The following is a 72,089-nucleotide window of genomic DNA, read 5'->3' as shown; positions in this document are numbered from 1 at the left end:
ATGCTGTCTTCGGGTGTACCCGGAAGCAGACTGCGCATACGTGCAGCAGTCTGCACTGGTGGTAATTGCAGACAGTATAGTTGAAATTATTGCAAATTTGGGATTTGCCTAAGTACCTGATGGGTCTACCAAGTTTGTCGGTTAAACCCGACGACTTAGGACCTCTCGTAGACACAGTGGAGGAGGATGTCCCTGGAGCTGCCTCTTCGTCCGTGTTATTGAGGCTACTGCACCATTCCGTCGTGTGAGCTATCAACTGACATTTGGCGCACACTTGGGCTTTCAAACCTGCGAAATGGTTGCAGAAAATTTCAGTGTCGATAGCTGCCCAATTCATGGTGTAATTGTACTGAACTAACGCTGCGGCCGCCTTGGCGGAAAACGACTTATGATAGTCGTAAAACGTGTTGCCGCCATACTTGTGAGACAGCTCCGTCACCTTGAAGAGATACATGTCGAGCTCTTCGCGATGCTCGGGTTTGTCCGAGCATATGATGTCCCTATATATGGCGAAGGCCATGCTAAACTCAGCAAGGGAAAGTTTCCTGCTAAGTCTAACATCCTTAGCTCTGAGGATGACCGATACCTCGCCACATGCTATCGTCTTGTTCTCTATAATGTCATGTGTGGCAATTAGAAGGGAGGCTAGGTTGACGTCCTTACCCTCAATGATATCCTTCTTAAAAATTTGCCGGGATAAAGTGGGCAGGAGCTACGCTAGGAACTACTGTGTTAAGTCCTACGGACATGGCTGGGACCGACTGCTGGACCGGCTGGACGGTCGTAGCTGAAGAAGGAGAGTTAGCCCGGTTCTCTAAGTTATCAATCCTGGAGGAGAGGGAGTTAATCAGTGTGTGTAGCTGGGTGATGGACGTATGCAACGTTTGCATAGATACTCCCCCGCCACTGGGCCCTGCTTGATCGCTAGAACCAGCCTGTTCCGTGATTAACAGGCAGTAAAGTTCAGCCTTTCGGGCAGTAGCTGGAAATGGTATGCCCCTCCGCACAAGCTCGGCCGTCAGTTTAGGGATGGTCCAACTACGTAGTGACTGCACGCTACCGTGCTCGGATGTTCTAGTGATGTTCTCCAAGATGGAGCCGGAGTCCTCGATATCAGAAGCATGAGACATCCCTACCAACAAGAAAATGGTAATTACCGCCAGACCGATGTTGTCTAGCCGAATCAACTTCAACCCATCCTAGCACCACCAATCACGCAACCAAACAAAGAAAACTTACCTATCACTGTCTCTGCCCTAATCACATGGGAAAAAACGACAACGAGGCCTGAAGACGTGTCAGACCTCCAGATTCGTGACATAGTGACATTGGTGGAATCATACCCTTAACTAGTGACAAGTGACCATACAACGTGACAAGCTTCGAAATGCCCAATGACGTGATGGGCGGTCGCCTGTTATCTTTACTACCCAAAGACGTGATGGGTAATAACCGTATCTACCTGTGTTCTGGAAACTTTTACAGGATGGAAGAATGGATGTACCACAATGAACCTGCCCACTGGAGACTGTGCACAACCTGAAAAGAAGTAAAAAACCCAGTCATACCGAGTCGCTAACCCCTGCCACTGGCTCTGACTAACCGTACCTACCTGAATATAGAAAATCGTGGCAACTACCAAGACATGCAGCTCCATACCCTACTAAACTCAACTGACAGGACAATTGACAGCCAATGCTGAACTTGAAAACAAATACAAAGAAAAACATCATTCAACCTGCCTATCCCCCGACAGTTAGGGACGTGCACCCAAAGACGTGATGGGTAACCCAAACCAAGATTGCCAGTACCTGTACTGAGAAAAGTGCTGATCTGCCACACGAGCCCACGTACTAGCCTGGAACTGGATCAGCGGATCTGACGCCAACACGACCTAGTGACAATGAACAATCCATGACCGAAAGTAACATGACTCTTACCCCTTTCTGTGCCTTCTTCCCTACGTACCTACCCTAATAACTGAATACGTATAGCAAATAACCCAGATATGGAGTTCTGTCGACTACCAACCCAGCACGAGCAGGATAGCTGAAATACAAAAATACATCATACCGTCTGGCCTAGCGAATGACAGTTTGGGACGTGAACCCAATGATCAAATGGGTAACCCCAACCAGTGGTTGTCAATACCTGAACTGGAACACATGCGCTGATCTCTACCACGAGCCCTGTACGAGTCTGGCACCAGAGAATCAAAGTCTGACACCAACTAACCTAGTAAACGAAAACACAATGACAATCCGAAGCTGCCAACAGCACCCCAAGGCCCTACATGCGAAGAACCCGCGGCGTGGAGACGTACTGACGCTGCGGGCTCTTATAGTGGTAACCCCGCCCCCTTACACAAACACAGGCCAACTATGCCTGCCTTCCCACTTATTATATTATAATAGTACAAACAAAGATTTGTTTAAAATGTATGTATGGTAAAGGACGGCCTAACAATGAGTAAAAAATAGGTAGTAAAAAATGTTAAGAAAATAATGATAATAAAAAGTGGATAAAATCAAGGGGATATGCTGTATATCAGAGCAATTAATAATAGTCTCTAATGCAGATGATATTTTCACGCAAAAAATAGTTCATTCAATTAATTGTGGATGCATACACTTCATGGGCGGCACGGTGGAAGATAGCGCTTATTGAAAGATTTGTCACAGTTCAGTTGTAATAGTCAGCGCTGAAGATATATTATTGCTGTAAAGATATAGTGTTGCTGTGAAGATACAGTGTAATGATGTGCTGGTATGCATGTCTGTGTGTTATTAAATAGCAGTGAAATAAAAACTAAAACTGTACAGGAGTCTGGGTGTGGTCAGGGGGCATGCTTAGGGTGGGACTTTTGGATGCACACCCTAATGCAATAAGTTGCCCATACCTATGATATCAATACAAGGGATTATTGTCCGACAACCAACTTGTCATTCCCATAAGACACACAGTGGGACACTGCACATGTGAAAACATCTACAATGGACGACATAACAATAAGAGGTGAAGGGGCAGCTGTCAATCTTCTGTGTGTATAAGAAGATCCGAGGCTCCACTCACACACAAGATAACAGTATTATAGACGGCACACAGTCTGTAACAAAGTAGCATATTGATCAAAGCATTGTCAAGAAAAAAAAAATGATATAATGATTTTTGTAATTGAGGAGGAGGGGTAAATCTCCAATAAAATATTTAATGAACTGTGTTTATAACTTTTCATTATCACATTTAGAGGGACAGAACTTTCAGGACATAACTACACAGAACAAGGGATTGTTTTTTGCAGGAAGAGTTGTGTTTAACCCCTTAAGGACACAAGTCATAAATGTACAGCACTGCAGCAAGATACTTCACACACAGCCTCGTACACTCGTGGCCCGACTATGAAGCAAACACAGGGGATGCGATTGATTTATAGCAGGATCTGTTGAGTGCACATGGCTGCCGGAGATCTCCTCTCCTGCTCCTTGATGGACGATCTTCTTATGCAGGATGACTTGATCAGTAGTAATGTGTTATTACATAGTACTGAATAGCATATTAAAATCTAATGACAGCATATAAAAGTCACCTATGGAGAGTAAACAGTGTAAAGTTAATATTAAAAAAAAGTTTTTTTTTAATAAATGACCCTCACTAATAAGAAAATTAAATCATGCCCCTTTTCCCATTAAAAAAAATTGTAAATAAAATATAAAAATGATAAGTATGAAATGTAAATAATGCCCCCTTGATGCCCAGCATAGTATGAGAAAGTAGGTAAGTGGGTGGGGGGAAAGGGTAGGGGGATTGGGTGGTGGTGGGTAGGTAATTTGCCCTCCCCTATTAGGTTATGCCCCCCCTGTAGGTAGGTAAGAAATACTTCTTCTAAGTTAGAAGCCCCCAGTAAATCGGTAATGCCCCCAGTAAGTAGATAGGTAATGCCGCCAGTAGGTAGGTAGTAGGTAATGCCCCTAGTAGGTAGGTAATTGACAATGCCCCCAAAAGGTAGTGCCCCCAGTTGGTAGGTAGTAGGTAATGTCATCAGTAGGTCATGTCTGAAGTAGGTAGGTAGTGCCCCCAGTAGGTAGGTAGTAGATAATGCCCCCAGTAGGCAGTGCCCCCAGTAGGTTGTATGTAATGCCCAAAGGTAGGTAATGGCTCCAGTAGATAGTGCCCCCATGTAGGTACTATTCCCAGGTTGGTCATGCCTTCAGGTAAGCAGGACCCCCAACTACGTAGTGTCCCCAGATGAGAAATGCCCCCAAAAAGGTCCTCTTAAAAAAACAAAAAAACAAAAAAAACACCTTTCTGATGATTTTGCACTGAGGCCGGGCTCTCAAAATCCTTCAGAGCAGCATGGGACTTTTCTGGAAGCCGTGTGATGAAATGACGTCATCATGTGGCCTGCAGCGCCTTAAAGGGGTACTCCCATGGAAAAAAAATTTTAAATCAACTGTTGCCAGAAAGTTAAACAGATTTGTAAATTACTTCTATTAAAAAATCTTAATCCTTCCAGTACTTATTAGCTGCTGAATACTACAGAGCAAATTATTTTCTTTTTGGAACACAGAGCTCTCTGCTGACATCACAAGCACAGTGCTCTCTGCTGACATCTCTGCCCATTTTAGGGAATGTCCAGAGCGGCATATGTTTGCTATGGGGATTTTCTCCAACTCTGGACAGTTCTTAAAATGGACAGACATGTCATCAGAGAGCACTGTGGTCATGATGTCAGCAGAGAGCTCTGTGTTCCAAAAAGAAAACAATTTCCTCAGTATTCAGCAGCTAATAAGTACTGGAAGGATTAAGATTTTTAATAGAAGTAATTTACAAATCTGTTTAACTTTCTGGAACCAGTTGATAAAAAAAAAAGTTTTCCACTGGAGTACTCCTTTAATGACCAATAACCCATGATTCGAGCACGTGGAATAGCAAGCAGCCCCCAGCTGATTCCTGTAGCTGAGGGCCGCCACTAGCAGGCCAGCATGCGGTGATCCGCAGCCAGCTATTAACCATTTAGCTTGCCGCTGTCAAAGCTGACAGCAGCATCTAAAGGAACCTTTAAGTGGACCCTGGTAGTCTAGTCGGGTGCGTGGGGTTGTGAAAACTTTACATTACCCTCTTTTCCAAAATTCCATATAAAAAATATGTAAACATAATAAAAATAAACATATTTGGTATCACAACATGTGTTAAAAAATATGTAAACGTTAAAAATACCAGACCCCAGAATTGCGTTTTTTTATCACATCATACCCCAAAAATTAAGTAAAATGCAAACAAAAAAGTCTGATCAATGCCACAATGGTACTGATAAAAACTACAGATCAGGTGCAAAAAATGTGCCCTCATAGAGCCTGGTAAACAAAATAAAAAAACACTTATAGTGGTCAGAAATTGGCAATTTTTTTTTTTTTTTTTTAAAGTAAAAAAAAAATTAAAATGAATAAAACATGATGCAAACTATACAAATTGGGTATTGTTTAAATTGCGCCGACCTAAAGTGTCAAGATTACATGTTAGTTCGACTGTATGGTGAGTGGTGTAAAAAAAAAAAAACCTCATTTGCAGAATTGCTTTTTTTTCCAGTTTTGGAGCATATATTATGGAAAAATGAACGAAGACATTACAAAGTACAATTGTCCCGCATAAAATAAGCCTTTATATGGATGTGTAGATGAAAAAATAAAAGAGCTATGGCTATTAAAGGGCGAGGAGGAAAAAACTAAAGTGCAACAACGAAAATTGGCCAGGGGGTTAAACAGCGCTCTTCTGCTTCTGTGCTGGGGCAGCTGCAGGGGGAAAGTGGGGGCTCGGGCCTCTTACTCTGATGGCGGCCCCGCATGTCAGATTTACAATAAGGGGCACCATGTAAAAACAAACCCCCACTAAGGTTGCAAAAGTGTAAAAAGGGAAAGGTGCATTGCAAAGTACAATTTGTCCTACAAATCCCTCATATGGGCCTGTGGAGGGAAAAATAAAGTGTTATGTCACTTAGAGGAAAGGGAGAAAAAAACGGAAATGCAAACATGACGTTTTCTTAAGGCCAAAATGAGCTGTGTCCTTAAGGGGTTAGTAACATATTTATGGGACACATTGGTCCAGATTTATCATAGAATATCTATGGTAGAGATTAGAGATGAGCGAACTTTTCAAAAATTTGATTCCAGAAAAGTTTGTTTCGATCCGAATTTATTTGCGGCGAATCGATGTTAAAAAAGGCTATTTCTAGCCTACATACAGCCTCTATAGGGGTATAGAACACTTTGCTGTGTAGTAAAACGCATATGGAGTGTGCTGGGGTAGTGAAATAATACTGTTATTGTCACGATTCGGCTGGCTGGAGGTGGATCCTCTGTGCCAGAGAGGGATTGGCGTGGACCATGTCGGTGGACCAGTTCTAAGTTGCTACTGGTATTCACCAGAGCCCGCCGCAAAGTGGGATGGTCTTGCAGCGGCGGTAGCAACCAGGTCGTATCCACCGGCAACGGCTCAACCTCTCTGACTGCTGAGATAAGCGCGGTACAAGGGAGTAGACAAGAGCAAGGTCGGACGTAGCAGAAGGTCAGGGCAGGCAGCAAGGATCGTAGTCAGGGGCAACTGCAGGAGGTCTGGAACACAGGCTAGGAACACACAAGGAAACGCTTTCACTGGCACAATGGCAACAAGATCCGGCAAGGGAGTGCAGGGGAAGTGAGGTATAAGTAGGGAAGTGCACAGGTGAAGGTACTGATAAAAAACCTCATGCGCCAATCAGTGGCGCATCGGCCCTTTAAATCGCAAAGACCCGGCGCGCGCCCTAAGGAACGGGGCCGCGCGCGCCGGGACAGCACAGACGGGGAACGGGTCTGGTAAGCGAGTCGGGATGCGCATCGCGAGCGGGCGCGTCCCGCATCGCGAATCGCATCCCGGCTGGGAACATTATCGCAGCGCACCCGATCGGCAGGTCTGACCGGGGCGCTGCGAATAGGAGAACGCTGTGAGCGCTCCGGGGAGGAGCAGGGACCCGAAGCACTCGGCGTAACAGTACCCCCCCTTGGGTCTCCCCCTCTTTTTGGAACCTGAGAATTTGAGGATAAGATTCTTGTCCAGGATGTTGTCCTCAGGTTCCCATGATCTCTCCTCTGGGCCGCAATTCTCCCAATCAACCCCAAAAATTTTTTTACCTCTGACCGTCTTGGATGCCAGAATTTCTTTTACCGAAAAAACGTCAGAGGACCCGGAAACTGGAGTGGGAGAAACAACTTTGGGAGAGAAGCGGTTAAGGATGAGTGGTTTAAGGAGAGAGACATGGAAAGCATTGGGAATACGAAGAGAAGGAGGAAGAAGGAGTTTGTAAGAGACAGGGTTGATTTGGCACTTGATTTTGAAAGGACCAAGATAACGTGGTCCCAGTTTATAACTGGGGACACGCAAGCGGACATACTTGGCGGAGAGCCATACTTTGTCTCCGGGAGAAAAAAGGGGGGGAATTCTTCTTTTCCTATCGGCATGTTTTTTCATCCGGGATGAAGCCTGTAAGAGAGAATTTTGAGTCTCTTTCCATATGGTGGAGAAGTCCCGAGTCACCTCATCAACAGCGGGCAAACCAGAGGGCATGGGAGTGGGAAGTGGGGGAAGAGGGTGACGGCCGTACACCACGAAGAATGGGGATTTAGCAGAAGATTCAGAGACTCTGAAATTGTACTAGAATTCGGCCCATGGTAGAAGATCTGCCCAGTCATCCTGGTGGGAGGAAACAAAATGTCGCAAATAGTCACCCAGAACCTGATTAATTCTTTCTACTTGCCCATTGGATTGGGGATGATAAGAAGACGAGAAGTTTAATTTGATTTTGAGCTGATTACAGAGGGCCCTCCAGAATTTAGACACAAATTGAACGCCTCTATCCGAGACGATATGCGTGGGCAGCCCGTGAAGGCGAAAAATGTGTATAAAAAATTGCTTCGCCAACTGAGGCGCAGAAGGAAGACCTGGAAGAGGGATAAAATGTGCCATCTTGGAGAATCGATCAACGACCACCCAAATAACTGTGTTGCCATGGGATAAAGGTAAGTCAGTAATAAAGTCCATACCAATCTGAGACCATGGTCGTTCAGGAACAGGCAGAGGATGGAGGAGACCAGCAGGCTTCTGGCGAGGGGTCTTGTCCCGGGCACAGACTGTACAAGCCCGCACGAAATCAACAACATCAGCTTCCAGGGTAGGCCACCAATAAAATCGAGAGATGAGCTGGATGGATTTTTTGATGCCAGCATGGCCTGCGAGGTGTGAGGAGTGTCCCCACTTGAGAATCCTGAGGCGCTGGCGTGGAGAGACGAAGGTCTTCCCTGGAGGAGTTTGTCTGATGGAAGCTGGAGAAGTGGAGATCAGACAGTCCGGAGGAATAATGTGTTGCGGGGAAGCTTCCACTTCAGAGGCATCCGATGAACGAGAGAGGGCATGAGCCCTAATGTTCTTGTCAGCAGGGCGTAAAATGAATTTCAAAGTTAAAACGGGCAAAGAACGACGACCACCTAGCCTGGCGAGGGTTCAGCTGTTGGGCAGACTGAAGATAAGAGAGATTCTTGTGATCAGTGTATATAATAACTGGATATTTGGATCCCTCCAGCAGGTGCCTCCATTCCTCAAGCGACAATTTTATGGCCAATAGTTCTCGATCACCAATGGAGTAGTTTTTCCTCCGCCGGAGAGAAGGTCCTAGAAAAGAAACCACAAGTAACAGCATGCCCGGAAGAATTTTTTTGTAGGAGTACTGCTCCAGCTCCCACCGAGGAGGCGTCTACCTCCAGCGAGAAGGGCCTAGATGGATCAGGTCTGGAGAGTACGCTTGAGGAGGCCAGGATTTAGGGTTGGCGTTTTTCTTGGTTAGGGCCACGATAGGAGCCACAATAGTGGAAAAGTGCAAAATAAATTGTCTGTAATAATTGGCAAACCCCAAAAACGTTGGATAGCACGGAGTCCGGAGGGGCGTGGTCAATCCAATACGGCTGATAGTTTATCTGGGTCCATTTGTAGTCCCTGGCCAGAGACTAAGTATCCTAGGAAGGGAAGAGATTGACATTCAAAGAGACATTTTTCCATTTTGGCATATAATTGATTGTCCCGAAGTCTCTGAAGAACCATGCGGACATGCTGGCGGTGTTCTTCTACGTTAGCAGAAAAAATCAGAATATCGTCTAGGTAAACCACAACACATGTATATAGAAGATCACGAAAAATTTCATTTACAAAGTCTTGGAAGACGGCAGGGGCGTTGCAAAGCCCAAAGGGCATAACCAGATATTTAAAGTGTCCATCTCTGGTGTTAAATGCGGTCTTCCACTCGTCCCCCTCCCTGATGCGGATGAGATTATATGCACCTCTTAAGTCCAGCTTGGTAAAGATGTGGGCGCCTCGTAGGCAATCAAAGAGTTCCGAGATAAGAGGTAGGGGATAGCGTTTTTTTACAGTGATTTTATTAAGTCCGCGGTAATCAATGCAAGGGCGTAAGGAGCCGTCTTTTTTGGAAACGAAAAAAAATCCAGCTCCGGCAGGGGAGGAAGACTTGCGGATAAACCCCTTTTTTAAATTCTCTTGGATGTACTCCAACATGGCTTGTGTTTCCGGAGCAGACAGAGGATAGATTCTGCCCCGGGGTGGAGTAGTACCAGGGAGGAGGTCAATAGGATAGTCATAAGGCCTGTGAGGAGGCAAAGTCTCTGCTTGTTTTTTGCAAAAAACATCAGCATAATCCAGATAGGCCTTGGGGAGACCAGATATCGGAGGAACCACAGGGTCTTGACTGACAGTACAGGGAGCAGGCTTAAGACAGTCCTTGTGGCAAGAAGTACCCCAGTTCTTGATTTCCCCGGTGGTCCAATCGAGGGTTGGGGAATGGCGTTGAAGCCACGATAATCCAAGAAGAATTTCCGAAGTGCAGTTAGAGAGGACCAGAAATTCAATTTTTTCGTGATGGGGTCCGATGCACATTAAGAGGGGTTCCGTGCGGTAACGCACAGTACAGTCCAATCTTTCATTATTAACAGAGGCGATATAGAGGGGTCTGGCGAGATTGGTCACTGGGATGTTGAACCTGTTGATGAAAGAGGCCAAAATAAAAGGCCAAAATAAAATTTCCTGCAGATCCGGAATCCAAGAAGGCCATAGCTGAGAAGGAGAAGGTAGAAGAAGAAATCCGCACAGGCACAGTAAGACGTGGAGAAGCAGAGTTCACATCCAGAGCTGTCTCACCTTTGTGCGGAGTCGGAGTGCGTCTTTCCTGACGTGGAGGTCGGATAGGACAATCCTTCAAGAAGTGTTCGGTACTGGCACAGTACAGGCAAAGGTTCTCAATGCGGCGTTGTGTCCTCTCTTGAGATGTCAAGCGAGACCGGTCAACTTGCATAGCCTCCACGGCGGAAGGCGCAGGAACGGATTGCAGTGGACCAGAGGAGAGAGGAGCCGGGGAGAGAAACCGCCTCGTGCGCACAAAGTCCATATCCTGGCGGAGCTCCTGACGCCTTTCGGAAAAACGCATGTCAATGCGGGTGGCAAGATGAATAAGTTCATGCAGGTTAGCAGGGATTTCTCGTGCGGCCAGCACATCTTTGATGTTACTGGATAGGCTTTTTTTAAAGGTCGCGCAGAGGGCCTCGTTATTCCAGGACAATTCGGAGGCGAGAGTACAGAATTGGATGGCGTACTCGCCAACAGAAGAATTACCCTGGACCAGGTTCAGCAGGGCAGTCTCGGCAGAAGAGGCTCGGGCAGGTTCCTCGAAGACCCTTTGAATCTCCGTGAAGAAAGAGTGTACAGAGGCAGTGACAGGATCATTGCGGTCCCAGAGCGGTGTGGCCCATGACAGGGCTTTCCCAGACAGAAGGCTGACTACGAAAGCCACCTTTGACCTTTCAGTTGGAAACTGGTCCGACATCATCTCCAAATGCAGGGAACATTGTGAAAGAAAACCACGGCAAAATTTTGAGTCCCCATCAAATTTGTCCGGCAAAGATAAACGGAGGCTGGATGCGGCCACTCGCTGCGGAGGAGGTGCAGGAGCTGGCGGAGGAGATGATTGTTGAAGTTGTGGTAGTAGCTGCTGTAGCATCACGGTCAGTTGAGAGCTGGTGGCCTTGTTGCGCTATCTGTTGCGACTGCTGGGCGACCACCGTAGTGAGGTCAGCTACAACTGGCAGCGGGACCTCAGCGGGATCCATGGCCGGATCTACTGTCACGATTCGGCTGGCTGGAGGTGGATCCTCTGTGCCAGAGAGGGATTGGCGTGGACCGTGTCGGTTCTAAGTTGCTACTGGTATTCACCAGAGCCCGCCGCAAAGTGGGATGGTCTTGCAGCGGCGGTAGCAACCAGGTCGTATCCACCGGCAACGGCTCAACCTCTCTGACTGCTGAGATAAGCACGGTACAAGGGAGTAGACAAGAGCAAGGTCGGACATAGCAGAAGGTCAGGGCAGGCAGCAAGGATCGTAGTCAGGGGCAACGGCAGGAGGTCTGGAACACAGGCTAGGAACACACAAGGAAACGCTTTCACTGGCACAATGGCAACAAGATCCGGCAAGGGAGTGCAGGGAAAGTGAGGTATAAGTAGGGAAGTGCACAGGTGAAGGTACTGATAAAAAACCTCATGCGCCAATCAGTGGCGCACCGGCCCTTTAAATCGCAAAGACCCGGCGCGCGCGCGCCCTAAGGAGCGGGGCCGCGCGCGCCGGGACAGCACAGATGGGGAACGGGTCTGGTAAGCGAGTCGGGATGCGCATCGCAAGCGGGCGCGTCCCGCATCGCGAATCGCATCCCGGCTGGGAACATTATCGCAGCGCACCTGGTCGGCACAGCAGCACAATGACAGAGCCTGGTGGTGGCATCAGTGTCAGGAGACCATATAGTGACTGAATGACATAGCGTGGACATGTTGGCAGCAAGAGGAGACCATTTAGTGGCTGAATGGCACAGCGCTGATGCACTAGTATACTACACACCAGGGCTTCACAATCCCCCCCCAAAAAACAACACAATATATGAAGCTTTTGACAAAGATTTCTCATTGGTAGCACCCGCTATCCAAAAATTAGAAATTTCCAGACCCAGGCCCCACCTCTGCGGCATCAGTAACCCATATATTGCTTGAAGGACACAGCCTGTAGTTGGCTGATGCACCAGTACACACCAGGGCTTCACAATCTCCCCTCCAAAATCAACACAATGAGAAATTTTTGTCAAAGATTTCTCATTGGTAGCACCAGCTTTCCAAAAATTTGAAATTTCCAGAACCAGGCCCCACCCCTGTGGCATCAGTAACCCATATATTGCCTGCATGACACAGCCTGGAGTTGGCTGATGCAAGAGTACACACCAGGGCTTCACAATCCCCCCCCCCCCCAAAAAAAAACAACACAATATAGGACATTTTTGTCAAAGATTTCTCATTGGTAGCACCCGATATCCAAAAATTAGAAATTTCCAGACCCAGGCCCTACCTCTGCGGCATCAGGAACCCATATATTGCCTGAAGGACACAGCCTGGAGTTGGCTGATGCACAGTACACACCCGGGCTTCACAATCCCCTCCAAAAAACAACAACATTTTAGAAATTTCTTAAAGAAATACCTTTGTGTAAGAACAAGCGCATATCCAACAGAAAATTGGCCAGGGGGTTAAACAGCGCTCTTCTGCTTCTGTGCTGGGGCAGCTGCAGGGGGAAAGTGGGGGCTCGGGCCTCTTACTCTGATGGCGGCCCCGCATGTCAGATTTACAATAAGGGGCACCATGTAAAAACAAACCCCCACTAAGGTTGCAAAAGTGTAAAAAGGGAAAGGTGCATTGCAAAGTACAATTTGTCCTACAAATACATCATATGGGCCTGTGGAGGGAAAAATAAAGTGTTATGTCACTTAGAGGAAAGGGAGAAAAAACGGAAATGCAAACATGATGTTTTCTTAAGGCTAAAATGAGCTGTGTCCTTAAGGGGTTAGTAACATATTTATGGGACACATTGGCCCAGATTTATCATAGAATGTCTATGGTAGAGCTATATCCCCACGTTTATTTGGGTGGTGGGTTTGACTAGCGTGCATCTTATTTATCAAGAAGGTGCAGCAGGATGATGAATTTTGCGCAGCTCTGCTGTGGTGGGAAAAGCTCTACCACATACAGATGCTTGTGAGGGAGGGAAGTAGACACTTTCCCGGGTCCTGAATTTGGCAGGTTAGGTGTTTTTACTTTCACAGAGCTGCCGGGCATCATCGTGATCGGTGATGTCTGGCATTAGAGATGGGTCCTGTGGCAGATAGCCGCCAGGACCACCCGGCTGTGACCCGTGCTCAGCTCCTGAGCGCATGTCATAGAAGGGGAGTGGGACGCTGTCGTCCACAAGGGGTTAAAGGTTGAATTGTGGAAGGTAGAAATTATTCTCACGCCAACTGGTAAGTGGTGTAGCGCTGCGCCTTAAAAAGTACCTTTGCGCACAAAATTGCGACTTTTGACAAAAGTCGCAAATGATAAAACACGTGACCACTGCATGGTCAAAAAGAAAAAGTTCTACGCGAAGGAAAAAGAGAAAACTGTCTATATCAAAAGGCGCATAAAAGTCGCTAAATATGCTGCTTGCGCCTGAACTGCGCCTAAACATAGATAAAAAAAAACTGCTCTAAAACCAATGATAAATCCCTCCCATTGTGTTTACCCTTTTTTTTCCTCATCTATATTTGGCGCTATTTTGGAGCAAGTGTCCTTTTTTTTGCCTTTCGTTTTACACATTACCAGCACACAAAAAGGTGTAGAAAAATGCTTCACTTACACCTACAGAGGGACATTCATCATTGTGGGGGGCATTCATCATTGTGGGGGGCATTCATCATTGTGGGGGGGGGCATTCATCATTGTGGGGGGCATTCATCATTGTGGGGGGGGGGCATTCATCATTGTGGGGGGGCATTCATCATTGTGGGGGGCATTTATAATTGTGGGGGGGGGCATTCATCATTGTGGGGGGGGCATTCATCATTGTGGGGGGCATTCATCATTCTGGGAGGGGCATTTATCATTGTGTGGGGCATTCATCATTGTGGGGGGGCATTCATCATTGTGGGGGCACACCTTTTCTGTGTGCTGTAATGTGTAGGAGCAACTAATGTATTATATGGTCACAGAACATTTGATACATTTTGTGCAGGTCACATTTTCTGAAATTTCTCTCTTCACATACACCAAAAATCTAAGCTAAGTCTGGGCTGGTGTAGTTTAGAGAATTCTCAGTGGTGTTGCACCTTTCCCCAAAAAGGCGCAGTTCATACGACCGTCCACATCATGCATATTGCCATCATGTGTATCAGTGGATTACAACTCAAAATCTGCAGAAATGTGTAAAGCAAAAGGAGCAAAAGAGGCGCAAAAAAGGAAACTTGCGTCAAAATAGCGTCAAATCTAGACAGAAAAAAGGGTAAACACAAATATTAATGCCCCCATTATGTATGACATTTTTTTGTCAGCAAAAGAATTAAAAAAATGTTTTTGGGATCTGTAATTATGGCATTCCCAATGTGATATAGACTCCAGATGATAACGTTATGAGTTTATAGTTTATAGATAACAAATGTATATATTTTATTTTATCCTATTAAGGAAGCAGGGCCTGTATGCCCTGCGCCCACTCCCTTTCTATAATGCGGGGTCACGCCGTGACCTCATGTCATAGTGGGTCGGGCCGACCTCTAACAGCGGCCGGTACCCGTGGCTAATAGCGGGCATAACTGATCGCGGTGATGTGTGCTGTTAACCCTTTAGACACAGCGATCAAAGTTGATCGCCGTGTCTAAAGTTAAAAAACAATGATTCCCGGCAGCTCAGTTGGGTCGATCGGGACCACCCGATCCTCTGTACGGACACGAGGAGGTTCCTTACCTTCCTCCTCATTGTCCTATCGCCAAATGACTGCTCCGTGCCCTAGATTCAGGCAGGAGCAGTCAAGCGGCGATAACACTGATCAATGCTATGCTATGGCATAGCATTGATGAGAGATCAGTGTATTGCATGTTATAGCCCCCTATGGAAAAAAAAAGTTTGATTCAACCCCTCCCCTAATAAGATTTTGAATCAACCCCCTTTTCCCATTTAAAAAAAAAACTGTGTAAATGTCCAAACTATAAAAATATATCATTAATAAAACCGCACAGTCAATGGCGTACGTGTAAAAAAATTCAAAGTCCATAATAGAGTATTTTTGGTCACTTTTTCTACGTATATATTTTCCTGCATGTAGTTATGATTTTTTCAAGAAGTACGACAAAATCAAACCTATATAAGTAGGGTATCATTTTAACCGTATGGACCTACAGAATAATGATAAGGTGTCATTTTTACTGAAAAATGTACTGCGTAGAAACGGAAGCCCCCAAAAGTTACAAAATGGCCTTTTTTTCTTCAATTTTGTTGCACAATGATTTTTTTTTTTTTTTTGGTTTTGCCGTAGATTTTTGGGTAAAATGACAATAAAAAAAAAGTCATTACAGAGTAGAATTGGTGGCGCAAAAAATAAGCCATCATATGGATTTTTAGGTGCAAGACTGAAAGGGTTATGATTTTTAAAAGGTAAATAGGGAAAAATCCAAAGTGCAAAAATGGAAAAATGCTGAGTCCTTAAGCGGTTAATAAATTTTTTTGTGAGCAATTCCTTTTTGTGTCCAGAGTTGTAGTTTGGGGTTCAGTCCCCTATCAGCTGATGGCCGGGTCGGCTTTATTCCAGAATTGGGTTATGATGAGGAGACGCCCCCTGTGAGCACAGAAGTGACAGTTCACACAGTGATACAATCTCTAGAAGTGATGCTGTAGATAGAAGTATATACTGCGGGGTGTCCCCTTCTATACTATTATGGCTCTTTCTTCCAGCGCTATGTAAAATGGCCATATCCAGTGTATACACAGCCAGAATAGTCCAGGCTGTAGAGGCTGACCTGTGTAAGGCAGAAATGACAGGTAATGCTGATGTCATCGATGATGTCATAATGACAGGGAGGCTAGTAATTCCATGCGCAGCTGATTTCAGCCCAGTGTGCACTTGATCTTTGATCGGTGTGTGTTTCTTTCGCTTGCTGTTTATTGGCTAGTTTTGTTTCGTCTGGTGACAACATCTGATCCAGCAGCGCTTTTTGCGCCACTGCGCAACTTGCGCAGCTTTTCTTCGCTTGCTGTTTATTGGCTAGTGATATTCCTTCTGGTGACAACATCTGGACCAGCAGCGCTTTTTGCGCCACTGTGCGACTTGCGCAGCTTTTCTTCGCTTGCTGTTTATTGGCTAGTGATATTCCTTCTGGTGACAACATCTGGACCAGCGGCGCGTTTTGCGCCACTGCGCGACTTGCGCAGCTTTTCTTCGCTTGCTAGTTATTGGCTAGTGATATTCCTTCTGGTGACAACATCTGGACCAGCGGCGCGTTTTGCGCCACTGCGCGACTTGCGCAGCTTTTCTTCGCTTGCTAGTTATTGGCTAGTGATATTCCTTCTGGTGACAACATCTGGACCAGCGGCGCGTTTTGCGCAACAGTGCGACTTGCACGACTACTTGATTGTTGTGACTGTCTCAAAGGTAAGAATTTTATCATTTATTACTTATAATCCCAGTATATATATATATATAAAACTCAACGTGTGTGTGTATGTTCCAGCATCACGTCCAAACGGCTAAACATATTAACATGAAACTTGGCCACATGTTACTTATTTATCATCAACAAACATAGGATAGGTGATTTAACCCTTACTCACCCCCATTTGCCAGAGGCGGGGTTTATGTTTAAAGTCCCATACAAGTCAATGGAAAATACATGTTACTGCATAACCTCCAAACGGCTGGAGATATTTCGATAATACTTGGTCACATGTTACTTATATGTCCACTTAAAATATAGGATAGTTAATTTAACCCTTAACTACCCCCATTTGTGAGGGTCAGGGTTTTTGTTTAAAGTCCCAGGCAAATCAATGGGAAATGTATGTTCCCACATAACTTCCGTACGGCTGGAGATATTTCAATATCTGGTACACATATTACAGGTCGACATAGGAGGTCGACATAGGAGGTCGGGATAGGAGGTCGAGATAGGAGGACTGGATAGGAGGTCGGAATAGGAGGTCGGGATAGGAGGTCGGGATAGGAGGTCGGGATAGGAGGTCGGGATAGGAGGTTGGGATAGGAGGACGGGATAGGAGGTCGGGATAGGAGGTCGGGATAGGAGGACGGGATAGGAGGTCGAGATAGGAGGTCATGATAGGAGGACGGGATAGGAGGTCGAGATAGGAGGACGGCATAGGAGGTCATGATAGGAGGATGGGATAGGAGGACGGGAAAAGAGGACGGGAAAGGAGGTCGAGATATGAGGACGGGAAAGGAGGATGGGAAAGGAGGACGGGAAAGGAGGATGGGAAAGGAGGACGGGATAGGAGGACGGGATAGGAGGTTAGGATAGGAGGTCGGGATAGGAAGTCAAAAGCTTCCTCCTTTGTTTATTTTCCTCCCCAACAAGGATTAGGAAGGAAAAACCGGGCAACGCCGGGTACTCAGCTAGTATATATATATATATATATATATATATATATATATATATATATAGTAGAGTTCTCATACAAGGCCACATTCACACACAACATTAGTAATGTCATTTCTATTCCCCCTAATACTTCACCATAACGAGATGTTACAGGAATTTTGTGTGATTCTCATAACTTGGATAAGTTCCTATATCAAGGTTTCCCAACCAGTGTGCCTCCAGCTGTTGCAAAACTACAACTCCAAGCATGCCCGGACAGCTGAAGGCTGTCCGGGCATGCTTGGAGTTGGAGTTTTGCAACAGCTGGAGGCACATTGGTTAGAAAACATTGATATACTGTATAAACAGATATACACATGAGATAGGCTGTCCGGGCATGCTTGGAGTTGTAGTTTTGCAACAGCTGGAGGCACACTGGTTAGAAAACATTGATATACTGTATAAACAGATATACACATGAGATAGGCTGTCCGGGCATGCTTGGAGTTGTAGTTTTGCAACAGCTGGAGGCACACTGGTTAGAAAACATTGATATACTGTATAAACAGACATACACATGAGATAGGCTGTCCGGGCATGCTTGGAGTTGTAGTTTTGCAACAGCTGGAGGCACACTGGTTAGAAAACATTGATATACTGTATAAACAGACATACACATGAGATAGGCTGTCCGGGCATGCTTGGAGTTGTAGTTTTGCAACAGCTGGAGGCGCACTGGTTAGAAAACATTGATATACTGTATAAACAGATATACACATGAGATAGGCTGTCCGGGCATGCTTGGAGTTGTAGTTTTGCAACAGCTGGAGGCACACTGGTTAGAAAACATTGATATACTGTATAAACTGTATAAATTCCCTATTCAAAGGTATCACACATTTGATAATATAAAATAGGAGAAGACAAGGTTTTTAGTTTTTAAAGAACATTTAATAAATGAGGAATGACACCTGTTTCCCACAATTTAGGTCCCTTCCCCTCTTTACTAAGGACCGCCCTAATGGCACTTCCATCCTAACAAAATATCACATTTATAATTTGTAAATTACTTCTATTAAAAAAACTTAATCCTTCCAGTACTTTTTAGGGGCTATATACTACAGAGGAAATGCTTTACTTTTTAGATTTCTCTGATGACCACAGTGCTCTCTGCTGACCTCTGCTGTCCATTTTAGGAACTGTCCAGAGCAGGAGAAAATCCCCATAGCAAACATATGCTGCTCTGGACAGTTCCTAAAATGAACAGCAGATGTCAGCAGAGAGCACTGTGGTCGTGACATCAGAGAAATATAAAAAGTAAAGCATTTCCTCTGTAGTATATAGCCCCTAAAAAGTACTGGAAGGATTAAGATTTTTTAATAGAAGTAATTTACACTACAGAATTTTTATTTATTTGTTGTTTTATTATATTATTAAGATGATTTTATTTTTATTTCCTCAGTCACAATGGATAATTGGAGAAGAGGAGACTCCCCCGATGAGGTAATTTGTCTTATCTGAATCATCTATCTAGATATTTGTAGCTTCTATAACATATCTGTAGAGCAGGGTTTCCCAACCAGGGTGTCTCCAGCAGTTGCAAAACTACAACTCCCAGCATACCTGGACAGCCTTTGGCTGTCCAGGCATGCTGGGAGTTGTAGTTTTGCAACAGCTGGAGGCACCCTGATTGGGAAACACTGGTGTAGAGAATCAGTAAATCCCTTATACAGACTCCATTCTACTCATACAGTCTGGTCATCCTCTAGTGAGCTGGCATCAGGTATAGACAGACTGTAATCTGCTTAACATTCATGGTCCATGCCCGGGTATCATTAGTTGTCTGGGCATGCTGGGAGTTGTAGTTTTGCAACATCTGGATGGCCATAGTTTGGAGACCACTGCTGTAGCCTAAAACTGATAGAGATAATATCACTGTATGAATATTGATCTAACAGGATACTCCTATATACATTGGTAATCTTTTATGTGCCGGTTCTCTTTAAAGGGGTACTCCGGTGGAGAACAAGTCAGCTGGTGCCACAAAGTTATACCGATTTGTAGATTACTTCTATTTAATAATCTTACTATACTACAGAGGAAGTTGTGTAGTTTTTTCCAGTTGAGGCAAATCCCCATAGCAAACCTCTCCTGCTCTGGACAGTTCCTGAGATGGACACAGGTGTCAGCAGAGAGCACTGTGGTCAGACTGGAATGAACTACACAGCTTCCTTTGGAGCATACAACAGCTGATAAGTACTGGAAGGATTAAGATTTTTAAACAAAAGTAATTTACACCGGAGTTCCCCTTTAAAGGGGTTTTCTAAAAATAGAAAAACAGAGCTAATTGCTTTCCAAAAAACGCTCCCCGTCTGTCTCCAGGTTGGGGTAGGTTCTGCAGCTCAGTTCCATTGAGGTGAATGAAGCCAAGTTGTAATATCACACCCAACCTGGAGACAGATGTGGAGCTGTTAGAAAGAAATTAGCTCTGTTTTTGTATTCATGGATAACCCCTTTAATGTTCTCATGTTTCTGATCTTTTCTTCCTCTTTTCTATGTTCACTATAGGAGAATATGAGGAGACAACCACCACCTCCACCTTCTTCACCTACTGATGAAATGATGGAGAATAACGCTGAGGTACTGTCTGCTGTCATCATATATGTGTTATAGTAAGAAGAATACCCCCATTATTGTATCGGGCTCCTCTGTATGGACTCATGTACACTGGTACGGGGCCTGGACTGCGGGGCTCGGAGCCATACAGTCTTAACCCATTGTTATACAGGCTCAGTGCCCTTTATGAGAGTCTCCTATACTGTACAACATACAAAGGATTATTTTTATATAAAGTTATATCATATTTAACCCCTTAAGGACGCAGCTCATTTTCACCTTAAAGGGGTATTCCAGGCAAAACCTTTTTTTATATATCAACTGGCTCCGGAAAGTTAAACAGATTTGTAAATTACTTCTATTAAAAAATCTTAATCCTTCCAATAGTTATTAGCTTCTGAAATTTTCTGTCTAACTGCTCAATGATGATGTCACGTCCCGGGAGCTGTGCATGATGGGAGAATATCCCCATAGGAACTGCACAGCTCCCGGGACGTGACATCATCATTGAGCAGTTAGACAGAAAACAACAACTCAACTTCAGAAGCTAATAACTATTGGAAGGAATAAGATTTTTTAATAGAAGTTATTTACAAATCTGTTTAACTTTCTGGAGCCAGTTGATATATAAAAAAAAGTTGTGGCCTGGAATACCCCTTTAACACACTTACTGAATGTCATTTTGAATATGTTGGGGGGGGGGGTGCAGTTTTTATAATGGGGTCATTTGTGGGGAATTTCTAATATGAAGACCCTTCAAATCCACTTCAAAACTGAACTGGTCCCTGAAAAATTCAGATTTTGAAAATTTTGTGAAAAATTGGAAAATTGCTGCTGAACTTTGAAGCCCTCTGATGTCTTCCAGAAGTAAAAATATGTCAACGTTATGATGCAAACATAAAGTAGACATATTGCATATGTGAATCAATATATAATTTATTTGGAATATCCATTTTCCTTATAAGCAGAGAGCTTCAAAGTTAAAAAAAATGCAACATTTTCCAATTTTTCATCAAATTTTGGAATTTTTCACCAAGAAATTATGCAAGTATCGACCAAATTTTATCATTATCATAAAGTAGAATATGTGATGAAAAAATTTTCTCGGAATCAGAATGAAAAGTAAAAGCATTCCAGAGTTATTAATGCTTAAAGTGACAGTGGTCATATTTGCAAAAAAAAAGGGCTGAGTCCTTAAAGGGGTATTCCAGGCCAAAACTTTTTTTTTATATATCAACTGGCTCCGGAAAGTTAAACAGATTTGTAAATTACTTCTATTAAAAAATCTTAATCCTTCCAAATGTGTAAGTAAATGGGGCCCATTATCTTCATCTGATCTGACAACATGTGAGCATACCCTGATACTTTTTAACAATATTTAAAATATTACAAACCAGAATAGAAAATAAATGTAAAAAAAAAATTTGCTGTTGTGCACCCATTTCTGTCTAACTGCTCAATGATGATGTCACGTCCCGGGAGCTGTGCAGTTCCTATGGGGATATTCTCCCATCATGCACAGCTCCCGGGAAGTGACATCATCATTGAGCAGTTAGACAGAAAACTTCAGAAGCTAATAACTATTGGAAGGATTAACATTTTTTAATGGAAGTAATTTACAAATCTGTTTAACTTTCCGGAGCCAGTTGATATATAAAAAAAAAAAGTTTTTGCCTGGAATACCCCTTTAACCCTTTAGGTGTTTCACAGGAATAGCAGCAAAGTTAAATTCAAAATCTATTTTACAAGGGGTAAAAAGAGAAAAATCTTCCTAAAATTTGAACCCAATTTCTCTCGAGTAAGGAAATACCTCATATGTGTATGTGAAGTGCTCTGTGGGTGCACTAGAGGGCTCAGAAGGGAAGGAGCCACAATGGGATTTTGGAGATTGAGTTTTTCTGAAATGGTTTTTGGGGCGGCATGTCACATTTAGGAAGCCTCTATAGTGCCAGAACAGCAAAAAAAAAAAAAAAAAACACATGGCATACTATTTTGGAAACTACACCCCTCAGGGAATGTAACAAGGGGTGCAGTGAGCCTCAACACCCCACAGGTGTTTTGACAACTTTTCATTAACGTTGGACGTGTAAATGAATTTTTTTTCCCACTAAAATGCAGTTTCCCCCCAAATTTTACATTTTTACAAGAAATAATAGGAGAAAATGCCCCCCAATATTTGTAACATGGCATACTATTTTGGAAACTACACCCCTCAGGGAATGTAACAAGGGGTACAGTGAGCCTTACCACCCCACAGGTGTTTGACGACTTTTAGTTAAAGTTGGATGTGTAAATGAATTTTGATTTTTTTCCACTAAAATGCAGTTTTTTCCACAAATTTTACATTTCTACAAGGGGTAATAGGAGAAAATGCCCCCCAAAATTTGTAACCCCATTTCAAATTTTTTACCCAATTTAGGGTAACACCAGCATTTTAGTAAAAAAAAATTTTTTTGGGCCATTTTCCCATCCAACTTAACAAAAATTCATCAAACACCTGTGGGGTGTTCAGGCTCACTATACCCCTTGTTACGTTCCATGAGGCGTGTAATTTCCAAAATTGGGTCACATGTGGGTATTTATTTATTTGGGGTTTATGTCAGAACCGCTGTAATATCGGCCACCCCTGTGCAAATCACCAATTTAGGCCTCAAATGTACATGGTGCGCTCTCACTCCTGAGCCTTGTTGTGCGCCCGCAGAGCATTTTATGTCCACATATGGGGTATCTCCGTACTCATGAGAAATTGCGTTACAAATTTTGGGGGTCTTTTTTTCCTTTTACCTCTTGTGAAAATAAAAAGTATGGGGCAACACCAGCATGTTAGTGTAAAAACACAATTTTTTTTTACACTAACCGGCTGATATAGACCCCAACTTTTCATTTTCATAAGGGGTAAAAAGAGAAAAAGCCCCCCAAAATTTGTAACTCAATTTCTCCCGAGTACGGAAATACCCCATATGTGGCCCTAAACTGTTTCCTTGAAATACGACAGGGCTCCAAAGTGAGAGAGCTCCATGCGCATTTGAGGACTAAATTAGGGATTGCATAGGGGTGGACATAGGGGTATTATACGCCAGTGATTCCCAAACAGGGTGCCTCCAGCTGTTGCTAAACTCCCAGTATGCCTGGACAGTCAGTGGCTGTCCAGAAATGCTGGGAGTTGTTGTTTTGCAACAGCTGGAGGCTCCATTTTGAAAACACTGCTGTACGATATGTTTTCTATTTTTATTGGGGGGGGGGACAGTATAAGGGGGTGTATATGTAGTGTTTTACCCTTTATTATGTGTTAGTGTAGTGTAGTGTTTTTAGGGTACATTCGCACTGACGGGTTTACAGTGAGTTCCCCGCTAGGAGTTTACGATGCGGCAGAAAGTTTTCCGCAGCTCAAACTTGAGGCAGGGAACTTAGTGTAAACCTGCCGGTGTGAATGTAACCTCCAGCTGTTGCAAAACTTCTTTTGCAACAGCTGGAGGCACACTGGTATGAAAACCTTCAGTTAGGTTCCGTTACCTAACTCAGTATTTTGCAACCAGGGTGCCTCCAGCTGTTGCAAAACTACAACTCCCAGCATGTACTGATCGCCGAAGGGCATGCTGGGAGATGTAGTTATGCAACAGCTGGAGGTGTGCAACTACAAATCCCAGCATGCCGAGACAGCTGTTTGGACATGCTGGGATTTGCAGTTTTTAACCATCTGGAGGGCTACAGTTTAGAGACCACTGTACTGTGATCTCCAAACTGTGGCCCTCCAGATGTTGCAAAACTACAAATCCCAGCATGCCCAGACAGCAAACTGCATACGCCCTGCGTCCTGAAGAGGTTAAAGTCTTAAATATTATATAACATCTGAAGCCTATATGATATTCTCCCATACTTTATATGACTTTTATATGATAGTCTCCCATATTATATAACGTATGATGTTTACATGATAGTTTATAATATAATATATGACATTTATATGATAGTCTCCGATATTATATATGACTTTTATATGATATTCTCCCATATTATATATGACTTTTATATTATATTCTCCTATATTATATATGACTTTTATATGATATTCTCCTATATTATATATGACTTTTATATTATATTCTCCCATATTATATATGACTTTTATATGATATTCTCCCATATTATATATGACTTTTATATTATATTCTCTCATATTATATAGGACTTTTATATGATATTCTCCCATATTATATATGAATTTTATATGATATTCTCCCATATTATATATGACTTTTATATTATATTCTCCCATATTATATAGGACTTTTATATTATATTCTCCTATATTATATATGACTTTTATATGATATTCTCCCATATTATATATGACTTTTATATTATATTCTCCCATATTATATAGGACTTTTATATGATATTCTCCCATATTATATATGACTTTGATATGATATTCTCCTATATTATATATGACTTTTATATGATATTCTCCCATATTATATAGGACTTTTATATTATATTCTCCCATATTATATAGGACTTTTATATTATATTCTCCTATATTATATATGACTTTTATATTATATTCTCCCATATTATATATGACTTTTATATGATATTCTCCCATATTATATAGGACTTTTATATGATATTCTCCCATATTATATATGAATTTTATATGATATTCTCCCATATTATATAGGACTTTTATATTATATTCTCCCATATTATATAGGACTTTTATATTATATTCTCATATATTATATATGACTTTTATATGATATTCTCCCATATTATATAGGACTTTTATATTATATTCTCCCATATTATATATGACTTTGACATGATATTCTCCCATATTATATAGGACTTTTATATTATATTCTCCTATATTATATATGACTTTTATATGATAATCTCCCATATTATATAGGACTTTTATATGATATTCTCCCATATTATATAGGACTTTTATATGATATTCTCCCATATTGTTTAACAGGTTACGGCACATCTACCTGGGCAGTGCCTTGAGGACAGCGTACAGGTTAGATTCTCTTTGCATTACCTTCTATCTATATCTTATTTATGTTTGGAAAGAAGAAATGACTATGGCTTTGTTCACATCTGAGCAGGAGACCGATGTGGGGTCTCTGACTAGGATACATACCTGCAGCCCGGAGTGGTGTCCCTCTGAAGGTCCGCTTCTTTCTTCAGTGAATTGTGCAGGAGGCGGGCCCGCTGGTTGAATTTGAATATTCATGAGCGCTGGTCATGTGAGCACTCAGTAGGCGCAACCACTCACGTGACCAGCGCCCATGAAATATTCAAGCTCCCCTGGTAGGCCCGCCTCCTGTGCGCAATTCACAAAAGAAAGAAGCGGACCATCAGAGGGACACCGCTCCGAGCTGCAGGTACGTATCTCAGTCAGAGACCCCGCATCGTCTCCTGTTCACCCGCACTATAACCCAGTGTATTGAGTTCAGTATGGGGGAACAGAATTATCGTTTTCCTTTAAACTTATTGATGCTTCTATTTCAGGTTCTCCCAAGAGTTACCTGTCAGCTCGCCCAGTTTACCATCTCTGAGGTTTGTATCTATCTATTTTTCTATTTAGCAAAAGGATGTTGAGGCAGCGCAGCCAGAGTAAAGTGTAGTTGGTGGGTGCTGGCTAGTTTAAACAGTCCCGGTCGCAGACAGTATAGAAATATCCAGTAAAAAGGTTCAGCAGCACACCAGAAGAATTGCAAATGGGGATTTTTAATGTCCCATGTTCAGATACAACGTTTCAGCAGTTTCCCACTGCCTTTCTCAAGCATCTCATGCTGAAACGTTGTATCTGAACATGGGACATTAAAAATCCCCATTTGCAATTCTTCTGGTGTGCTGCTGAACCTTTTTACTGGATATTTTACTATTTATTTATCTGCTTGGGCAGGTTACCAACCAGTAACGGCTCTGCAGGCAGATACCTTAGATAACGCCAAGGGAGATGCCGGGAGCATATGTGGTCCCTTAGTAGCTTTGGCGAAAAGGGACATCGAACCTGGAACCTCGCAGGTACCTATTGGTCTGGAGGCGAAGGGTAAGGTTTGTTGGGGGCATCTCTCCTGTCGGAGAAGGGCTTGCGATAGACCGCATCCTTTGTGCATGTTTTTTAGTGTAACACGTTCGCACTTTTTCTTGCACTTTGGTTGATTTGAGAGCACGTTCCTCGGCTCTTAAAAAAAAATTATTTGTAATGTTTATTTAATTCATTATGTTTTATACCTCCCTTATAACAATCTCACATATGGTAACCCTGGACCTCTCCTTTGTCTCCCATTATATTTAGACTGATAGCACATCATCAGATGAGGATACAAGTTCGGATGAATCCAGTCCCATCAGCCCCATCCGTCCTAACAGTCCTATTAGCTCCATCGGCAGCATCAGCCTTCAGGTATTCCCTTTTCTTTCATTTACCTTTTATATGTAACACTTATGTATAATGCCAAATCGCTTCTTGGCCTTTTGGCTAAGATCAAGTGTAGTACCTCTTTTGCTAGTTGGCGGTGTGGGAGACCACCAAGGCAGGAGATGGGAACCACACCGAACAGTCCAGGTGTACCAGGGTAAGCCGTGTGCATCTGGCGGCCGAGCCTGAAGCGACCTGTGCCATCTGGATCTGGCCCTAAGGTTCGGGTAGAGTGAAGGCCGAGGTGCAAAAGTGCCCTGGGAGTGGTGACCTCAGGGTGCCGGAACTCACTTGGGGTTGGCTACCCCACTTGACTGATGGCACGAAGCACGCACTTTTTTCTCTCATTCTTCTGAGCATTCACCTCTAGCGTTCCGGCCTTCTGGCTCTTGATCTGCAGAGGATTTTTATAGATCATTCACTTATTTCTATTATATGTTTTTGTCACTGTGCTCACGTTTGTGTTCTTTATGTGTCACAAGGATTTGGTAGTATGCGGTAGCCCTTCTGGGTGTCCCTCCTGCCAGTCTAGGGGAGGTGAGTGTGTGGTCATTAGGTTCCTCACCTCCTTGCCATACCCTGTGGTACTCCTGCTTCAGCATGAGTTCCAAACCAGTTTTACTGGTTCCTTGGTGGCAATCTGGTTAGCGCCTAGTTGCCCGCCGGGAACACTTTTCGGTCCCTGAGTAGCTTAAGCCAAAGGGGACATTGTACCTGGAACATCGCAGGTGTCTTATGGCCCGGAGGCGAAGGGTTTGGTTTAGTTGGGGGGCCTCTCCTTTCAGAGAAGGGCTTGCAATGGACCGCATCCTTGTGCACGTTTTTTGTGTGAACAATTTTGCACTTGTTACTTGCACTTGGGTGATTTGGGAGCACGTACTTCGGCTCTTCAAAAAAAAAAATCTACCTATCTATCTATCTATCTTATTTCTACCTACCTATCTATCTTATATCTACCGATCTATCCGTCTATCTATCTATCTATCTTATATCTACCTATCTATTCTAAGGCTATGCTCATCTTTAGCTTAAAAATACAAATAAAACACTCTTTTGATTTTTATCTGATCTTCTCCCGTATTTTCTTAGCAGGTCCCAGCACCCCAGTGTCCTCAGCACATCTTTCTTCATTGTCCTGGCTCCCTGGTTAGTTTATACTTTTCATATTGTTTATATGTAATGTTTATTTCATTAATTTATTGTGTAGAACACCCTGTTTGTTATATACCTGCCTTATAACAATAGCACATATGGTAACCCTGGACCTCTCCTTTATCTCCCATTATACTCAGGCTGATAATTCTTCATCAGATGAGGAAACAACAAGTTCGGATGAATACAGTCCCATCAGTCCCATCAGCCCCATCCGTCCTAACAGTCCCATCTGTCCTATCGGCTCGATCAGCAGCATCAGCCATCAGGTATTCCCTTTTCATTCATTTACCTTTTATATATAACACTTCTGTATAATGCCAATTACTTTTTGTGTAAGGCTATGTTTACACAGCGGAATTTCCGCGGGGAATTCCGCAGAGATTCCGCAGCAGCAGAGTCCCATTAGATTCAATGGGATCCTACCGCTCTGTTCAGAGGGCAGAATTTCTGCACCAGAAACATCAAGGGTACGTTTCCACCTGGCGTATTTTGCTGCGTATTTGCTGCATATTTGCTGCTGCGTATTCTATTTCCCATTGAAGTCAAAGAAAATACGCAGCAGCAAATACGCAGCAAAATACGCCAGGTGGAAACGTATCCTAAACGTGAAAATTAAATCCCAGTGTCCGCAGAAAGAATAGTATGTTATTCCGGCGCTCCGCTCTCAGGGGCAATGTTCACACAGAGATTTTCCTTGAGAACATAGCCTAAGATGAATCCCATAGCTGGAGCTAGGCTACACATATCAGATCCTTTAATCCCCTGATATCTACTATTGTAGGAGAATCAGGACACCCCCATACACTGGGCTCCTCTATATATAGCCTGGGTTTTATGATTAAGGGTAGAAAGTCCCGTGTCTGTCTCCTCCATCATGCCCCTAACATGGGCCAATTCCTCTAGTAGTGTGCCACATAGGCAAAAAATGTGAGGATCCAGCCGAAGGCCAGACTTACCAGAGGTTCTCCACTCCTGGCTATATATTAGCCCCATTGTCTATAAATGGAGCGTCAGAGGACATACTTAAAGGGGTACTCAACTGGAAAAAAAAATGTATTAACTGGTGCCAGAAAGTTAAACAGATTTGTAGATTACTTATATTTAAAAATCTTAATTCTTCCAGTACTTATCAGCTGCTGTATGTTCCAGAGAAAGTTCTTTTCTTTTTTAATTTCCTTTCTGTCTGACCACAGAGCTCTTTGCTGACACCTCTGTCTATTTTAGGAACTGTCCATAGTGGTAGCAAATTCCCATTGGCCGACTGTATATTCCAGAGAAAACTCTACTATGTAATATTAATGTCTCCTCTTTTATGTTTTCAGCCACAACCAAGGTACTCCGTAAGATACCCAGGACAAGTCATCCCGGAGGTCATTATTTCTTCTCATAAATAATATGTAATATAATAATAAGAATAATATCTAATAAGGTGTATTTCTTTTGGCCTCTTACACTAGGATTGGTTCATCGGTCCCATGCCTGAGTTGGCCGCAATGCCGGAGTATAGGGCCATGTGTGAGTGGTACAGCTCAGACCGCGAGGTACGTACTATACAGATACATGGAGCTATGTCTATAAGCCAGTGTGGCTCAAGCTATTGCAAAACTACAACTCCCAGCATACCCAGACAGCCTTTGGCTGACCGGACATGCTGAGAGTAGTGGTATTTCAATGCAAGAATAAGCCTAACATATAACCACTTTATTCACCACAGGCACATAGAGATAATCTGGTGGTCACATGCAGTCATGTCGGCAGACCATCTGAAGCAACATCAGGGGATGAATTAATAAGTCTTAACATCACATGTGCCTTCAACTGCACCATAACATCAAGGCCATTCATGAGACTTTATCGACACATAAGATCCAGATTTATGAAGGCGGCCCAAAGATTACGGAGGGCCCTGCAAAATTACTGAAAAAAAAAAAAAAAAAGAGAGTCCAAGGTAAGTGCCGGTTATTGCTGACATCTCTACACTCAGTAATATCACAATCCTCTTGTGGTCGGTGAAAGACATCGAGCACTCGTCATAAATAATGTTATAAATAATATCTGTTTTCTTTTCCAGAAACATCTATGAACATCTCCCTCCTACCAGGGGGACTCTCTGAAGCGATAGAGTACTGAGGGCCAGTAGAAGCCGGACATGCCCTGTGAAGCCTGTGTACTCCGCTATGTCCATAATAAAAGGATTGAAACCTATTTAAAAGTGCCGTTCTGCTTTATTTCTATACCTTTGTATCACTTTGGGGATGTTTATTGTGTTGGGAGCGGAGCATCATGTCCACAATCTAGGCTATCCTGTAGATGGTGCACCACATGGACTGTCGTTACTGAAGGACTACAAGGTGCATATATTTGTTGTGTACAGCCGACTCTGAGGTGTTTTCCTTTGCAAAAACTGCAACAATATACAGGACCTCTCTACACTGAATTCCAAATGTGTCTCAGTCTTTGTATTGTAAACAGGGCTCAAGTCCTGCAGGAACACGTGGGAACTGAGGGGGAGATTTATCAAAACCTGTGCAGAGGAAAAGTTGCCCAGTTGCCCATAGCAACCAATCAGATCGCTTATTTCATTTTGCAGAGGCCTTGTTAAAAATGAATCAAGCGATCTGATTGGCTGCTATGGGCAACTGGGCAACTTTTCTTCTGGACAGGTTTTGATAAAACTGCCCCATAGTCCACAGTCAACAGTCTACCCTGTAACCCAGTGTTCCTCTAGCTGTTGCAAAACTACAACTCCCAGCATGCCCAGAAAGCCTTGCGGGGAGTTGTAGTTTTGCAAAAGCTGGAGGCATACTGACTGGAAAACATTGATGTAACCTGTAAATCTTCTTATAATAATAAAAATGAAATCTAATAAGGTGTATTTCTTCTGCCCTCTTATACTAGGATTGGTTCATCGGTCCCATGCCTGAATTGGCCGCAATGCCAGAATATAGGGCCATGTGTGAATGGTATAACTCAGATTGCGAGGTACGTACTATATGTGGTAGCTTGGGGGTGAAGGATATATGGGGTGAAGCTGTGCGGTAACTAAAGGGTGTCTGGTTAACCCTTTCTATTTGTGATGCCAGGGTGAGGGCTACTCTGTAATGCTTGTCCTACCGCCACCCGTCCCAAGAGCGATAGGGAGGTATTAAATAAGTGAATGTCCACAACCGGAGAGTTTGCTGAAAACTGTTTTACTGAAGATTTTATGCAGGTTTTATAACAGGAACAGTCTCTTTACAAGCAAAGTCTCTTAGATATTGACAGTGGTTGGGACCTTGAGCGTTTCAGAGTCTGGAGACTGATTTGCGCTGTTACACTGGATTTAGGGGATTTAGTTTCGGTCCAGTAGTCACGCTAGCTTTAGCGGGGATTTAGACTCACGGTTTGATTCAGGCTGAGGCTGGCAGGCTTCAGGCCTAGGGTTGTCTTTGCAAGTTACGCAGATCTCACCTCTCCGATGATCCGGAACCCAAGAGAGCGATCATTGGCTGCAGCTCCCTTACATCGGCAGGGGCTGGCCTTAAGCTAATTGGTCCAAAACGTCTGTCAATGATCTGTACAAAGGATCATGGTCTGACATGTGACCACACCATATGACCTCTGAAAGGTCCTAAAGCATAACCCAAAGGAATTAACATAGTCACATGACCGAAGGTCCTGTGGCGCTATAAACGTAATTATTTTGATATACATTATTAAATATATACACACAAACATTATAAAATTAGAGAAGGAGGAGGCGACTAGGGGCTGTCCCACCTGGAGGACCCTACCTAAACATAGTAACTCTGAATTTGGGGACCACCACACAAGGTACGGTATGCAATATGGTACCGGGACACCACAAACCCCCTTACTTAAGTTAAGTCAGCCTCGAAGTCTGTCCCCTAAGGCAGAGGGACAAAGTGCAACAGTTGCTTTATAACAGCCCTGGGCATAATTTTTCAAATGTCCATTAGTCAGGCTGTATGAACTCTGCATAGTTATTTAACTTTTGAAGTACAAACATAAGTACGGGTAAACTCACGAACAGGATTGTTTTGTTCATGAATTTAGTAACAGGATGACATTGGATACATGAGATACATCCTAACACTTTTACTCACTTTAGTTTCCTTTTCTTTGATTTCTTTTCTCTGACTAGAATTATTTACGAAGCATTATACATCTCACTTGACATTTTTGCCACACTAGTTACCTGTTTAGTACACTGAGGGTTTTACTGGCTTGCCTGAGGCTGTTTACCAATAAACTAGCTACTAGGGTCCATTGGCTACACGCTCTTATCCCTAGAACACAACAGATAAACCTTACCTAGGTTACCTTTTTTGAATACATGCATATTTTAGCTTTCAGGAACACCTTCTGCCCAGGAAGAGCATCCTGAGCACGCAAAGAGAAGAAGAAAATTATTGTACATAACAGTGGCAGGAATTGGAAAATGACATAGGCTACAATTCCTAAAGTTGTTTTTTTTTTTTAGTTGTTTCGAATGTGAGATATTTTTATTGTGTGTACTGAGTTAGAGTGAGGTAAGTACACTTGAGTGATTTGTTTGCTGTACTATGTGTACATGAGCTACTTGGAAGGTCAGTCTTGGTACCTTAAGGGTAGTTTTCCCTGTGTAGCCCTTTGAGACCGACGCAACACCACTTCTTGACTCTCAGGAACCTCATCAAAGGACAATTCTCTAGAAACTTCAGTCCCTGAGGGACCAGCTTGAGGGCTGGAAACAGGAGTCATATCTTCTACAGGACTTTGGTGTTACCCATGAGACTTGGTGAGGAGAGTCCTGGAGTACTTGGAGCTGTCACTGGAGTACTTGGAGCTGTCACTGAAGTGCAACTGGTGCTGGTCTAGGAGACCAAGGACAGTTGGACTGCAGCTGGACACGGTACGCCATAGAACATTGCAGGCTGATGAGGGGAGAATAGTGGAACGACAATTGTGGGATGGAGTCCCTCTCCTGGAACATATTCTCTCATTGGCCTTGCTTCTGGGGGGGCAGGAGGAGGCGGCTCTGGCAAGTCATCCTTCAAACACAATTTTATCCTGTTTCGGTGGACCACTTGTGGTTGAAACCCCTCCTTCTGTACTTCATAAACATCGAGGTCAGGATATGGCATCGCCGTAATAGTGTAAGGATCTGTCTCCCATAGAGAATCCAGCTTATGTGACCGAGGAAATTTTCTGAGCCACACTCTGTCTCCAAGTTGCAGTGGCTGAGCGGAGGCATGCCGATTGTAATCTTTTTGCTGCCTGTACTGGGCCTCGCCAAATTTCTTTTCCACAATATCTTTAGCTTCTTTTATCCTCCCTCGATGCTCAGAGACCCAATCTTGAGAGGTTTGAGGGGAGTTGTTGAAAGGTGCTTGTAACCCGAAGGCTCGATCTTTGGGCAGTTGGCCATGTCGGCCCATCATAAGAAAGAAAGGAGTGTACCCTGTGGAGCAGTGGATAGTATTGTTGTAGATCTCCAACAGTTCAGGTAGGAGTTGGGGCCACTCTTCGTGTTTTGAAACTGATGCTGTCCTTAGCATGTGGATGAACACCTGATTTATCCTCTCGCAGACCCCTTCCCCTGAGGGTGATATGCAGTGGTCCAAAGCTTCTTGCAATCATGGAACTGGCAGAGTTCTTGAAATAGCTGAGCCTCGAACGCAATCTCTCGATCAGTGAGGACCGATTCAGGACATCCCAAGGGTTGGACCCATTGGCTGTAGAAGACTTGAGCAGTCGTTCTGGCGGTAAGATCCTTGACGGGTACAACGACCACCCACTTTGAATAATGGTCCCCCATGGTCAGGGCATAGGTGTATCCCGATCGGGTAGGGGATAACTTCACGTGGTCTAGAGCAACCAGTTGATTAGGCCTTTCAGTATGGATGGGGTGTAGATGTGCTCTTGCGTCCTTGCGAGAATTCTTGATGACATTGCAGACGGTGCACTCGGCACACCACTTCTCAATATCTCTACGCATCCCCACCCAATAGAATCTTCTTCTGATGGGGGTCTTGGTCTTGTGGACCCCAAAGTGTCCTGACTGGTCTTGATAGGCATAAGAACCATGGCTGCGTCCCTTCGAGGGACTAAGATCTGATGCAGCGTTCTCCGGAGACCGGATCCAAGGAATTTCTACATGCAGTCCTTTGTGCAGGAACAGGCGATTTCTCTGTCGTCACAACCGCTTCAACTCAAAGTCCCCTTGCGGAGCCTTGCGGTACTTTCTTCTGCAGTAGATAGTCCAAGAGTTCTCCCATGACCCTACTCTCATCCTGCAAAGTCTTCCAGGTATGCAGATCTTCGGGAACCTTAGGAGGCCCAGGCTCGTCACCTTCTTGAGTACTCTGACTCACGAACCTCTGGAAAAAGGGCGGCATCTCCACATCTTCCCACGCATCTTCCATGGGTGGTTCCTCACTGGGAGCCATGCGGGAGAGCACATCCGCGTTGACATTGGTCTTCCCACTCCGATACTTCATGTTGAAGTCGTAGTTGGCCAGTCTAGAAGCCCAGCATTGTTCAATGGCTCCCAGCTTGGCAGTATTCAGGTGTGCCAAGGGATTGTTATCGGTGTAGACCGTAAAGGGGGTGGCTGCCAGATAGTCCTTGAATTTTTCAGTGACCGCCCAGACCAAGGCAAGGAGTTCTAGCTTGAAGGAGCTATAGTTAGCATTGTTTCTTTCTGCGCCCCGTAGGAGCCTACTAGCATAGGCTATAACTCTCTCCTTCCCATCCTGTATCTGCGACAGAATGGCCCCCAAACCTTCAAAGCTGGCATCAGTGTACAGTCGGAATGGCTGGCTGTAGTCAGGATACGCTAGAATAGGAGGTTCAGTAAGGAGGCACTTCAGGGCCTGGAATGCTGTTTCCTGGTCTTCAGCCCACTGTATCGGGAGTCTTCCATTGTAGTTTTCCTTCGCAACCCCCTGCAATAGAGCAGTCAGAGGCCTGGCAATTTGGGCAAAGTGAGGGATGAACTGCCTGTAGTAACCAGCAAATCCCAAAAAACTCTGTATGTCACGTACAGTCCTAGGCATAGGCCAATCTTTCACAGCACTCACTTTTTCAGTATCAGGTTGCACCCCTTTGGCACTGACGACATGTCCAAGATAGTGGACTCTGGGTTTCAATAAATGGCACTTGGAGGGCTTGACCTTCAGTCCCTGTTGTATATGGACTTGGAAGACTTCTCTGAGATGATCTAGGTGTTCCTGGTATGTTCAAGAGTAGACAATGACATCACCCAGGTAAAGAAGAACACTTTGGAAGTTAAGGTGTCCAAAGCATCTCTCCATCAAATGTTGGAAGGTGGCCGGTGCGTTGCAAAGCCAAAGGGCATGATTTTAAATTCAAAGAGCCCCATCGGGGTCACAAACGCAGTCTTCTTACGATCTTCCTCGGCCATGGGTACCTGCCAGTATCCACTGGTCAGGTCTAGTGTAGAAAAATAGGCTGCGGTTCCCAAAGCAGTAAGGGACTCTTCTATCCAAGGAAGAGGGTAGGCATCTTTGTGGCATCATTTAACTTTCTGTAGTCCACACAAAATTGAATGGTTCCGTCTTTCTTTTTAACAAGAACCAAAAGGAGCAGCCCAGGGGCTCTGGCTCTCCCGAATGACATCAGCCTCCTTCATTTCCTGCAGCATTTTCTTCACTGTCTGGTACATCCCAGGCGCGACTGGCCGATGCCTCTCTTTGATGGGAGGACTATCCCCAGTTAGGATCCGATGTTGGATCATCGTGGTCAGTGGGGTGTTTACTGAAGGCTTCCTGGAATTGTCTAGCCACTTGAATGACTCCTCCAACCTGGTCCCGGGGAGTATCTTCGTCTCCTATCTGCAACTGAGTCACCAGGATTCCACAGGGCCCTTGTCAGCCCCCTGGGCGGCCTGAGCAGTCCACTGTCTGGCAACTTGTGGCTTTGACATCACATCTCAGGAGTCCGGGTGATGCAGCTAGACTATAGGTGTATACTAGGTTAGTCTGGTAGCAGTTTGGGATAGGTTAACCACTTGAACCGGGACTCTCCCATTCCTTACAGTCACAAGGCTTCTAGCTGCGCATACCAAAGGGTAGTCCTCTCTTTGCATGGGTTCCAAGAGTGCCTGGTAATCTTGGTTCTTCACCCCTGGTCGGGCACGGCACCATTGAGGGTTGACGAACTTCTGTTCTGCTTGTAGTGTCCTGAGGTGGTGTTGCGCGGCTCGCCGGCCAGAGGGTGACATGTAGGGAAGAGAAGCATGCAATGAGTTAACTATGTCATCAAAACAGTGTCTCATGATGTTCATTCCTAAAATAAACCCAGCTGCATGTTCGTCACCAACACTAGTAACAATAACACCTTGTCCCCTAAGAACATGATTCCCTACTTGTACTGTGGGCTCCCAGTAGCCATGCCTGGGTACTGTTTTCCCATTTCCTGCAATCACCCTAAAGTCTACATCATTAGGTTCGCACAACATTTCAGGACCCCAATATTTGTAAAACACCCCTTGAGGAATAGTGGACACTTGGGACCCAGTGTCGATCAAAGCCTGCAATTTAATCCCTTCTACCAAAATTTGCACATAGGGGCAGGGGGCAACATACATTGATAGTCCTAGTTTAGTGCTGGTTGATCCTAGACCTTCAGTGGTTACTCCTGGGGTGCGGTCCTTGTCCCCAGGGGATGCCCCGTTTAAAGCCCAACATTGGCTCTTCCAGTGTCCAATCTTATTACTATAACTACAGACAGGTCGTGAAGTCCCAGGTGGCCTCACAGGGGGAGTATTAGGTGACCTGGCAGGGTGAGGGGCAGGCTTTTTAGGTGGAGGTGAGTAAGTTCTGCCTACCATCTCTTTATAGGCTTTGGTCAACTGATCAATGTCCTGCCGCACATGTTGTAAGTCAGTAGCCCAGGGACTAGAGGGAGTCGAGACAGTCGCAGGCTGAGGAGTGGTTACGGTCGGGGCCGAGGCTCCCAGTGAGTCTGCAGAGGGGGGCCTAACTTCTTCCGCTTCGGGCCCCGACTCAATGACTTAAATGGCTAACCTCTTGAAGGCTGGGAAAGCCATATCGGGGTTCTGCGCTGCCAGCATCCTGAGTTGGGCCTTATCCCACTTATTCTGTGCCCCATCTATGAACCGGTCCATCAGCACCCTGTTACCTTGATCGGGTGTAATACAATCTAGCTTTTGTACTGCTTCTAAAGCGTTCTGCAGGGCTACAGCAAAAGCCCGAAGAGTCACACCTGGCTTCTGACGTCGCTCATACAGTCTTAGACGTACCTCAGCAGGGAGTGAGACTCGAACACTTGATAGAGCCCCTGAAAGATTTTCTCCACTGTACCCTTGTCGTCCGGTGGCCAGGTGCATACTTCCTCTAATGCGGGCCCCTGCAACTGCCCTGTAAGTAACTGCACCTGTTGATGAGGGGATAAGCATAAAAACTGAAGAGGCTGTATATCTTCTTCTTGAAGTTCCTCAATGTAAAAGGGTCACCATTGTAGTTGGGAAGGACTGGATTTCCCAGAAAAACAGCTCCTGAGATGAGTGCAGAAGCTGGAGATGAATCAGGTTGAACTTGTCCTACAGACTGTGCTGATCCTGCTGATGAAACCACCTGAGCACCACAATCTTGCTGAATAGGGGGGGTGCAGGTGCAGCAGGTGCTGGAACAGGTATTGGAGCAGGTACTGGAGGTGGAGCCGGTACTGGAGGTGGAGCAGGTCCTGGAAGCGGTATTGGTGCTGCCGGATCCGACATTTTGGCTGATGGAGTTGACCCTTTAAATGAAGCTTGGGAACGTCGGTCCCTTTAAGAGACGTAGCCGTTCTTTGATCTGGAGCTTGAGTGCGAAGAGCTCGAACTTGAGAGCGTCGACCTGGAACTGGAGAGCGTTGAAATGGAACTTGAGTGCGACGATCGGGAGCTGAAGTGAATGCAGGCAAGACTTCAATTTAACGATCTGGTGTCTTAGAGTCCTATATTGTGCTGGTTCTTTAGTACTTTTGGCCCGCTGCAGCACTTTAAGCTTTTTCACTATGCTGCTCGTGCTTTCCTGCAGGTTTTCTTTCTTTGGTTCCGCCAAAATGGCAGCTGCGGCTTCAGAGACCACGGTGGGTGGAGTTTCAGGATCGCGCGCGCGGGAAGGCCAAGCGCTGCCTTTAACCCCTTGCGCTGCGAATTGCTGCTCCGCTGTACTTTTCGCCTCCCCCTTACTTTTCGTGCGCACTTTTTGCACACAGCACCAGAAACACAGTCTTGAATGAGACTCACAGTACATAAAGAAAGGGGGGAGTACACTTTAACTGGTGGCAACAGCTGTAGGCACACACCCGTATCCTCTTTGTAAGATGCCAAAAAGCTATGTGGTAGCTTGGGGGTGAAGGGTATATGGGGTGTAGCTGTGCGGTAACTAAAGGGTGTCTGGTTAACCCTTTCTATTCGTGACACCAGGGTGAGGGGTCCTCTGTAATGCTTGTCCTACCGCCACCGGTCCCAAGAGCGATAGGGAGGTATTAACCCCTTAAGGACTCAGGGTTTTTCCGTTTTTGCACTTTCGTTTTTTCCTCCTTACCTTTTAAAAATCTTAACCCTTTCAATTTTCCACCTAAAAATCCATATTATGGCTTATTTTTTGCGTCGCCAATTCTACTTTGCAGTGACATTAGTCATTTTACCCAAAAATGCACGGCGAAACGGAAAAAAAAATCATTGTGCGACAAAATCGGAAAAAAACGCCATTTTGTAACTTTTGGGGGCTTCCGTTTCTACGCAGTGCATATTTCGGTAAAAATGACACCTTATCATTATTCTGTAGGTCCATACGGTTAAAATGATACCCTACTTAAATAGGTTTGATTTTGTCGCACTTCTGGAAAAAATCATAACTACATGCAGGAAAATGTATATGTTTAAAAATGTCATCTTCTGACCCCTATAACTTTTTTATTTTTCCACGTACGGGGCGGTATGAGGACTCATTTTTTTGCGCCGTGATCTGAAGTTTTTATCAGTATGATTTTTGTTTTGATCGGACTTTTTGATCACTTTTTATTCATTTTTTAATGTTATAAAAAGTTACCAAAATACGCTTTTTTGGACTTTGGAATTTTTTTGCGCGTACGCCATTGACCGTACGGCTTAATTAATTATATATTTTTATATTTCGGACATTTACGCACGCGGCGATACCACATATGTTTATTTTATTTATTTTTTACACTGTTTTATTTTTTTTATGGGAAAAGGGGGGTGATTCAAACTTTTATTAGGGAAGGGGTTAAATGACCTTTATTAACACTTTTTTTTTACTTTTTTTTTGCAGTGTTATAGGTCCCATAGGGACCTATAACACTGCACACACTGATCTCTCATCCTGATCACAGGCGTGTATTAACACGCCCGTGATCAGCATTATCGGCACTTGACTGCTCCTGCCTGGATCTCAGGCACGGAGCAGTCATTCGTCGATCGGACACCGAGGAGGCAGGTAAGAGCCCTCCCGGTGTCCGATCAGCTGTTCGGGACGCCGCGATTTCACCGCGGCGGTCCCGAACAGCCCGACTGAGCAGCCGGGATACGTTCAGTTTCACTTTAGTAGCAGCGGTCAGCTTTGACCGCCGCTTCTAAAGGGTTAATACCGCACATCGCCGCGATCGGCGATGTGTGGTATTAGCCGCGGGTCCCGGCCGTTGATTAGCGCCGGGACCGACGCGATATGATGCGGGATCGCGGCGCGATCCCGCTTCATATCGCGGAAGCCGGCGCAGGACGTAAATATACGTCCTGCGTCGTTAAGGGGTTAAATAAGTGAATGTCCACAACTGAAGAGTTTGCTGAAAACTGTCGGAACTTTTACTGAAGATTTTATGCAGGTTTTATAACAGGAACAGTCTCTTTACAAGCAAAGTCTCTTAGATATTGACAGTGGTTGGGACCTTGAGCGCTTTAGAGTCCGGAGACTGATTTGTGCTGTTCCTCTGGATTTAGGGGATTTAGTTTCAGTCCAGTAGTCACGCTAGCTTTAGCGGGGATTTAGTTTAGGACTCACGGTTCGATTCTGGCTGAGGCCGGCAGGCTTCAGGCCTAGGGTTGTCTTTGCAAGTTACGCAGATCTCGCCTCTCCGATGATCCGGAACCCAAGAGAGCGATCATTGGCTTCAGCTCCCTTATATGGGCAGGGGCTGGACTAGAGCTAATTGGTCCAAAACTTCTGTCAATTATCTGTACAAAGGATCATGGTCTGACATGTAACCACACCATGTGACCTCTGAAAGGTCCTAAAGCATAACCCAAAGGAATTAACATAGTCACATGACCGAAGGTCCTGCAACGATACAAAGGTAATTATTTTGATATACATTATTAAATATATACACATAAACATTATAAAATTAAAGAAAGAGGAGGCGACTAGGGGCTGTCCCACCTGGAGGACCCTACCTAAACGTAGTAACTCTGACTTTGGGGACCACCACACAAGGTACGGTATGCAATACAGTAACGGGACACCACATATACAGATACATGGAGCTATGTCTATAAGTCAGTGTTGTCCAAACAGTGTGTCTCCAGCAGCTGCAAAACTACAACAGCCTTTGGTTGTCAGGGCATGCTGGGAGTTGTAGTATTGTAATGCAAACATAAACCTAACATATAACCACTTTATTCATCACAGGCACATAGAGATAATCTGGTGGTCACATGCAGTCATGTCAGCCCAACATCCGAAGCAACATCAGGAGATGAAATATTAAGTATAAACATCACATGTGCCTTCAACTGCACCATAACATCAAGGCCATTCATAAGATTATATAGAAACCTCAGATCTAGATTTATGAAGGTGGCCCAAAGATTGCGGAGGGCCCTGCAACATCACTGAAATAAAAAAAGAGAGTCCAAGGTAAGTGCCGGTTATTGCTGACATCTCTACACTCAGTAATATCACAATCCTCTTGTGGTCGGTGAAAGACATCGAGCACTCGTCATAAATAATGTTATAAATAATATCTGTTTTCTTTTCCAGAAACATCTATGAACATCTCCCTCCTACCAGGGGGACTCTCTGAAGCGATAGAGTACTGAGGGCCAGTAGAAGCCGGACATGCCCTGTGAAGCCTGTGTACTCCGCTATGTCCATAATAAAAGGATTGAGACCTATTGAAAAGTGCGGTTCTGCTTTATTTCTGTACCTTTGTATCACTTTAAGGATGTTTATTGATTTGGGAACGGAGCATCATGTCCACAATCTAGGCTATCCTGTAGATGGTGAACCACATGGACTGTCGTTACTGAAGGACTACAAGGTGCATATATTTGTGGTGTACAGCCGACTCTGGAGTGTTTTCCTTTGCAAAAACTGCAACTATATACAGGACCTCTCTACACTGAATTCCAAATGTGTCTTAGTCTTTGTATTGTAAACAGGGCTCGTGGGAATTGAGGGGGAGATTTATCAAAACCTGTGCGGAGGAAAAGTTACCTATAAATCTTCTTATAATAATAAGAATGAAATCTAATAAGGTGTATTTCTTCTGCCCTCTTATATTAGGATTGGTTCATCGGTCCCATGCCCGAGTTGGCTGCAATGCCAGAATATGGGGCCATGTGTGAATTTGTGGTGTCCCGGTACAAGACCTAGTCCTGTCCCTTGTCTAAAGTCAAGGGCTAGAGTCACTCCATGTCAATAGGGCTCTCCTGTAGGGCTTACCCCTAGTCGCCTCATATAAATCTGTTATTTAATGTATATATATTTAATGTATAGGAAATATCTATGTATAGGACCTTAGAGGTCACGTGATACACAGTTGTAATGTAGAAAATGCTTAAGGACCTTAGAGGTCATGCGATGTACCCAGAGTTCACTGCGTCAGGACTTAAAGGTTTGCCAACCAATGAGCTTTTGCCCAGCCCTCTTAATATATAAGGGGCTGCAGCCACTAAATTATCTCTCTTAGTTCCTGGTTGCAAAGCAAGCAACGCTCTCTTTCCTGATGCTCTATCAAGCAAGCACATACAGCAAATCTCAGCATCTGCTTCAATTCAAGCTAGGCCTGAAGCCTAACATCCAGCAGCCACTAAAACGTGAGTTACCAAAGCTCAAACTACTGAATCCTGTGTGACTACTATCAGCTCAAATTTCCTAAAATAGTAGCACAGTGGCTAGCATCAAAAGCTCATTGCTTCCAAGTCCCAGCAAACCTGTGAGGGTTCACTCTTGAAAAGACTGTTATGTTCAATACTGTTGCATAAAATCTGCAGTAAAGTTTCTTCAGTTTACTTAATAAAATCTGCTGTGGACATTCCATTATTTCTCCCTGCCATTTATGGGACAGTTGGCGGTAGGATCATTAACACTAAGGAAACTGCACCCTGGCGTCACGACAATCTAAGGGTTAATACTTCCAGACCCTGCATACTCCATTGCAACACCCCAGACACAACAAATGGTACAGCTCACATTGTGAGGTACGTACTATACAAATACATGGAGCTATGTCTATAAGCCAGTGTGGCTCCAGCTGTTGCAAAACCACAACTCCCAGCATGCACAGACTGCCGTTGGCTGTCTGGGCATGCTGGGAGTTGTAGTTTTGCAAAAGCTGAAGGCATACTGGCTGGAAAACACTGCTGTAACCTGTAAATCTTCTTATAATAATAAGAATGAAATCTAATAAGGTGTATTTCTTCTGCCCTCTTATACTAGGATTGGTTCATCGGTCCCATGCCCGGGCTGGCCGCAATGCCAGAGTATAGGGCCATGTGTGAGTGGTACAGCTCAGACCGCGAGGTACGTACTATACCGATACATGGAGCTATGTCTATAAGTCAGTGTTTTCCAAACAGTGTGTCTACAGCTCTTGCAAAACTACAACAGCCATTGGCTGTCCGGACATGCTGGGAGTTGTGGTATTGCAATGCAAACATAAACTAACATATAACCGCTTTATTCATCACAGGCACATAGAGATAATCTGGTGGTGACACGCAGTCATGTCGGCCCAACATCCGAAGTAACATCAGGGGATGAAATATTAAGTATAAACATCACATGTGCCTTCAACTGCACCATAACATCTAGGCCATTCATAAGGTTATATAGAAACCTCAGATCTAGATTTATGAAGGCGGCCCAAAGATTGCGGAGGGCCCTGCAACATCACTGAAATAAAAAAAGAGAGTCCAAGGTACCGTATTTTTCGCCGTATAAGACGCGTTTTTTCTTCCCCAAAACTGGGGGGAAAAAGTCGGTGCGTCTTATATGGCGAATACACCCATATCGTGGCAGTCCCTGCGGCCGTCAACGGCCGGGACCCGCAGCTAATACAGGACATCACCGATCGCGGTGATGCCCTGTTTTAACCCTTCAGACGCGGCGATCAAAGCTGACCGCCGCGTCTGAAGGGAAAGTGACACTAACTCGGCTGTTCAGTCGGGCTGTTCGGGACCGCCGCGGCGGTCTCGAACAGCCCGACTGAATTGCCGGGTTAGTGCTTACAGGACATCGGGAGGGACCTTACCTGCCTCCTCGGTGTCTTCTCCGTTCAGGGATCCCCTGTATGGCCGGCGCTCTCCTTCCTCGTCATCACGTCGTCGCGTACGTGCATTGGCGTGCGTAACAACGTGATGGCGGCGATGGAGAGCGAGGATACCCGGCCAGCAGCAGAGACGTTCCGGAGCGACGGGGACACGGCGACAGCGATGGAGCGACATCCAGGGCAGCGGTGACGGGTCCGGAGCGGCGGGGACACGTGAGTATTACCTCCTATGCAGTGGTCTTCAATCTGCGGACCTCCAGATGTTGCAAAACTACAACTCCCAGCATGTCCGGACAGCAAACGGCTGTCCAGGCATGCTGGGAGTTATAGTTTTGCAACATCTGGAGGTCTGCATGGTTGAAGACCACTATTGGGTTCAAAATCTTTATTTTTTTTGATTTTGCACCTATAAATTGGGTGCGTCTTATATGCCGGTGCGTCCTATAGGGCGAAAAATACGGTAAGTGCCGGTTATTGCTGACATCTCTACACTCACACAGTAATATCACAATCCTCTGGTGGTCGGTGAAGGACACCGAGCACTCGTCATAAATAATGTTATAAATAATATCTGTTTTCTTTTCCAGAAACATCTATGAACATCTCCCTCCTGCCAGGGGGACTCTCTGAAGCGATAGAGTACTGAGGGCCAGTAGAAGCCGGACATGCCCTGTGAAGCCTGTGTACTCCGCTATGTCCATAATAAAAGGATTGAGACCTATTGAAAAGTGCCGTTCTGCTTTATTTCTATACCTTTGTATCACTTTGGGGATGTTTATTGTTTTGGGAACGGAGCATCATGTCCACAATCTAGGCTATCCTGTAGATGGTGCACCACATGGACTGTCGTTACTGAAGGACTACAAGGTGCATATATTTGTGGTGTACAGCCGACTCTGGGGTGTTTTCCTTTGCAAAAACTGCAACAATATACAGGACCTCTCTACACTGAATTCCAAATGTGTCTCAGTTAGGGTTGCCATCCTGCCAGTATTTTACCGGCACAGCCGGTATTTTCATTCAGATTCCGGGCTGTGCCGGTAAGTTTGGATGAAAAATACCGGCCGTGCAATGACCGGTATTTTTCATTCACTGTCGTCACACTAACCTAAAAAAAAAAAAAAAAAACTCCTGTTCTGTTCAGTGCCGGCACCATGCAGCTCAGCACAGCACCCTGTCTGGCTGACTCTGAGGTAAAACTTTACCTGTGCAATGCTGTGCGGCCGGATCTACGGGGGGACGTTGCGGAAGTGACGTCACTCCGCAGACCCGCGCAGGACGTCACGTAACTCGCCGAGACTGAGAGGAGACTGCAGAGGTGCTGTGGTAGTAGGTAAGTGTGTCTGTTACTATGTGTGTGTCTGTGGGCCAGTGTGTTTGTGTGTGTCTCTGAATTCCACCCCATCCAACCCAATTTCCCTGTGGCAATTCCCCCCCCCCACCCCAATTCCAAGGGGGGGGGGGGGGTAACTGCCTATACCTATGTGTAAGAGAGAGAGGGGGGGGGGTAACTGCCTATACCTAAAGGGAAGAGGGGGGCGGTAACTGCCTATACCTATGGGGAAGAGGGAGGGGGGTAACTGCCTATACCTATGGGGGAGAGGGGGGGGGGGTAACTGCCTATAGGGAAGAGGGGGGGGGGGGTAACTGCCTATACCTATGGGGAGGAGGGGGGGGGGGGTAACTGCCTATACCTGAGGGGGGGGGGGGGTAACTGCCTATTCCTATGGGGAAGAGAGAGGGGGGGTAACTGCCTTTACCTATAGGGAAGAGGGGGGGGGGGTAACTGCCTATACCTATGGGGAAGAGAGGGGGGGGGGGGGTAACTGCCTATACCTGTAGGGAAGAGAGAGGGGGTGGGGGTAACTGCCTATACCTATAGGGAAGAGAGAGGGGGGTAACTGCCTTTACCTATGGGGGGGAGGGTAACTGCCTATACCTATGGGGAAGAGGGGGGGATAACTGCCTATACCTATGGGGAAGAGAGAGGGGGTGGGGGGGGGGTAACTGCCTATACCTATGGGGAAGAGGGGGAGGGGGTAACTGCCTATACCTATAGGGAAGAGGGGGGGGGGGGGTAACTGCCTATACCTATAGGGAAGAGGGAGGGGGGGTAACTGCCTATACATATAGGGAAGAGGGGGGGGGGGGGTAACTGCCTATACCTATGGGGAAGAGGTGGGGGTAACTGCCTATACCTATGGGGAAGAGGGGGGGGGGTAGCTGCCTATACCTATGTGGAAGAGGGGGGGGGTAACTGCCTATACCTATGGGGAAGAGGGGGGGGGTAACTGCCTATACCTATGGGGAAGAGGGGGGGGGGGGGTAACTGCCTATACCTATGGGGAAGAGGGAGGGGGGTAACTGCCTATACCTATGGGGAAGAGGGGGGGGGTAACTGCCTATACCTATGGGGAAGAGGGGGGGGGGTAACTGCCTATACCTATGGGGAAGAGGGAGGGGGGTAACTGCCTATACCTATGGGGAAGAGGGGGGGGGGGTAACTGCCTATAGGGAAGAGGGGGGGGGGGTAGGTGCCTATACCTATGGGGAAGAGAGGGGGGGGGGTAACTGCCTATACCTATAGGGAAGAAGGGGGGGGGTAACTGCCTATACCTATGGGGAAGAGGGGGGGGGTAACTGCCTATAGGGAAGGGGGGGGTGGTAACTGCCTATACCTATGGGGAAAAGAGGGGGGGGGGTAACTGCCTATACCTATAGGGAAGAAGGGGGGGGTAACTGCCTATACCTATAGGGAAGAGGGGGGGGGGTAACTGCCTATACCTATGGGGAAGAGGGGGGGGGGGTAACTGCCTATACCCCTGATCCCTCGTCCTCTGTGCAATCGGCCCCTCCCCTTTTTTTTAGCTCCACCTCCACATAGCCACACCCACGACCGGTATTTACAATTGTACGTTTTATTCTCTAAATGTTAATTTTTTGTGCAATATAGGAAAGTTCCCCCCGCATATCCCCTGTGCCATTTCTTTACCCCCCCATCCCCCATGCCATTTCTTTACCCCCCCCATCCCCCATGCCATTTCTTTACCCCCCCTCCCATCCCCCATGCCATTTTTTACCCCCCCCCCCCATCCCCCATGCCATTTTTTACCCCCCCATCCCCCATGACATTTCTTTACCCCCCCCATCCCCCATGCCATTTCTTTACCCCCCCATGCCATTTCTTTACCCCCCCCCCATCCCCCATGACATTTCTTAAACTCCTGATCCCTCGTCCTCTGAGCAATCGGCCCCTCCCCTTTTTTTAGCTCCACCCCCACATAGCCACACCCACGACCGGTATTTTTTTGAGGGAAAGGTGGCAACCCTAGTCTCAGTCTTTGTATTGTAAACAGGGCTCAAGTCCTGCAGGAACACGTGGGAACTGAGGGGGAGATTTATCAAAACCTGTGCAGAGGAAAAGTTGCCCAGTTGCCCATAGCAACAGAGGCCTTGTTAAAAATTAATCAAGCGATCTGATTGGTTGCTAGGATTGGTTCATCGGTCCCATGCCTGAGTTGGCCGCAATGCCAGAATATGGGGCCATGTGTGAATGGTACAGCTCAGACCGCGAGGTACGTACTATACAGATACATGGAGCTAGGTCTATAAGCCAGTGTTTTCCAAACAGTGTGTCTCCAGCTGTTACAAAACTACAACAGCCATTGGCGGTCCGGACATGCTGGGAGTTGTGGTATTGCAATGCAAACATAAACTAACATATAACCGCTTTATTCATCACAGGCACATAGAGATAATCTGGTGGTGACACGCAGTCATGTCGGCCCAACATCCGAAGTAACATCAGGGGATGAAATTGTGGTAGCTTTGGGGGGTATGGTATGGGAGTGTAGCTGTGCAGTACTTTAATGGGGTCTGTTTAGCCCTTTCTATTTGTGACGCCAGGGTGAGGGCTCCTCTGTAAGGCTTGTCCTACCGCCTCCCATCCCAAGAGCGATAGGGAGGTATGAAATAATTGAATGTTCACAACCGGAGAGTTTGCTGAAAACTGTTGGAACTTTTACTGCAGATTTTATGCAAGCTTCATAACCGGAACAGTCTCTGTACAGGCAAAGTCTCATAGAGATTGACAGTGGTTGGGACCTTAAGTGTTATAGAGTCCAGGGACTGATTTTCGTTGTTCCACTGGATTAAGGGGTTTAAGATTCGGTCCAGCAGTCACGCTAGTTTTAGCGGGGATTTAGTTTAGGACTCACGTTTTGAGTTTGCGCTGAGGCCGGCAGGCTTCAGGCCTAGGGTTGTCTTTGCAAGTTGCACGGATCTGTCCTCTCTGATAGTCCGGAACCCAAGAGAGCAGCAACCCAAGAGAGCGATCATTGGCTGCAGCTCCCTTATATGGGCAGGGGCTGGCTTTTAGCTGATTGGTCCAATACTTCTGTCAATCATCTGTACAAAGGAGTGTGGGTAATCATGTGACCCAAGGACCTCCAAAAGGTCCTCCAACATACCATAGAGGATTTAACATAGTCACATGACCGAAGGTCCTGCAACGCTAACAAGGTAAGTACTAATATACATTACATTAAATATAGACAATTAAATATTTAAACAGTAGAAAATCAGAACAGCAGGAGGCGACTAGGGGCTGTCACACCTGGGGGACCCTACGGGAACGTAGGAACTCTGACTTTGGGGACTACCATACAAGGTACGGTATGCAATACGGTATCGGGACACAACAACATATTAAGTATAAACATCACATGTGCCTTCAACTGCACCATAACATCTAGGCCATTCATAAGACTTTCTAGACACCACAGATCTAGATTTATGAAGGCGGCCCAAAGAGTTCAGAGGGCCCTGTGTGATAGCTGGGGGTGCAGGGTATATGGGGTGCAGCTGTGCGGTAACTAAAGGGTGCTTGATTAACCCTTACTATTCGTGACGCCAGGGTGAGGGCTCCTCTATTTACTTGGCCTACCGCCACCTGTCCCAAGAGCGATAGGGAGGTGTTAAATAAATGATTGTCCACAACCGGAGATTTTCAGAAAACTGTCGGAACTTTTACTGCAGGCTTTATGCAGAGTTAAAACATGAACAGTCCTTTTACAGGGAAAATATTTTAGGATTTTGACAGTTGGTTGGGACCTTGGGCAATTTAAAGTCCGGAGACTGATATGCGCTGTTCCGCATGATTAAAGGAAATCTGTCATCAGAATCACCTGCACTAAACCTGTTACTTAGGCTTGTAGTGCGGGTGATCCTGATTAAAACGCTTCTTACCTGGTTAAAAATGGTTCAGCTGTTCTTCAGATATCTATATCTTTAGTTTTCTGTTATTCCCTGGCTTGGGACTCAGTGGGAGGTCTTATCATCTTGGACTCGGCTATACGTCATTCTAGCTGGGCGGCCGCCTGGCTCATGAATATTCATGAACTTATCCTCGTAGTCTAACTACTTTTTCTAAGTCTGGTGGGGAGGGCCGCGCATGCGCCCCGTTCCGTACACCCGGAAGCGGCGTTCTCCCCCCGGCTTTTCACTCATGCAGCCCGTCTTCTTACTTGTATTGGGCCGCAGCTCGAGTGAAGTCGGGGGGAGAATGCCGCTTCCGGGTGTACGGAATGCGGCGCATGCGCGGCCCTCCCCAGCAGACTAGAAAAAGGAGTTAGACTACGAGGATAAGTTCATGAATATTCATGAGCGGGGCGGCCGCTTCGCCCAGGTAGAATGACGTATAGCCAAGTCCGAGATGATAACACCTCCCACTGAGTCCCAAGCCAGGGAATAACAGAAAACTAAAGATATAGATATCTGAAGAACCGCTGAACCATTTTTGACCAGGTAAGAAGCGTTTTAATCAGGATCACCCGCACTACAAGCCTGTGTAACAGGTTTAGTGCGGGTGATTCTGATGACAGATTTCCTTTAAGGGGATTTAGTTTAGGTACAGCAGTCACGCTAGCTTTAGCGGGGATTAGAATTCAACTCACGTTTTTCGCAAGTTGCGGTATTCTTAGGCTTCAGGCCTGGTCTTGTCATTGAAAGTTGCGCAGATCTCTCATCTCTGATGATCCGGAACCCAAGAGAGCGAGGATTGCCTAGCAGCTCCCTTAAATGAGCAGGGGCTGGCTTTAACCCCTTAAGGACCCTTGACGTACGCGTACGTCATGACACCCTGGTACTTAAGGACCCATGACGTACGCCATGGAGAATTCCGGCCCCTGCCGCGCGCCGGGCGGGCATCGGACCGGGATGCCTGCTCAAATCATTCGGCAGGCATCCCGTGCAAACAACCAGGGGGTCATCAGAACCCCCCCTTGTCGGCGATCGCGGCAAATCGCAAGTGAATTCACACTTGCGATTTGCGCGATTCCGGGTCATTACGGGTCTATGGTGACCCGGTGACCCGGAATATAAGGGGGATCGTGGTTGTCTAAGACACACACGATCCCCCCGAAGGGATAGGAGTGAGGTGGCAGGGGTGCCACCCCTCCTATCCCTGCTATTGGTGGTCTAGACACAACAACCAATAGCAAATCGGGTGCGGGGGGGGGGGGTTAACTTTCGTTTTCCCCGTCCTGCCCACCCACAATAGGCGGGGCAGAACGGGGAACGGAAGGAGACCGGCGCCGAAGATCCACTTACCGATCCGGGCGGGCGTCGGAGGCAGCGGGCGACGGAGATTGGCGGGCATCGATGTCGTACGGCTGGATCCGACGGAAGTCGGTGAGTTGCCTGGCAACATCTGGAGGGTACTGTTTGAGACCACAATACAGTGGTCTCTAACTGTAGCCCTCCAGATGTTGCAAAACTACAACTCCCAGCATGCCCAGACAGCTGTTTGGGCATGCTGGAATATGCAGTTTTGCAACAGCTGGAGGGCTACAGTTAGAGACCACTATACAGTGGTTTCTAACTGTGGCCCTTGAGATCTCGCAAAACTACAACTTCTAGCATGCCCAAACAGCTGTTTGCTGTCTGGGCATGCTGGAATTTGTAGTTTTCAACAGCTGGAGGACCACAGTTTGGAGATCACTGTGGCCCTCCAGATGTTGCAAAACTGCAAATCCCAGCATGCCCAAACAGCAAACAGCTGTCTCGGCATGCTGGGAGTTGCAGTTGCGTACCTCCAGCTGTTGCATAACTACATCTCCCAGCATGCCCTTCGGTGATCAGCACATGCTGGGAGTTGTAGTTTTGCAACAGCTGGAGGCACACTGGTTAGAAAATACTGAGTTAGGTAACAGAACCTAACTGAAGGTTTTCCAACCAGTGTGCCTCCAGCTGTTGCAAAACTACAACTCCCAGCATGCACGGTCTGTCAGTACATGCTGTTTTCTGCTTCAAGTTTGGGCTGCGGCAAATTTTTCGCTCACCGTAACACGCCAGTGCGAATGTACCCTAAAGACACTACACTACACTACACTACACTAACACAAAATAAAGGGTAAAACACTACATAAACACCCCCTTACACTGTCCCCCCCAATAAAAATTAAAAACGTATTGTATGGCAGTGTTTCCAAAATGGAGCCTCCAGCTGTTGCAAAACAACAACTCCCAGCATTTCCGGACAGCCACTGACTGTCCAGGCATGCTGGGAATTTAGCAACAGCTGGAGGCATCATGTTTGGGAATCACTGGTGTAGAATACCCCTATGTCCACCCCTATGCAATCCCTAATTTAGTCCTCAAATGCACATGGCGCTCTCTCACTTTGGAGCCCTGTCGTATTTCAAGGAAACAGTTTAGGGCCACATATGGGGTATTTCCGTACTCGGGAGAAATTGCACTACAAATTTTGGGGGACTTTTTCTCCTTTTACCCCTTATGAAAAGGAAAAAATTGGGGGCTACACCAGCTTGTTAGTGTAAAAAAATAAAAAAATTTACACTAACATGCTGTTGCCCCATACTTTTTAAGTGTTAAAAGGAAAAAAATACCCCCAAAATTTATAATGCAATTTCTCCTGAGTACGGAAATACCCCAGATGTGGGCGTAAAATGCTCTGTGGGCGCACAACAAGGCTCAGGAGTGAGAGCGCAATATGTACTTTTGAAGCCTACATTGGTGATTTGCACAGGGGTGGCTGATTTTACAGCGGTTCTGCCATAAAAGCAAAAAAAGAAATACCCACATGTGATCCCATTTTGGAAACTACACCCCTCACGGAATATAACAAGGGGTATAGTGAGCCTTAACACCCCACAGTTTAATGAAAATTCTTCAAAAATGGATGGAAAAATGAAAAAAAAAAAAATGCTGGTGTTACCCAAAATTTTAAGTAAGAACATACCCCATATGTGCATGTAAAGTGCTCTGCTGGCACATTACAATGCTCAGAAGAGAAGGAGCGCCATTGGGATTTTGAAGAGAAAATTTGTCCGGAATTGAAGGCCAAGTGTGTTTACAAAGCCCCCATAGTGCCAGAACAATGGACCCCCCCCCCCCACATGTGAGCATTTACGCACCACAGGTGTCTGTCAGATTTTTGGAACAGTGGTCCGTGAAAAGGAAAAATGTAGGGGGGGGTTCCACTGTTCTGGCACCACGGAGGGCTTTGTAAACACACATGGCCCCCGACTTCTATTCCAAACGAATTCTGTCTCCAAAAGCTCAATGGCGCTCCTCCTCTTCTGAGTATTGTAGTGCGCCAGCAGAGCACTTGAGGGTATTTCCATACTCAGAAGAGATGGGGTTACAAATTTTGGGGGTCATTTTCTCTTATTACCCCTTGTAAAAATGTAAAATTTGGGGGAAAACCAACATTTAAGTGAAAAAAATTTTTTTTTTCATTTACACATCCGACTTTAACAAAAAGTCGTCAAACACCTGTGAGGTGTTAAGGCTCACTGTACCCCTTGTTGCATTCCTTGAGGGGTGTAGTTTCCAAAATATTATGCCATGTGTTTTTTTTTTTTTTTTGCTGTCCTGGCTCCATAGGGGCTTCGTAAATGCGACATGCCCTCCAAAAACCATTTTAGCTAAATTCGCTTTTCAAAAGCCAAATGTGACTCCTTCTCTTCTGAGCATTGTAGTGCGCCAGCAGAGCACTTGACATCCACACATGGGGTATTTCCATATTCAGAAGAGATGGGGTTAAAAATTTTGGGGGGCATTTTGTCCTATTATCCCTTGTAAAAATAAAAAATTTGGGGGGAAATTAGCATTTTAGTGAAAAAAATAATAATAATTTACACATCCAACTTTAACGAAAAGTTATCAAACACCTGTGGGGTGTTAAGGCTCACTGGACCCCTTGTTACGTTCCTTGAGGGGTGTAGTTTCCAAAATAGTATGCCATGTGTTTTTTTTTTTTTTTTGCTGTTCTGGCACCATAGGGGCTTCCTAAATGCAACATGCCCCACAAAAAACAATTCAGAAAAACTCACTCTCCAAAATCCCACTGTCGCTCCTTTCCTTCTGTGCCCTCTAGTGCACCCGCCGAACACTTGACATACACATATGAGGTATTTCCTTACTCGAAAAAAATTGCGTTACACATTTTAGGAAGATTTCTCTCCTTTTACCCCTTGTAAAAATTCAATAACTGGGTCTACAAGAACATGCCAGTGTAAAAAATGAAGATTTTGAATTTTCTCCATCAATTTGCTGCTATTCCTGTGAAACACTTAAAGGGTTAACAAATATTTTGAATGTCATTTTGAATACTTTGAGGGGTGCAGTTTTTGTAATGGGGTCATTTGTGGGGTATGTCTAATAAGAAGGCCCTTCAAATCCACTTCAAAACAGAACTGGTCCCTGAAAAATTTCGATTTTGAAAAATTTGTTAAAAATTGGAAAATTGCTGCTATACTTTGAAGCCCTCTGGTGTCTTCCAAAAGTAAAAACATGTCAACTTCATGATGCAATCATAAAGAAGATATGTTGTATATGTGAATCAATATATAATTTATTTGGAATATTAATTTTCCTTATAAGCAGAGAGCTTCAAAGTAAAAAAAAATGCAAAATTTTCAATTTTTCATCAAATTTTGGAATTTTTCACCAAGAAACGATGCAAGTATCGACAAAATTTTACCACTAACATAAACTAGACTATGTCACGAAAAAACAATCTCGGAATCAAAATGAAAGGTAAAAGCATCCCAGAGTTATTAATGTTTAAAGTGACAGTGGTCAGATGTGCAAAAAATGGCCGGGTTCTACAGTGAAAATTGGCTGGGTCCTTAAGGGGTTAAGCTGATTGGTCCATACCGTCTGTCAATTCTCCTTACAAAGGATTATGGTCCATCATGTGACCATACCACATGACCTTTGGAAGGTCCTTTTACCTACCCTAAAGAATTAACATTAGTCACATGACCGAAGGTCCTGCGACACTATACAGGTAATTGCACTGTTACAAATTATATACAATATAACACATAAAATTAAGACATGAAGAGGCAACTAGGGACTTACTCAGCAGGCGGACCCCAACGGTACCTAGGAACTCTGACTTTGGGGACCCCCGACACAAGGTACAGTATGCAATACAGTACCGGGACACCGCAAAACCCCTTACTTGAGATAAGTCGGCCTCGATGTATGTCCCCTATGGCAGAGGGATGCAGGGATAAAGTTCTTGAAACAGTCCTGGGCATAATTATGAATGTCCATAGATCAGGCTGTATTTAACGAACAGGATTACTTGACTTTTGAAGTATAAACACAAGTACAGATAAACTCACGAACAGGATTATGCTGTTCACGAATTTACGAACAGGATTACTTTAATAAGCATGAGATACCTCCTAACACTTTTATTTATTTTCTTTTTCCTTTCATTTCTTTTCTCTGACTAGAATTAGTTACTAAGCATTATACATCTCACTGACATTTTTACCACATTAGTTACCTGTTTAGTACACTGAAGCTATACTGGCTTGCCTGTGGCTTTCTACCAATAACTAGCTACTAGGGTCCATCGGCTACATGCTCTTATCCCTAGAACTCAACAGATAAACCTTACCTAGGTTACCTTTTTGAATACGTGCATTTTTTTTAAGCTTTCAGGAGCGCCTTTTGGCCAGGAAGAGCATCCTGAGCACGCAAAGAGAAGAAGAGAATTAGTGTACGTAACAGTGGCAAAAATTGGATAATGACATAGGCTACAATCCCCTCAAGTATTTTTAGTTAGTTAGAATGTGAGATTTGTTGTGTGTACTAAGTTAGAGTGAGGTAAGTACACTTGAGTGTTTTGTTTGATGTTCTATGTGTACATGTTCTATTTGAGAGGTCAGTCTTGTTATCTTAAGGGTGGTTTGCCCTGAGTAGACCTCTGAGAAGGTGTTAGTGAGGGGTGACAAGAATGTTACTCTCAGAGGAGCTGAGAGAGCCACCTACTTACAACTACTACAACACCTATTTTTTCCTTTTCTGATGTACACGTGCATAAAGCAAGTTTTTTCGTGTACAAGAACCATTGAGATTTGGTTCTACCTTATAACAAACATTTATTAAGAATTACAACAAGTTTCAGGCACATTCACCTGATAAGTGCAATTTAAGCAAAAAAAAAATAAAAAATTATGTTACTATTGAGGTATATACATGTAAACACACTCACAAGGATCATAAGTCCACCCGCACTAAGAGTCCATTAAACACGGCTAGCACAGTTTAGCCGGGCACACACTTACGAATCTCCTAAGGGCTAGGAGTCTCTTGACCTAAGGGTCAGGCACAAGCTTGATGGTTACGTTACTAACTGGAACAGTCTTAGCATAGTCCTGCTAGGTACTTCTCTTGAACGTTGCAAAGTCTGTGGAAACAAAACTGAGAGAACATATGAATGTCAACCCTTAAAAGAAGCTCTTTCGGCGACGTGTCGCTCTTCTTGAAGAACCTTTACCCCTCTCAACAACAGAACTTGGCAAGGGGTTGACGTGGCTTTCCCACACCACATTAGAGAGGGTAGAGTGGGAAACTGTAGGGTTAACATTGACCATGTAATTTATGGCCGCTGCTGAGGATGCCAATGGAACGATGGTTGGTGCCGGCTGAACCGGCCCCACCTCCTTGTCTGGAGTGGGCCGCGGCACTTTCGTTGGTGCCTGGTGGGCAGGCCAAACCTCTGGGCAGGGAGTAGGCCTAGGCACGGTTGTTGGTGCCCGCAGTTTAGGCCTCACCTCCTTGGCAGGAGTAGGCCTGGGCACTTTGTTAAAGACAAAGGAAACTTGCTGCTGCTGTAGAAACTCCTTCTCTTTAGGCTCTTCAGTGGATGCTGCAGGAGCAGGCCATTTCAGCCTCAGCTGAAAGGGGTCCTCCTTCCACTTGTCGGAGGGGAAGTACTGGAAATTAAGCTGGGTAGGAGCTGAGGGTATGGTGACTGCGGCAGCCCACTCTCCTCGCAGACCCTGGACAGGTGTATATTCGACAATTTCACCCACCTCCAGGGAATTGAACTTCTTGTTGAGATAAGGCCTCTGAACAGCTCGACGGTTTACGAGGATGGTATAGCTGGTCTGGCAATCAATGAGGGTACCATAACCTCTGACCTTGTCAAACTTGGCCACCGTGGCGTGGCGGCGCTCTAAAGGCTTCTCCACTTCTCGGGGGTAGTCCCACATGCAGATAAAGAGTGCTTCCAGTTCCTTAGTGTTTTGTTGGTAGCGGATCATCTCCTCATAAGACAAATGAACATGCTTGGGGGCATAAAGTTCTCTGTGGCGGGCCCTTAGCTTTTCCATCAATTCGACCATTTCGGCCTCCTGACGGGCCCTTTCCCTCTGTGCTGTGGGAACCGGTGGGAGTGGCTTCCCAGGCAGGGGTTGAAGAACATCATGCATATATTGGATCATTTCTGGTTCATCCCCGAATGTCCATTTAGGCAATCTTGGTGAGCGCGGTTGTGCACTCAGCAAATCAGACAGGGGTACTTCTGGCTCAGGGCTGGAGGAGGAAGAAAATGCAGCTTCTGGTGGGGTACTTACAGAAGACTCCTCCGTCGGGATCTCAGCCCACGAACTCCATGTCCGGTGGTGAGGGGACAGTCTCACCGGTGAAGATGCTCCAGGTGTCCCAGCATATTCTCCTGGAGGGGTGTCCATGCAAATCATCATCATCGTCGGGAAATGGGGGAAGATTGCAGGCCCCCTCCGGATCCAACAATAACTGCTGCAGACGGTCGGCAAGGTCTTGGAATAGTTGGGCTGCGACCGCCACAATCTTGGTGGAACGTGGAACGCTGCTCTCTGCCATGTCTGTACTCTCCATCTCTTCCTTGTGCAGACTGAAGAGGTTGCTGTGCAGGGCTCCTTTTATAATGGGCTCCTCCAAAATGGCTGCCGGCCGGAAGGACGTCATCGGTGCAGCCCCGACTTCTGGTCCCCCAGCAGACAACAGCAGTGAATCGAAGTTCCCCTTCGGCTGCGACACATTAACTTGGTAGCCACGCCCAGGGGCGGGGCGGGGCGTAGCGCAGGGTTTTTTTGCGTGCTTTTCCGCCAGCAAATTAACTCTTGCAGCGCTGACCGGACCAGAGGATCGTAGCATACATTCACTTCATACTTTACACATCCTTGCAGCCAATAAATTTTCGCCTCCCCCCTTACTTTTTGCGTGTCCTCCTTGCACGCAACACCACACACAGTTTCGTACACTTGAATGGGATTTACAGTACATTAATAAAGTCCTTTACATGGGGGGAGTACACTTTGAATGGTGGCAACAGCTGTAGGCACCCACCCGTATCCTGTTCGTAAGACGCCAAAAAGCTATGTGATAGCTGGGGGTGCAGGGTATATGGGGTGCAGCTGTGCAGTAACTAAAGGGTGCTTGGTTAACCCTTACTATTCATGACATCAGGGTGAGGGCTGCTCTATATACTTGGCCTACCGCCACCCGTCCCAAGAGCGATAGGGAGGTGTTAAATAAATGATTGTCCACAACAGGAGATTTTCAGAAAACTGTCGGAACTTTTACTGCAGGTTTCATGCAGAGTTAAAACATGAACTGTCCTTTTACAGGGAAAGTCTTTTAGGATTTTGACAGTTGGTTTGGACCTTGAGCAATTTAAAGTTCGGAGACTGATATGCGCTGTTCCAATGGATTTAGGGGAATTAGTTTAGGTCCAGCAGTCACGCTAGCTGTAGCGGAGATTAGAATTCAACTTGTTTTTCGCAAGTTGCTGTATTCTCAGGCTTCAGGCCTGGTCTTGTCATTGAAAGTTGTGCAGATCTCTCCTCTCTGATGACCCGGAACACAAGAGAGCGAGGATTGGCTGGCAGCTCCTTTATATGGGCAGGGGCTGGCCTTAAGCTGATTGGTCCATACCGTCTCTCAATTCACCTTACAAAGGATTATGATCCATCATGTGACCATACCACATGACCTTTGGAAGGTCCTTTAACCTACCCTAAAGAATTAACATTAGTCACATGACTGAAGGTCCTGTGACACTATAATGGTAATTACACTTTTACAAATTATATACATAATACATAAACACATAAAATTAAGACATGAAGAGGCGACTAGGGACTTACTCAGCAGGCGGACCCCAACGCTACCTAGGAACTCTGACTTTGGGGACCCCTGACACAAGGTACAGTATGCAATAAAAAAAAGAGAGTCCAAGGTAAGTGCCGGTTATTGCTGGCATCTCTACACTCACACAGTAATATCAGAATCCTCTTGTGGTCGGTGAAGGACACCGAGCACTCGTCATAAATAATGTTATAAATAATATCTTTTTTTTTCCAGAAACATCTATGAACATCTCCCTCCTACCAGGGGGACTCTCTGAAGCGATAGAGTACTGAGGGCCAGTAGAAGCCGGACATGCCCTGTGAAGTCTGTGTACTCCACTATGTCCACAATAAAAGGATTGAAACCTATTGAAAAGTGCGGTTCTGCTTTATTTCTATACCTTTGTATCACTTTGGGGATGTTTATTGTTTTGGGAACGGAGCATCATGTCCACAACCTAGGCTATCCTGTAGATGGTGAACCACATGGACTGTCTTTACTGAAGGACTACAAGGTGCACATATTTGCGTCATACTGACGACTGTGGGGTGTTTTCCTTTGCAAAAACTGCAACTATATACAGGACCTCTCTACATTGAATTCCAAATGTGTCTTAGTCTTTGTATTTGTGGTGTCCCGATACCGTATTGCATACCGTACCTAGGGTCGGGGGTCCCCAAAGTCAGAGTTCCTAGTAAGGGATGGGGTCTGCCTGCTGAGTAAGTCCCCAGTTGCCTCTTTATCTTTAAATTGGATGTGTTATATGTATATAATATATAAATAGTGTTTACCTGTATAGCGTTGCAGGACCTTAGGTCATGTGACTAGTGTAGTTTCCTCTGTGGTGTGCTAAAGGACCTTTGGAGGACCTCAGGTCACATGTTTACCCACAACTCTTTGTAAAGACAATTGACAGTTGGTAAGGACCAATGAGCTTAAGGCCAGCCCCTGCCCATATAAGGGAGCTGTAGCCAATGATCGCTCTCTTGGGTTGCTGCTCTCATGGATGCCGGAATATCAGGACGGATCTACGCAACTTACAAAGACAAGCTAGGCCAGAAGCCTGCCGGCCTCAGCCTGAAACTAAACAGTAAGTTCAAATCTCAATCCCCGCTAAAGCTAGCCTGACTACTGGACCTAAACTAACCCCTAAATCCAGTGGGACAGCGCAAAATTAACCTATTAACCCCTTAAGGACTCAGCCCATTTTGGCCTTAAGGACTCAGACAATTTAATTTTTACATTTTCATTTTTTCCTCCTCGCCTTCTAAAAATCATAACTCTTTTATATTTTCATACACAGACTATTATGAGGACTTGTTTTTTGCGCGACCAGTTGTCCTTTGTAATGACATCACTCATTATATCATAAAATGTATGGTACAACCAAAAAACACTATTTTTGTGGGGAAATTAAAAAGAAAAATGCAATTTTGCAAGGTTTCGTTTTCACGCCATACAATTTACGGTAAAAATGACGTGTGTTCTTTATTCTGAGGGTCAATACGAGTAAAATGATACCCATTATTACATACTTTTCTATTATTGTTGTGCTTAAAAAAATCACAAACTTTTTAACCAAATTAGTACGTTTATAATCCCTTTATTTTGATGACCTCTAACTTTTTTATTTTTCCGTATAAGCGGCGGTATGAGGGCTCATTTTTTGCACCATGATCTGTACTTTTTTTTTGTACCACATTTACATATAAAAAACTTTTAATAAATTTTTTATAAATTTTTTTTTATAAAATGTATTAAAAAAGTTGCAATTTTGGACTTTTTTTTTTTTTTACGTTCACCGTACGGGATCATTAACTATTTTATTTTAATAGTTCGGACATTTACGCACGCAGCGATACCAAATATGTCTATTAAATTAATTTTTTACGCTTTTTGGGGGTAAAATAGGAAAAAACGGACGTTTTACTTTTTTATTGGGGGAGGGGATTTTTCACTTTTTTTTAACTTTTACTTTTACATTTTTTTTACACTTGAATAGTCCCCATAGGGGACTATTCATAGCAATACCATGATTGCTAATACTGATCTGTTCTATGTATAGGACATAGAACAGATCAGTGTTATCGGTCATCTCCTGCTCTGGTCTGCTCTATCTCAGACCAGAGCAGAAGACGCCGGGAGCCGGACAGAGGCAGGTGAGGGGACCTCAGTGCGGCGTTCTAAATGATCGGATCCCCACAGCAGCGCTGCGAGTGATCCGATCATTCATTGAAATCGCGCACTGCCGCAGATGCCGGTATTGATCCCGGCACCAGAGGGGTTAATGGCGGACGCCCGCGAGATCGCGGGCATCGGCCGTTGCCGGCGGGTCCCTGGCTGCAATCAGCAGCCGGGATCAGCCGCGCATGACACGGGCATCGCTCTGATGCCCGCGGTTATGCACAGGACGTAAATGTACGTCCTGGTGCGTTAAGTACCACTGCACCAGGACGTACATTTACGTCCTGCATCCTTAAGGGGTTAAGCTCAATAGACTCACGAGGTCCCAACCACTTGTCAATCTCTAAAAAGACTTTGTTATCTGGACTGTTCTTGTTGAATTCTGCATAAAAGCTTCAGTAAAAGTTCTGACATGTTTCTGCAAAACTCAGGTTGTGGACAATCAATTATTTCCTATCTCCCTATCGTTCTTGGGACGGGTGACGGTAGGACAAGCTTACAGAGAACAGCCCTTACCCTGGCATCACGAATAGAAAGGGTTAAGCAAGCACCCTTTAGTAACCGCACAGCTACACTCCCATACGATACCCCCAAAGCTACCACATAGCGTAAACAGGGTTCAAGTCCTGCAGGAACTCGTGGGAACTGAGAGGAGATTTATCAAAACCTGTGCAGAGGAAAAGTTGCCCAGTTGCCCATAGCAACCAATCAGATCACTTCTTTCATTTTGCAGAGGCCTTGTTAAAAATGAATAAAGTGATCTGATTGGTTGCTATGGGCAACTGGGCAACTTTTCCTTTGGACAGGTTTTGATAAATCTCCCCCATAGTCCACAGTCTACCATGTAACCCAGTCTTCCTCTAGCTGTTGCAAAACTACAACTGAGGAGGAGTTTTTGGCACAGGCAAGGGATCTGAGAGGGAGGTTTAGAGAGCGAGGATACCCTGACCATGTCCTCACCTCTGCTTATATGACAGCAAAAGCTACCCCTAGGGACCGTCTTTTAGTCCCTAAACCGAAAAAGGAGGATTCCACTACGTGCAGAATAATAGGCACATTTGATAATATGTCAGGACCAGTGAGGGAGATTATCCAACATCACTAGGGAATCCTTCTTATGGACAGAGACCTAGGTCCCTATGTAGGAGAATACCCTCAAATTACCTATCACAAAGGTAGAAGTATTGGGGACATGGTCATGCATAGCCACCTCTCACCTGCTCCCCCTGCCACTATGTGGCTTGGTAGACACACAACGGGGGGATCCTTCGCATGTGGACACTGTCGTGCCTCTGACTACATGAAAATGAATCTCTCTACCCCCTTACAACCGGCTATATAAGATTAGAAATTTTATAAACTGCAGTACCAAGGCGCTAGTCTATGTCGCCATGTGCTCGTGTGGCCTCAAATGTCAGCAAAACCATACGCGAATTGCGTAAGAGAGTCCTGGAGCACATTGGCGACATTAGAAACAAAAGAGATACAGCTGTAGCCAGGCACATTAATGATACACATGCAGGAGAAATTAAACATCTTAGCTTCTTTAGTATTGAGAAGATCAGCCCATCAGCACAGGGGGAAATTTGGACAATATACTTTTACAATGAGAAACACGTTGGATATACACACTTGACCCCGGAACACCTAGAGGTCTCAATGAACAACTATGTTTCACGAGTTTCATTTTGACCGAGCCAAGCGGCCGACAGGGGGGAATAATTAGGGGTTACAAACAGGCAGCGAGTGGGGCTGTAGTCAGCTCATAAGTTAGCACACCCCTTCTAGATCAGGGATGAATCCTGTACTAGGCTAGGTTCCAGAGTGGCCCCAGCATACTGCCCCAACCCCCCCCCCCCCCCCCACGGTTAAGTAGTTTTCCCATCTCTTCCTGACGGTCGCTTTAGATATCAAGTTACCATTACCATTTATTTATATGTGTGTGGTAAGCTTGTGGGGGTGTAGGGTATATGGGGTGTAGCTGTGCGGTAACTAAAGGATGCTTGGTTAACCCTTACTACTCATGATGCCAGGGTGACGGCTCCTCTGTATATGCTTGTCCTATCGCCACCCGTCCCAAGAGCGATAGGGAAGTTTAAATAGATGATTGTCTACAACCAGGAGCAAGAGAGCGAGGATTGGCTGGCAGCTCCCTTATATGGGCAGGGGCTGGCCTTGAGCTTATTGGACCATACCATCTATCAATTCTCCTCACAAAGGATTATGGTTCAACATGTGACCATACCACATGACCTCGGAAGGTCGTTAAGCATACCCTAAAGGAATTAACACTAGTCATGTGACCTAAGGTCCTTCAGACACTATACCGATAATTATCTTTATATAAATTATTTACATATACCACACAAAATTAAAGAACAAAGAGGCGACTAGGGACTTACTCAGCAGGCGGACCCCAATGGTACCTAGGAACTCTGACTTTGGGGACCCCCAACACAAGGTACAGTATGCAATACAGTAGCGGGACACCACAAACCCCCTTTCTTGAGATAAGTCGACCTCGACGTCTGTCCCCTAAGGTAGAGGGATGCAGGAACAAAGTCCTTGTAACAGTCCTGGGCATAATTATGAATGTCTATAGATCAGGCTGTATGTAATCAACAAAATGATTCGACTTTTGAAGTATGAACATAAGTACAGATAAACTCACGAACAGGATTATGTTGTTCATGAATTTAGTGACAGGATGACATATTTGTACATGAGATACATCCTAACACTTTTACCCACTTTTTCTTCTTCTTTTTTCTTTCCTTTCTTTTCTCTGACTAGAACATTATTTACTAGACATCATAAATCTCACTTGAAATTTTTACCACATTAGTTACCTGTTTAGTACACTGAAGTTATACTGGCTTGCCTGTGGCTTTCTACCAATAACTAGCTACTAGGGTCCATTGGCTACATGCTCTTATCCCTAGAACTCAACAGATTTTTGAATATGTGTATAATTTTTAGCTTACATGAGCACCTTCTGGCCAGGAAGAGCATCCTGAACACGTAAAGAGAAGAAAAGTTAGTGTACATAACAGTGGCAGGAATTGAATAATGACATAAAGGAATTAACACTAGTCATGTGACCTAAGGTCCTTCAGACACTATACCGATAATTATCTTTATATAAATTATTTACATATACCACACAAAATTAAAGAACAAAGAGGCGACTAGGGACTTACTCAGCAGGCAGACCCCAACGGTACCTAGGAACTCTGACTTTGGGGACCCCCGACACAAGGTACAGTATGCAATACAGTACCGGGACACCACAGGTGGGTGTCAAACTTTTCCCTATACCCTCCACATCTCACATCTGTGCGACTCAGCCACACTCCCCAGACTTAAATATACTATAGTGGTTTTATCATTATCTATTTTCTATACACTGATGTGTGTTGAATGCCATATACATCTGACTGTATGTACAGTGGGGATCAAAAGTTTGGGCACCCCAGGTAAAAATTTGTATTAATGTGCATAAAGAAGCCAAGGAAAGATGGAAAAATCTCCAAAAGGCATCAAATTACAGATTTGACATTCTTATAATATGTCAACAAAAGTTAGATTTTATTTCCATCATTTACACTTTCTAAATAACAGGGAAAAAAAAATTTGTCTGCATAAGTTTGGGCACCCTGCAGAATTTATAGCATGCACTGCCCCCTTTGCAAAGCTGAGACCTGCCAGTGTCATGGATTGTTCTCAGTCTCAAAGGTTTTAAATGCCCAGACTCAACTGACCTTGCCCCAACAATCAGCACCATAGGTTCTTCTAAGCAGTTGTCTAGAAACTGAAAATAGGTTACGCTCACAAAGCTGGAGAAGGCTATAAGAAGATAGAAAAACGTTTTCAGATGTCAATATCCTCTGTTCGGAATGTAATTAAGAAATGGCAGTCATCAGGAACAGTGGAAGTTAAAGCAAGATCTGGAAGACCAAGAAAAATATCAGACAGAACAGCTCGCAGGATTGTGAGAAAAACAATTCAAAACCCACGTTTGACTGCATAATCCCTCCAGAAAGATCTGGCAGACACTGGAGTTGGGGTACACTATTCCACTATAAAGAGATACTTGCACAAATATGGTCTTCATGGAAGAGTCATCAGAAGAAAACCTCTTCTACGTCCTCACCACAAAAATCAGCGTTTGAACTTTGCAAATGAACATATAGACAAGCCTGATGCATTTTGGAAACAAGTTCTGTGGACCGATGAGGTGAAAATTGAACTTTTTGGCCGGAATGAGCAAAGGTACGTTTGGAGAAGAAGGGGACAGAATTTAATGAAAATAACCTCTGTCCAACTGTTAAGCATGGGGGTGGATCAATCATGCTTTAGGGTTGTATTGCAGCCAGTTGCACGGGGAACATCTCACGAGTAGAAGGAAAAATGGATTCAATAAAATTTCAGCAAATTTTGGATGCTAACTTGATGCCATCTGTGAAAAAGCTGAAGATAAAGAGAGGATGGCTTCTCCAAATGGATAATGATCCTAAACACACCTCAATATCCACGGGGGAATACATCAAGAGGCATAAACTGAAGGTTTTGCCATGGCCTTCACAATCTCCTGACCTTAACATAATTGAAAATCTATGGATAGACCTTAAAAGAGCAGTGCATGACAGACAGCCCAGAAATCTCAAAGAACTGGAAGACTTTTGTAAGGAAGAATGGGCAAAGATACCTCAAACAAGAATTGAAAGACTCTTGGCTGGCTACAAAAAGCGTTTACAAGCTGTGATACTTGACAAAGTGGGCAGTACAAGATATTAACTCTGCAGGGTGCCCAAACCTTTGCAGACGTCATTTTTTTGTTTTCTGTTATTTTGAAAGTGTAAATGATGGAAATAAAATCTAACCTTTGTTGACATATTATAAGAATGACTAATCTGTAATTTGATGCCTTTTGGAGATTTTTCCATCTTTCTTTGGCTTCTTTATGCACATTAATAAATTTTTTTACCTGGGGTGCCCAAACTTTTGATCCCCACTGTATATGGGGCTTCTATATAGACTGTCCAGGTGTGGTTCTCACTCGCTTTTAAGCCATTAAGTGCAGTAAATTATATATAGGCAGCCCCAGGGGGCAGCAAGAACCAATCCCCATCTGGCAGTGTTTGGGTTAATTGTGGATGCATTGAGTGTCTGACGTGTCTCCCACCTCTGCGTCAGCTGGGATATACGTCATCACCGGGTCCCGCCCACCGCTCCGGAAGAGTATATGAGCTCAGACCAGCGGTCAAGTTCTGGAAAAAAAAGTGTGGGAACTCACCCAAGATTTCTAATAGAACCCCCCGCCCCCCCCCCCCCCCCCACTCGTGACGTCCCGTTCCGCCCCCTCAATACAAGTCTATGGGAGGGGGCATGGCAGCCATCACACCGCCTCCCATAGACTTGCATTAAGGGGACAGGCCGTGACATCATGAGGAACGAAGCCGTGAATTCATGATACTCCGGCCCCTGTATCGCCAGTCATCACACATAGAGCGAGTTTGCTCTGTGCAGTGATGACAGCGGGGTGCCACAGCCGAGATCCCCAGCGATCAGACATCTTATCCCATATCCTTTGGATAGAGGAAATATGTCTAGGGGAGGAGTACCCCTTTAAGTTCCAGGGCACCAAGACGTATATTTACATCCAATGGGGAGATTTATTAAAACCTGTGCAGAGGATACGTTGACCAGTTGCCCATAGCAACCAATCAGGTCGCTTCTTTGTTTTTTTAAAAGGCCTCTGAAAATGAAAGCAGCGATCTGATTGGTTGCTATGGGCAACTGGGCAACTTTTCCTCTGCACAGGTCTTTATATATCTTATTTGGGGGAGATTCTTATCATTCTGATAATACACTGTAACAAAAACCTCCTTACGTCCCTATCATCATGATAACACACTGTAAGAAACCTCCTCATGTAATCTCCTTACTACTGTGGTGACACACTGTAACAAACCTCCTCCTCATGTAATCTCCTTACTACTGTGGTGACACACTGTAACAAATCCGCTCTTCATATAATCGCCTTACTACTGGGTTGACACACAGTAACAAACCTCCTCCTCATGTAATCTCCTTACTACTGGGGTGATACACTGCAACAAACCTCCTCCTTATGTAATCTCCTTACTACTGTGGTGACACACTGTAACAAACCCCCTCCTTATGTAATCTCCTTACTACTGGGGAGACACACTGTAACAAACCTCCTCCGCATGTAATCTCCTTACTACTGTGGTGACACACAGTAACAAACCTCCTCCTCATGTAATCTCCTTACTGCTGGGGTGATACACTGTAACAAACCCCCTCCTTATGTAATCTCCTTACTACTGGGGAGACACACTGTAACAAACCTCCTCCTCATGTAATCTCCTTACTACTGTGGTGACACACTGTAACAAACCTACTCCTAATGTAATCTCCTTACTACTGTGGTGACACACTGTAACAAACCCCCTCCTTATGTAATCTCCTTACTACTGGGGAGACACACTGTAACAAACCTCCTCCTCATGTAATCTCCTTACTACTGTGGTGACACACAGTAACAAACCTCCTCCTCATGTAATCTCCTTACTGCTGGGGTGATACACTGCAACAAACCTCCTCCTTATGTAATCTCCTTACTACTGGGGTGAAACACTGCAACAAACCTCCTCCTTATGTAATCTCCTTACTACTGGGGTGACACACTGTAACAAACCTCCTCCTCATGTAATCTCCTTACTACTGTGGTGACACACTGTAACAAACCTCCTCCTCATGTAATCTCCTTACTACTGGGGTGACACACTGTAACAAACCTCCTCCTCATGTAACCTCCATACTACTGGGGTGACACACTGTAACAAACCCCCTCCTCATGTAATCTCCTTACTACTGGGGTGACACACTGTAACAAACCTCCTCCTCATGTAACCTCCATACTACTGTGGTGACACACTGTAACAAACCTCCTCCTCATGTAATCTCCTTACTACTGTGGTGACACCCTGTGACAAATCTCCTTCCATGTAATTACCTTACTGGGGTGACATGTGAGCTCTCTTCCAGCTCAGCCCCGCCTCCTCCACAGCATCACACAGGTCCTTCAGCCATGATCTTTCCTCTCCTCCACAGCTAAGCTCCACCCCCAACATGTGACGGTGACATCATCACAGGTCCTACTACTCTATGATCTAGCAGTCCGGTCCTGGGAGGAGATGGAGGGAGGGTAAGAACAGAGGTCGATACTGCAGGACTTATGTAACAGGGACGGCGTTCCTCCGCTGGAAAAAGCAAAGGAACGCCGTTCCTGTAGGACTCGAGCCCTGGCTCAAATGCTGTCTCAGCTCCCATGTGCGCCCAGAAGCCGGCATGACTGCACAGCTCCCCGCCACAGTGGGTGCGCACATGTTGGAGCACGGACGCGGATACGCCTAAATGGTGAGTAGGAACTATCTTTCCTCCACAGGATTCAGAGATTCGTGGATATGGAGTGATTGTAGATTATATGTTATTCTATTTACAGGGTCACCTGACTGGAACGTGGCTATTCCTGCTCACTATGGGGGAGATTTATCAAAACCTGTGAAGAGGAAAAGTTGCCCAGTTGCCCATAGCAACCAATCAGATTGCTTCTTTCATTTTTAACAAGGCCTCTGCAAAATGAAAGAAGCGATCTGATTGGTTGCTATGGACAACTGGACAACTTTGCCTCTGGACAGGTTTTGATAAATCTCCTTCTATGTTTGTGCCATATATATGTGTGCTAAAGTTTTCACTGAGCACAAGGTCTTCTCATCGGGAGCTGCTCCTGTATCAGTGACTCCTCCAGCTATGTAATGTATAACAAACACATGCAATAGCGAATATGTTTCCTTTTTAGGTCACTGTCTCCCCCTGAGCCGTTGGCTGTCTGGGCATGCTGGGAGTTGTAGTTTTGCAAAAACTGGAGGCATACTGGATGGAAAACACTGCTGTAACCTGTAAATCTTCTTATAATAATAAGAATGAAATCTAATAAGGTGTATTTCTTTTGGCCTCTTATACTAGGATTGGTTCATCGGTCCCATGCCCGGGCTGGCCGCAATGCCAGAGTATAGGGCCATGTGTGAATGGTACAGCTCAGACCGTGAGGTACGTACTATACCGATACATGGAGCTATGTCTATAAGCCAGTGTTTTCCAGTGTGTCTACAGCTGTTGCAAAACTACAACAGCCATTGGCTGTCCGGACATGCTGGGAGTTGTGGTATTGCAATGCAAACATAAACTAACATATAACCACTTTATTCATCACAGGCACATAGAGATAATCTAGTGGTGACACGCAGTCATGTCGGCCCAACATCCGAAGTAACATCAGGAGATGAATTAATAAGTATAAACATTACATGTGCCTTCAACTGCACCATAACATCAAGGCCATTCTTAAGCTTTTATAGACACATAAGATCCAGATTTATGAAGGCGGCTCAAAGATTGCGGAGGGCCCTGCAACATCACTGAAATAAAAAAAAGAGAGTCCAAGGTAAGTGCCGGTTATTGCTGACATCTCTACACTCACACAGTAATATCACAATCCTCTTGTGGTCGGTGAAGGACACCGAGCACTCGTCATAAATAATGTTATAAATAATATCTGTTTTCTTTTCCAGAAACATCTATGAACATCTCCCTCCTGCCAGGGGGACTCTCTGAAGCGATAGAGTACTGAGGGCCAGTAGAAGCCGGACATGCCCTGTGAAGCCTGTGTACTCCGCTATGTCCACAATAAAAGGATTGAAACCTATTGAAAAGTGCCTTTCTGCTTTATTTCTGTACCTTTGTATCACTTTGGGGATGTTTATTGTTTTGGGAACGGAGCATCATGTCCACAATCTAGGCTATCCTGTAGATGGTGCACCACATGGACTGTCGTTACTGAAGGACTACAAGGTGCATATATTTGTGGTGTACAGCCGACTCTGAGGTGTTTTCCTTTGCAAAAACTGCAACAATATACAGGACCTCTCTACACTGAATTCCAAATGTGTCTTAGTCTTTGTATTGTAAACAGGGCTCAAGTCCTGCAGGAACACGTGGGAACTGAGGGGGAGATTTATCAAAACCTGTGCAGAGGAAAAGTTGCCCAGTTGCCCATAGCAACCAATCAGATCGCTTCTTTTATTTTTCAGAGGCCTTGTAAAAAATGAAAGAAGCAATCTGTTTGGTTTCTATGGGCAACCTTTCCTCTGGACAGGTTTTGATCAATCTCCCCCTGAGTTCCTGCACTTTTTTCACAGCAGGACTACAGTTTCCATTAGCAGTACCAGCCCTTGAGTGGAAATCTTGAGTTTCCACACTTTTTTCCCAGAAATTGACCCCAATTGTAAATATATAGTTAAGAACAGGAGGGGAACCTACATGTAATAAAGCTGACCAACATATTGCCTCAAATAAGCCTGTGAAACCATTATATAGGGAAATCCATCTGACCAATGAAATACACAGGCCAACCGGGCAAACACTATTATACCCACCTGATTCCATGCTGTATAACCCCTGATTCCCTCCTATACTCCTCCCACTTCCAGTTTCCTACAAATATTCTCACATTTCCCTTATTCCACACATTATAGGCTGGGTTTGGCTTTTCTCTTGCATTTTAGAAGCATAACATAATATATAAAATATATATAAATATTAAATACAATATAATATTGGGGACTGTTCTCTGTTATAGAAAGACATTTCTGTATTGATTCTGATTTTCTCTAATATATTTTGTCTCTCTTTATTCTAGCATAAAGAATGAAACAAGTGGATAACCAGCTAAACTTGAGCGTGAGATTGTGGTCTTGGTCATAAACGTACTGCGCCTCCTCTGTTCCCTGTAGAGCACTGCTGGTAGGGTCTGTGACGAACAGCTCTGCTTGGTAAAGTTTTGCTTGTGATATTACTGATCACCAATCTTGGTCTAGCATAGGGACCATCGCCTAGCATTTGTATGTACAGTATTTGTTTATAGCAAATACAATCACAGTGTATTACATAACTGTATCTGAGTATCTTTATGGATCTTCACAGTACTTACATGCCATAAATGCGGGTCCCACCTCTAGGATTTGCTAGCCACCTCTATCTCGAGAATGAAGCCTCTCGAGATAGAGGTGGCTAGCAAAGACCCTGACAAAAAATACTTGAGTACCCCTGTTCTAGGCCTACATGGAGCCTTTGTGCATGCAACTCTACTGTGTACATGAGATCCTGAACGGGCATTCCCATCTCAGCATGTTATCAGCTATTCACAAAATAGAGGATAACATACTGATCAGTCAGGTTCTGAGCTGAGCACTCAAAAATGTTCAGAAGCCCCATAGAGCAAGGGCGTGGCCTGGATGCCGGTGTGAGCGGTCGTGTGTGCTGAGAGCTCCCGCTGACCCTGCTTATCCTTACCCTGAGTGGACGGTCTTCTCTCTGCGGGTCCCTCCGGTGCTGCGGATCACCCGGTGCTGCCCTTGGTCTGGTCCCGGCGGCTGTTGGTGGTGCGGGTGGCTCCCTTCTTCTGCGGCCTGGTGCTCCAGTCGGCTTGCGTTGTGGAGTTCCCGTGAAGTGTCTGGTCGGGTGGTGAGGCTCCCCCTGGCCCTGGACAGTCTGTGTGTGTGGGCTGCACGGTCTCCGCTTGCTTTCCTTCTGTCTCTTTGGCCCTTCTTTGGTCACGGCGCCATTGAAGGCCTTTGTGGGAGGGGCTTGCATCTCTAGTCCTGGCTGCTGTGGAGACTCCCGCCGTGGAGTGCGGCCTCTTTTGTGATCCCTGGCTGCGGCACGGATCCTGGTACAGTGGGGACTTGTGTGGCTGCTGTTCCCTCCAGAAATGGAATGACAGCTATACAATTTCTCAGTACCTATCCAAACCTGCAAAAAAAGACCAGAAGTTGTCTACTATTTCTGAGCACGGAACAACCAGAAAAGGTGGCAAGATATTCAGGACAAGGAAAAACACATCTAACACATCTAATACATCTAACAGTGGGGAATAGTTATAATGTGTATATTGATATCTGCCACTACAGAGATATCTAACAGAGGGGAGAAAATCATGTTTGATTATGGTTATTGCCTTACCACATCTGCACATAAAAACTACAAAGAAAAAGGGGGGGATAAACATACATATGTTTATGTGTTTTTAATAATTTCTACCCCATTAATAATTATGATGTTAAAATGTTTTTATTATTATAAAATTATTATTAAAATGAACTATGTATTATCATACATCAACATAATAAAACAAAAAAATCGATGGGTATATTGTTTATTCTTTAGTTGGAATACATTTTATCACAATAATGATCGACACATAGGAACAAAATAATAAATAACTTAGTGTAAAATAAATATAAAATGAATTAATTATAACATAATTAATCTAACACGTATAGCTACTGCAATATATGATAGTAATTGGTATATAATAATGCATAGGACATCTAATAATAATATAAAATAATATATATATGTAGTAAATAAATAAAAAATTGTTAACATCATAATTATTAATGGGGTAGAAATTATAAAAAACACATAAACATATGTATGTTTGTTTCCCCCCCCCCCCCCCTTTTTTTTCTTTGTAGTTTTTATGTGCAGATGTGGTGAGGCAATAACCATAATCAAACATGATTTTCTCCCCTCTGTTAGATATCTCTGTAGTGGCAGATATCAATATACACATTATAACTATTCCCCACTGTTAGATGTATTAGATGTGTTAGATGTTTTTTTCCTTGTCCTGAATATCTTGCCACCTTTTCTTGTTGTTACGTGCTCCGAAATAGTAGACAACTTCTGGTCTTTTTTTGCAGGTGTGGATAGGTACTGAGAAATTGTATAGCTGTCATTCCATTTCTGGTTTTAGAATGATCAGAATCCAGTACGGATTTTCTATGTATTCTTTTTCAACATGGTCATGTGATCAAATGGTTTTAGTATTTATAAGTGTATTGTATCATTGTTCTATTACTCTATGACTAAGCGATAACGCGCAAAACACGTCAGAGAGATACGTGTATTGCTACCTCCAATAAAGTTTACCCTTGAAACTTACCTGGATGTTGGATATTTCTTCCCTATTCCTTCGTTGCCGGGGGTGGAACCGGCCTATCCGAGCACGGGTGTTGATGGTCCGGAGGTGAGCTGTTTCTGTTTGGATACTTAATGATCCTGTGATGTT

The 72,089-nt window shown here is 44.8% G+C and overlaps 1 protein-coding gene and 1 long non-coding RNA gene across 6 annotated transcripts; both read left to right on the top strand.

The window, feature by feature from the left end:
• Nucleotides 1-16,030: 16,030 nt before the first annotated feature.
• LOC130358450 (uncharacterized) lies at nucleotides 16,031-44,191 on the top strand. 4 transcript variants are annotated; one of them, XM_056561719.1, is made up of 12 exons: nucleotides 16,031-16,574; nucleotides 18,977-19,017; nucleotides 20,083-20,154; nucleotides 25,112-25,156; nucleotides 25,651-25,698; nucleotides 26,444-26,551; nucleotides 27,659-27,712; nucleotides 27,859-27,987; nucleotides 29,044-29,091; nucleotides 29,179-29,262; nucleotides 29,436-29,669; nucleotides 43,834-44,191. In XM_056561719.1, exons 2-11 carry the CDS (start codon nucleotides 18,982-18,984, stop codon nucleotides 29,640-29,642), a joined length of 831 nt encoding a protein of 276 aa, XP_056417694.1. In that variant the 5' UTR covers nucleotides 16,031-16,574; nucleotides 18,977-18,981; the 3' UTR covers nucleotides 29,643-29,669; nucleotides 43,834-44,191. The 4 variants fall into 4 exon arrangements, with proteins under 4 accessions (XP_056417694.1, XP_056417692.1, XP_056417693.1 ...); XM_056561717.1 differs by having other exon boundaries at nucleotides 27,656-27,712; XM_056561718.1 differs by lacking the exon at nucleotides 43,834-44,191 and adding an exon at nucleotides 29,793-29,926 and having other exon boundaries at nucleotides 27,656-27,712.
• Nucleotides 44,192-67,039: 22,848 nt separating this feature from the next.
• On the top strand, nucleotides 67,040-69,881 carry LOC130358448 (uncharacterized). 2 transcript variants are annotated; one of them, XR_008889526.1, is made up of 4 exons: nucleotides 67,040-67,315; nucleotides 67,925-68,008; nucleotides 68,174-68,402; nucleotides 68,530-68,679. It is a non-coding gene; the product is annotated as an uncharacterized LOC130358448 (long non-coding RNA). The 2 variants fall into 2 exon arrangements; XR_008889527.1 differs by lacking the exon at nucleotides 67,925-68,008 and adding an exon at nucleotides 69,657-69,881 and having other exon boundaries at nucleotides 67,042-67,315; nucleotides 68,530-68,670.
• The last annotated feature ends 2,208 nt before the right edge of the window (nucleotides 69,882-72,089 follow it).

Source organism: Hyla sarda, chromosome 2 (genome assembly GCF_029499605.1).
Source record: "Hyla sarda isolate aHylSar1 chromosome 2, aHylSar1.hap1, whole genome shotgun sequence".
In the NCBI taxonomy this organism is placed as follows: Eukaryota; Metazoa; Chordata; class Amphibia; order Anura; family Hylidae; genus Hyla; species Hyla sarda.
This window is presented reverse-complemented; position numbering and strand designations above follow the sequence as displayed.

What these genes read in the sequence shown, in the direction of transcription:
- LOC130358450 (XM_056561717.1), top strand. Translation starts at nt 18,982, where the DNA reads ATGGATAATTGGAGAAGAGGAGACTCCCCCGATGAG. An exon ending in TGATGGAGAATAACGCTGAG is followed by an intron (nt 20,155 to 25,111) that starts GTACTGTCTGCT and finishes ATTGTTTAACAG; the next exon opens with GTTACGGCACATCTACCTGG. An exon ending in TCGGCAGCATCAGCCTTCAG is followed by an intron (nt 26,552 to 27,655) that starts GTATTCCCTTTT and finishes GTATTTTCTTAG; the next exon opens with CAGGTCCCAGCACCCCAGTG.